The 59380-nt window shown below is 35.6% G+C and overlaps 9 protein-coding genes across 14 annotated transcripts; 3 read left to right on the top strand and 6 right to left on the bottom strand.

Annotated features, from left to right (window-relative positions):
• Window positions 1–2781: 2781 nt before the first annotated feature.
• Jarid2 (Jumonji, AT rich interactive domain 2) lies at window positions 2782–13177 on the bottom strand. Its single transcript, XM_065358059.1, has 28 exons — window positions 12805–13177; window positions 12502–12701; window positions 12331–12425; window positions 12118–12244; window positions 11899–12043; window positions 11686–11825; window positions 11371–11605; window positions 10290–10447; window positions 9501–10217; window positions 9364–9426; window positions 9130–9288; window positions 7955–9055; window positions 7745–7879; window positions 7454–7669; window positions 6598–7370; window positions 6267–6511; window positions 5915–6187; window positions 5651–5840; window positions 5427–5579; window positions 5154–5352; window positions 4968–5077; window positions 4600–4897; window positions 4412–4526; window positions 4045–4336; window positions 3867–3965; window positions 3607–3789; window positions 3404–3514; window positions 2782–3319 (listed from the first exon to the last, which is right to left on the bottom strand). The coding sequence occupies exons 1-28, from the start codon at window positions 12858–12860 to the stop codon at window positions 3230–3232; spliced, it is 6678 nt and encodes a 2225-aa protein (XP_065214131.1). The 5' UTR covers window positions 12861–13177; the 3' UTR covers window positions 2782–3229.
• A 3059-nt stretch (window positions 13178–16236) lies between these two features.
• TBC1D23 (TBC1 domain family member 23) lies at window positions 16237–23083 on the bottom strand. The gene is made up of 11 exons (XM_065358049.1): window positions 22883–23083; window positions 22466–22683; window positions 22053–22375; window positions 21697–21972; window positions 21387–21626; window positions 21104–21317; window positions 20841–21021; window positions 17539–17714; window positions 17322–17457; window positions 17033–17212; window positions 16237–16961 (listed from the first exon to the last, which is right to left on the bottom strand). The coding sequence occupies exons 1-11, from the start codon at window positions 22900–22902 to the stop codon at window positions 16853–16855; spliced, it is 2073 nt and encodes a 690-aa protein (XP_065214121.1). The 5' UTR covers window positions 22903–23083; the 3' UTR covers window positions 16237–16852.
• A 399-nt stretch (window positions 23084–23482) lies between these two features.
• On the bottom strand, window positions 23483–25452 carry LOC135841207 (metaxin-2). 2 transcript variants are annotated; one of them, XM_065358053.1, is made up of 7 exons: window positions 25235–25452; window positions 24808–24975; window positions 24645–24721; window positions 24474–24566; window positions 24242–24403; window positions 24086–24162; window positions 23483–23812 (listed from the first exon to the last, which is right to left on the bottom strand). In XM_065358053.1, exons 1-7 carry the CDS (start codon window positions 25266–25268, stop codon window positions 23584–23586), a joined length of 840 nt encoding a protein of 279 aa, XP_065214125.1. In that variant the 5' UTR covers window positions 25269–25452; the 3' UTR covers window positions 23483–23583. The 2 variants fall into 2 exon arrangements, with proteins under 2 accessions (XP_065214125.1, XP_065214122.1); XM_065358050.1 differs by lacking the exon at window positions 25235–25452 and adding an exon at window positions 25043–25228.
• A 238-nt stretch (window positions 25453–25690) lies between these two features.
• On the top strand, window positions 25691–26779 carry LOC135841208 (trafficking protein particle complex subunit 4-like). Its single transcript, XM_065358054.1, has 4 exons — window positions 25691–25849; window positions 25919–26096; window positions 26164–26442; window positions 26518–26779. Exons 2-4 carry the CDS (start codon window positions 25922–25924, stop codon window positions 26715–26717), a joined length of 654 nt encoding a protein of 217 aa, XP_065214126.1. The 5' UTR covers window positions 25691–25849; window positions 25919–25921; the 3' UTR covers window positions 26718–26779.
• Window positions 26780–27142: 363 nt separating this feature from the next.
• Window positions 27143–29366, bottom strand: LOC135841204 (trans-1,2-dihydrobenzene-1,2-diol dehydrogenase-like). Of its 2 annotated transcripts, none has more exons than XM_065358048.1 (7): window positions 29132–29366; window positions 28816–29040; window positions 28603–28733; window positions 28384–28541; window positions 28040–28289; window positions 27793–27943; window positions 27143–27722 (listed from the first exon to the last, which is right to left on the bottom strand). In XM_065358048.1, exons 2-7 carry the CDS (start codon window positions 29015–29017, stop codon window positions 27616–27618), a joined length of 999 nt encoding a protein of 332 aa, XP_065214120.1. In that variant the 5' UTR covers window positions 29018–29040; window positions 29132–29366; the 3' UTR covers window positions 27143–27615. The 2 variants fall into 2 exon arrangements, with proteins under 2 accessions (XP_065214120.1, XP_065214119.1); XM_065358047.1 differs by having other exon boundaries at window positions 28816–29017; window positions 29132–29362.
• Window positions 29367–33156: 3790 nt separating this feature from the next.
• Window positions 33157–35157, bottom strand: LOC135841202 (gastrula zinc finger protein XlCGF9.1-like). 2 transcript variants are annotated; one of them, XM_065358044.1, is made up of 3 exons: window positions 34969–35156; window positions 34025–34667; window positions 33157–33943 (listed from the first exon to the last, which is right to left on the bottom strand). In XM_065358044.1, exons 2-3 carry the CDS (start codon window positions 34523–34525, stop codon window positions 33875–33877), a joined length of 570 nt encoding a protein of 189 aa, XP_065214116.1. In that variant the 5' UTR covers window positions 34526–34667; window positions 34969–35156; the 3' UTR covers window positions 33157–33874. The 2 variants fall into 2 exon arrangements, with proteins under 2 accessions (XP_065214116.1, XP_065214115.1); XM_065358043.1 differs by having other exon boundaries at window positions 34025–35157.
• A 204-nt stretch (window positions 35158–35361) lies between these two features.
• On the top strand, window positions 35362–37907 carry RhoGDI (rho GDP-dissociation inhibitor). 2 transcript variants are annotated; one of them, XM_065358045.1, is made up of 5 exons: window positions 35362–35650; window positions 36164–36384; window positions 36531–36640; window positions 36745–36859; window positions 36956–37907. In XM_065358045.1, exons 2-5 carry the CDS (start codon window positions 36201–36203, stop codon window positions 37153–37155), a joined length of 609 nt encoding a protein of 202 aa, XP_065214117.1. In that variant the 5' UTR covers window positions 35362–35650; window positions 36164–36200; the 3' UTR covers window positions 37156–37907. The 2 variants fall into 2 exon arrangements, with proteins under 2 accessions (XP_065214117.1, XP_065214118.1); XM_065358046.1 differs by lacking the exon at window positions 35362–35650 and adding an exon at window positions 35848–35990.
• Window positions 37908–41048: 3141 nt separating this feature from the next.
• Window positions 41049–47817, bottom strand: LOC135841200 (protein Hook homolog 3-like). Its single transcript, XM_065358040.1, has 4 exons — window positions 47632–47817; window positions 47467–47549; window positions 46974–47098; window positions 41049–44016 (listed from the first exon to the last, which is right to left on the bottom strand). Exon 4 carries the CDS (start codon window positions 43857–43859, stop codon window positions 41538–41540), a length of 2322 nt encoding a protein of 773 aa, XP_065214112.1. The 5' UTR covers window positions 43860–44016; window positions 46974–47098; window positions 47467–47549; window positions 47632–47817; the 3' UTR covers window positions 41049–41537.
• Window positions 47818–47963: 146 nt separating this feature from the next.
• Window positions 47964–55117, top strand: LOC135841201 (tyrosine-protein phosphatase non-receptor type 61F-like). 2 transcript variants are annotated; one of them, XM_065358042.1, is made up of 10 exons: window positions 47964–48331; window positions 49046–49481; window positions 49674–49835; window positions 49939–50073; window positions 50211–50392; window positions 52647–52872; window positions 52993–53148; window positions 53275–53624; window positions 53749–53913; window positions 54833–55117. In XM_065358042.1, the coding sequence occupies exons 2-10, from the start codon at window positions 49377–49379 to the stop codon at window positions 54849–54851; spliced, it is 1500 nt and encodes a 499-aa protein (XP_065214114.1). In that variant the 5' UTR covers window positions 47964–48331; window positions 49046–49376; the 3' UTR covers window positions 54852–55117. The 2 variants fall into 2 exon arrangements, with proteins under 2 accessions (XP_065214114.1, XP_065214113.1); XM_065358041.1 differs by having other exon boundaries at window positions 53749–55117.
• The last annotated feature ends 4263 nt before the right edge of the window (window positions 55118–59380 follow it).

Raw genomic sequence — 59380 nt, 5'->3', positions numbered from 1 at the left:
GGATATATCCTATGAAACTCGGGTTCCATTCCTACCCCAGGCAGAAAATTTTTTTCCTGGAAAAATTTTTTTGGCAGGATTTTGTACTATATAATGCTTTATTATGTGTAATAAATGTATTCAAACAGTGATTCACACATTTTACATTATTGTTTGAGGGAAAAAAGGATTTTCCTGTGCAGCTGCAGGTACTATAGGAAGGATACTATAGGAACCTATAGTGCAACACTATAAAAATATGTCCGAAATTATTATAGTGCTGCACTATACATTTTTTTACGAATTCTTATAGGATTTTTCTACCAGGGCGTGCTTCGCAAAAATCGAAATTTACTACATAATTTCGAAAAAATCATCAAAAATAAGGAAACGTTTGAATCATTCAAATGATGTCCATTACCCATAGTACTAGAGTAGACGAACAAAAAATATTATTATTATGACAGATTGCCCATCTTCAAAATTGAAGGAGCAACCTTGATTAATATTTTCTAAATTTGAGATGCTTCAAATTCAAATTTTCAAATTGTGTTGGCGCCTTCAATTTTGAAGATAGGCAATTTGTTATAATAATATTTTTTGTTCGTCCATTTGAGCACTTGAAGCAGACATTTTCTTACCATCTGTAAATTGAAGAAGTTGCACAATTTTTATCGGCCAAAAATGTGCCAATTTTGAAAAATTCCCCAAAAATGAGAAAATGTTTGGATCATTTCAGTGACTCCACTGAGGCACTAACTCATAGTATTTGATGATTTGAGTGGACAAACAAAAAAAAGTTATTATGAGAAATTGCCTATCTTCAAAATTGAAGGGGCCAACACAATCAAGTTTGTCCCTTCAATTTTGAAGATAGGCAATCAGTCATAATAATATTTTTTGTTCGTCTACTCGAGTACTATGGGTTATGGACATCATTTGAATGATTCAAACATTTCCTTTATTTTTGATAGTTTTTTCAAAAATGAGTAAATTTCAATTTTTGCGAAGCACGTAGCTCCTTCAATTCACAAGATAGTCAACCAGTCATGATATGGTTTTTGGTTCGTCTCCTCGAGGACAATCTACAGTTGAATATTGGGAGACGATTCTCGGAACACCCTGTGTAAATAAGATACACAACGTACGTTTTTTTTTTTAGAATATTTAGTGTGAGTTAAAGACCTTCAAAAATGCTAAAAAGTTGATTTTCCAGACGATTTGTTCCTTTCGATGGGTCGATTTTGGTCGATAATTTTTTTCCTCCCATTGTCAAGTCAAATTTGAATCAAGTCAGTCAATTTTTTTATGATTTGTAATTTCCATTAAAAAAATAATTATGTATAAATTGTATAATTCATCATTCGGCTATTTTTGGAATCACTTTTTCTCATTCGTTTTCATGTGATTTTGAACCAATCCATGATCTAGAACGAATTTTAGATGACTTTTAAATATAATTTTGGGATTTTTTTCAGTCTTTAAATTTTGGTAAGATTTGTTGAACACGGGTGTGTATGGTCTTTTTTGGATTTGAAAAAGATTTTTCATTATACATGCTACGAAAGTATAAGTTTTCCGCCCTCCGTGCATGCTACGAAAATGCTCCATGTTTACCCGGGTCGAAAATGAACATCTTTTAACTTTTAAAGCGCTCTGGAGGCGGAAAAAAGCATTCTACGGAAAAATGAAGTCGAGGAAAATTGTAGAGAATTAAATTTCCAATCGACATAATGTCTTCAGTTTTTTTCTAGGAGGCTTAGTATTCGATATATTTACCATGCAAAAAAGGAGTCATACTCATCACTTTAACCAAAAACGGGCGTAAAACTTATTTTCGTAGCATGAATAATGAAAAATATCTTACAATGCAAGAAGCGACGTGAAGAATGTTTGATCTCGTGCTTTAACTCACCTCGCCTTCGGCTCGGCGAGTAAAATTGCACTCGACCAAACATACTTCACTTTCGCTCCTTGTATTGTAATATACTATTGTTAAAATTTTTGAAAATTTAAATTTAAGTCGAAATTTGTATTTTCTCTTTCTGAAATTACTTACTGATTTTGAGTTGCACTTCTGAACAATTTTTGGGTAGATAATTTGCCCATTCTTGGTAACTTTTTGTAAGTTTGACTTGCTACATTTTCATTCTGAAAGATTATTTTTTCGCCAAGCATTTGATTGTGGAAACGTGTTCAAGTTGAAAAGAATGTGAGAATTGTAACTGAAATTCTCTAACCGCAATTTGAATTTTTTTGGCATTTTTTTATTCACAGAGCTCAAGATTACCATTCTTGCTAACTTCAGTAAGTAGATGAGTATTTTGACAACCTTTTGAATTCGTTTTCTAGGGTGAAATTTGACACTCAACAGTTTTTGTTCTGTACCTTTTTTGCAGATTTCGCATAATTTTGCAAAAAAAAAAAAAAGCGAAAACCGAGTATTTCTCAGGTTTTTTTTTGCGAAAATGAGCCATTTGCAGACAAAATTCTAATTTTATGAATTGATAGGAAGAAAGTAGGTACTTGTGAAAAGACACATTTTGGCGAAAGCAGTTTTGTGCCCAACCCTTCAATCGGAGCTGTACCTGTTCAAAGTTTTCTTTTGTCAATTTTACAATTTACCTCCACCACTACGATGAGAAATTTTGAAAAAAATCGTGTAGAAAGGCAAACTGGTTCCTCGTCCATCTTCTTGAAAGCCAATCGCACAACCGAATATCTCACCATGAACCGCCCTATCCTCGCGAACATCCAAGTAGGTAATCGATATTCTCGCACACGAATAAATGAACACAAAACCGTACACAAATTATCATCTGTATTCATTACCTAAAAAACACGAGTAGAAAAAATTGAAAATCTCTATAAATAAAAATACATCATCATGAACACATTAAATAAGAAAACGTACAAAAAAAAGACTAGTTCAGCCTTTCGCGGAAAATAAAAATACTACGCTGAATGATAAAATGCAAACTGAAAGTTCTTTCATCCTTTCTCTATGTACAACATGATGGTCCCAAAACATTAAGCTATACAATAAAATTACAAATTATATACTTCTTCGTCTATCACATTGGCGTAAAATATTTTAATTTTGGAACCATTTTATAGTTATCTACGTAATATTATAATATAAAACAAAAGGAAAAAATGGCAGTTTGTACATTTATCCGTACAATATCTAAGAGTATGTTTGAACACAAACGTTTTTAATATCGTGGCACAACTTTAAATCTTAGAATAATCAGTTCGAATTCGATTTAACGTTCGGTTTACGATTACGTTTAGCTTCCATTTTTTCTTGAACTTTCTTGATAATTTCGTCTAATTCATCCTGCAAAAACAATCGATTGAAATTAATAATTTGTACAAATTCACCGAAAATATAACGAACTTCTTGCAGAAAAATAAAACTCACTTCCGAATAGGCGCACATTAATTTACAATATTTTAATTGCGCTGGCTTCTTTTGCAAAAGATTCACAGCGTGTTTTAAACAATAATTGGTTTCCTTGTGAGAATTTATCACCTATTGAGAAGAAAAAAAAATAGGAATTAGGGGAAATGTTCGATTGCGATTTTTTTTTTTTTGTATAAATAAGTGAATAATAAAATGCTTACCAATGATACGAAAAGATTGGCTCGACAAACTTCGCATTCGTAATTATCTTCGTCATTAAACGATGATTTAGGTTTACGTTTTTTGTTAATTGTCATTTTCTCCGAAGTATTTAATCCTAATTTTACGAGCTGTTTTCTCGAAGCTACTTCGGTATCGCGAAGTTCAATCAATAAAGGCAATATCTAAAAAAAAAAAAACACGATAAAAATGTAAATTTGAAAGTAAAATTGCGTTAAAAAATTCATCGTAGGTGAAGTACCTGGTCAAGGATCGAAAGATTAACTCGAACATCTGTAGATACACTGATGAGTAATTGTTCTAAGGAGAATACTGATGGCTCGCAGCTTTCTTGCATATCCTACATAAACATTTGACCGAATTATTCGCTGCTCTCGTGAATATATTTCAATGAAAGTTAGAAATAGGATATATTATACCGAGAAAATCTGTTTAGCAGAATTTAACCACGAAGCGTGAGCAAAATATACGCTTTCCGAGACCATATAACCGGTTGAAATGCAAGAAGTGAACGCTTTAGGAAACACAACGATAAATTGACCAGGCTGTTGGACAACTCTAGACAATGGAACATGTTCAGCTGCCAATAATGGTGGTGGTACCATGACCGTGTCCGATGGAAGCCATAGTCCTTTATCTCGACAATACCTCGGAACCAAATTACGCATCGCTTTACTAAACTGCTCACTAAACTCGTCAGGTATTCCGTACCTTTGAAGAAGAAACAATAAGGTAAATTTTTTCAAATAAACATAGGTAATTTTCCGACGATTAATTTCCACTTACCAAATTTTATTTGCACCTGTGTGCAAGTATTCTACCCAAGGTAATCCGTGAGGATCGCGATACCAGCAACAAGCAGAATACAGCATACCGACATGTAACGTAGGAACAGTAACGCCTGCGAAAATTGTTTTTAAAATAATTATTCGAGGCCAATTTATATTTTCTAGTCGAGTTAGGCGATTGCTTACCCATAATTGGACCTAGAGATCTTAGAATCGAAGCCGAATTATTGGTTAATACTTTCAAATTCCACGGATGTTTTCGAAACGTGCTGTTTTTCGCGACCGAAAATCCGTAACCGTGTACGCCGGTATCAATGGAGCCGGAATGCACACAGATGTGAGATTTACGTTGAGATACGTGATTCCAAAATTCGGTTTCGATAGTTTCGGTCGAAGGTCCTCCTTGGCCTTCGGTGCTGCCGAAACACATCATCATCGTGTTACGAGCGATACGATAGAAACAGCTTAATGGCATCGTACGACCCTATAAATGCAATCATGTTAGAATATACATAAACCAAGTATAAAAAATGTAAAATGAAACTCATTATTACCTTAACTATGCATTCGTCGACGTCGTCGAACACTTCATCATCGTCGTTGGGATTTTTCAAATGATCATTCCAGTCTTTTTCTACATCATCGAATAATTTTTCTCTTTCGTCTAAACGCGATTAAATCAGATTAGTTTTCAACTAGAAATTTTCGAAACTCCATATTATTGAAAACCAAGTTCTCACCATGAGATAAAATATCGTAAGGTAATAAATATTTGCAATAGATATCATCCAATTTTGTTATTCGATCTTGAGCCAGTTTCGGTATTTTCATCACATCCGCCACTTGGTGCCATCTTTCTTTTTGGATGACTGCACTTAGGCCACCGCATTGCTGGACTATTTGGTATAAACGAGGTAAATCTACTTCCATGCCACCGATCTGTCAACGTACATTATTTGATTAAAACATGGAAGAGCATATTTCACGAAGATAATGCTGACGTTAATATTTACCAAAGGAGCCTGAGTCAATTGGATGTTCTGAGTTGCGAGGAATTTTTTAATGGCTATCATTTCTTTGACATTTGGACCCCAACGATGTAGCATTTTATGCACGTATTGATTATACGCAGTAAATCTCATCTCATCGGCAACTTTACATTCGGGCTATATAAAATAAATAACGTCGTTAGTCTCCAAAATGTAAAATTCAAGCACTACTTTGACGATCCACTTACTCTGAAAGTAGAAGGAGGAACGATTCTACAAAGACCGAACTTTTCAGCAGCAGGTCGTATGGAATCGATGTACTTCAAAGGATCGTTGAATTCTGCTTCAGTCGGATAGAATGTCGGAGCTTCTAAAATTTCATTCTTCGACGAAGTACTTTGTACCGGTTTAGTAACTTCGGCTGGTTTAGTTTTAACGCTACAAAAAAAAACACGATTATAACAATCGTCGTAGTAACGAATAAATTGATCGGATGCAATTTAAAACCGTACTTTTTGGTTTTAACCGGCTTCGGTTTAGGTTTAGGAGGTGGTGGTTTCTTGACTTTGTTGATTTTCACGATCTTCACCGATTGATTAGGTTTAGTAGTAGAGCTAACTTTTTTATTACATTTAGGAGATACTACAGTCGAAGAAGGAGAATCGGTAGGAGTTTGAGCGGAGGACTGCGAATCAGCTGTGGCAACTATTTTATCACTCGTGTCTTTTTTGGACGTTTCTCTCGGTTCGATTATCTCGGCAACATTTGATTCAACGTTGACAGATCTGAAACGTAATTTACTAATTAATTCTCGTCGTATTTTAAATTAAAGATCGAGTGGTTGAATCGCGAAGGATTAATTACTTAGATGCGACAGTCGTAGCCGTAGTAGTAGTAAACGATGGTGATTTGGTAACCAGCGTAGCGCTCATTATGATCTTTTGATTAGCTCCGTCTGTATCTAATTTGACAGCTACGCCTAAAGTACTACTCGTATCTGACGTTTGTATTGGTATATAGAATACTCGATCATCGCAATCGGTAGTAGAGGATACTTGCGTTTCCGAAGAACTCGAACATTCTATTTTAGCGTTGCTTTCGAAATTCACCTAAAACGCAGAATAAAATCACGAATTGAGATTCTAGTCGTAAGTACAAATGCTAACTCAAATTAGAAAATATTCCAATATCGAACCTGTACAGCTATCGAATTCCCACTAATGAGAGATTTCGTTGGCGTAACTGGTTTCAGTCGTCTGAACGGCGGACTAGTGGTAGGTAAATCGGGTTCAAAAGCGTAAACGCTGTTTTCATTATCTGCTGAGAAAGCTTCGGTTTTACGAGGACTATTTTCTTCTTTATCATCGGGCACCGTAGATGATTTATTTTTCTTGAATATGATCTTTTTACTCTCCAAACAGAACATCTTGCTGCTAGACGTTGCAATCGTTTGAATAATCGGTTTTTGCGAACATTCCTCCATCGATGTCGATTTACCATTCGCGAATACTAATTTAGGCATCGTTTTTGTCGTAACATCGTCTTCAATTTTTTCATTAACGAGATCTTCAGTTCGTTTACTTTCGGTTACTGATTCTTCGATGTTGGTTGTTGTTTGCGATACGCTGACTCGTTTAGCAGTTTTTTGATCGCCATCGAGTTTACTAGGTTTAGCTTTGATTATTTTTATCGACGCTTTCTTACGGTTGAGAGTCTTTTTGGTAATCGTTGATTTACAAACCGGTTCTACGACTGGAATTGGTTGACTAATTTCACCTTCTTCGAGCGCGAAGTTACTATCGGGTTCGGATCTTTCGATATTTTTTGCTTTATTAGGCGTCTTGTGAAGTAGATTTTCTTCCATTTTTTGCGATTCTTTCTCGACTTCTTTCTCGCTACTCGTACGAATGGTTTCTTCGGGAACTGGTATCGGCTTTTCTATTTTTTCTATCGGTTTTTTCGAACAATCTGAAATAGTTGTATAAATTAGTACTTAGTTGGCGGTGATAAAATACGTAGTTCGAACAAAAATAAATATGGAATATTATTACCTTCGGAATTCGAAGCTTTCCGATTTTCTATCCTTGCAACCGGTTTTTTCGATGGAACTTCTAGTTTTTCTATTTTATCTGTAGAGGTTTTCGAAGGAAGTTGAGGTGTTTCTATTTTATCTGTTGGTTTTTTGTGAGATTTGTCTACTTTTTCCGTTGGCTTTTTCGAACAAATTTCTGGTTTCTCTGTTCTCTCAGATGGGATTTTTACAGAATCTAAAAAATTCAAATAGATTAGTATTTGCAATGAAACTTAAAGCGCCAATATAGGCCCAGGTATTTGTATATTACTTTTCGTAGATTGAGGCTTCTCAATTCTTTCTGCAGATTTTTTCAACAAAAACTCTGATTTTTCTATCCTTTCAGCAGGTTTTTTCGGCGGAATTTCTGGTATTTCTATCTTTTCGGCTGGTTTTTTCAAACAATCTGAAAACAAATTTAACGAATTAATATTTATGAGGAAAATAAGAGTGAAAGTAGAAACAAGGTACGAGATATTACTTTTCGTAAAGGTATTCGAAGCGTGCGACTTTTCAGTTTTTTCGATATGTTTTTTCAGTGTCGCTTCTTTTTCTACTTTTTCTGGCAATTTTTTCACCGGAGCTTCCAACCTATTTATTTTTTCAACAGATTTCTTCGATATAATTTCTGATTTATCTACTTTTTCAGTTGATTTTTTCGCCGAAATTTCCAGTCTATCTATTTTTAGGACAGGTTTCTTCAATTTAACCCCCGTTTTTTCTATTGATTTTTTAATCAAAACTTCCGATTTTTCTGCAGATTTTTTCGATAAATCTTCTGATTTTTCCATCTTTTCTGCGGATTTTTTCACTGGAGTTTCCAGTTTTTCCATTTTGTCGACAGATTTCTTCAATAAAACTTCCGACTTTTCTACTTTTTCTGATGGTTTTTTCATTGATTTTTCTGTCGATTTTTTCACCGGAGCTTCAGATTTATCTATTTTGTCAACAGATTTCTTCAACGAAACTTCTGAGTTTTCTACTTTTTCTGATAATTTTTTCACGAAGCTTTCCGATTTTTCTAATTTTTCTATTGGTTTTTTCACTGGAACTTCCAATTTATCTGTTTTATCAACAGATTTCTTTATTGGAATTTCTGATTTTTCTAATTTTTCTACAGATTTTTTCACCGGAACTTCCAATTTATCTGTTTTATCAACAGATTTCTTTACTGGAATTTCTGATTTTTCTGTAAATTTTTTCACCGAGCCTTCTGATTTTTCTACTTTTTCTGTCGATTTTTTCACTAGGCCTTCGGACTTGACAATTTTTTCGGTTGGTTTTTTCACCACAGCTTCTGGTTTTTCAACAGGTTTTTTCGCCGGAATTTCTGTTTTCTCTAATTTTTCGACAGGTTTTATCGCTGGAATCTCTGGTTTCTCTAATTTTTCAACAGGTTTTTTCGATGGAATCTCTGGTTTCTCCGATTTTTCCACAGGTTTTCTCGCTGGAGTTTCTGGTTTCTCTGATTTTTCGACGGGTTTTTTCACCGGGACTTCTGGATTTTCTATTCTATCGGATGGTTTTCGTTTCGAAACTTCCGGTCTCTTATTTGGTTTTTCGGTTAATTTTTTCGACGAATCTAGAAAAAATGTCGTGTTAGTTTTCGTATTGAAATAATTAATAGACGATGAACTCGTTAAATTATTCAATTACTTTTCGCAGTGTGATTGGAAATTTTGGCTTTTTCTATTCCTTCGTCGGATTTCTTTTTAGCAGCAGGGCTGGAAATGTCTAATTTCTCGACAGATTTCTTGGTAGGCAATTTAAGATCATCAGTCTTATCAACTTTTTTCGGAGGTTTCTTCGAACAATCTGAAAACGAACAAGAATTAAAATTTTTGCTCAAAATAAGTGTAAATTACATTTATAGTCATCGAAAATAATTACTTTTCTTGATTGTGCTTGAAATTTCAGGCTTCGTCAACTTTTCAGTTGATTGTTTCAAGCAATCTGAAAATCAAAATTGCGAATTAATTCAACTGGAGAGAAAAAAGGATATTAGGCTTAATAAAAACAAGTATTACTTTTCGTGTTGGAGCTAGAAGAGATTTTATCTTTCTGAGGAACGAGATCATCTATTTTTTCCTTTTGGGAAACTTCAGTTTTAGTTTTATCTTCTCCCAAGATGATATTTTCGATTTTTTCTACAATAATGGCATCTTCTTGTAAAACACGTTTTTTAATTTCATGTTCGGCAGTCTTTTCTTTTGGTAGGATTTTATTTTTTGTACTTTTAGTATCGATGGCTAATTCAGGAATGTCTATATTTTCAATATCATCGTATTCCATTGGAATCCCCATCTCAATTTCCTCGTTTTCTTCATCGAGTTGCATTTCAACTAAATTATTATCTAGCAATTTATCTACAACCGGTTCTTCTTTATCATCGATAAATTCATCGGTTAATCCTGTGAGATCATTTATCACTTCACCTTTAGAGATACCTAAAGTATGTTGTATAGCTTCCAATTCCTTATCTATATCGATCGATTTCGTAATATGCTCTAATTTTTCTTTCAATGGCTTATCTTCGACGATTTTTTTGAGCTCGTCGTTCAATTTTTCAATTTGAGCTTCATCTTTTTTGATAACTTTTTTGACTGGTTTACGAATCTTATCGGGTGCTTTCACCGGAGCCTTTTTATCGTTGAATTTTTTAATCAACTTTTGAGGCTTTCTTTTCACCGAAATGACCGGTTTGGGTTTCTTCGATGGTTCTTTTATTTCTTTTTTCGGTTTTGCTGAAAACAGAAATAGTCGCTATAATAATTACTTCCCTTTCTTTAATAAACCTTTTTTAAATATAAACTTACCAGCAGGTTCAACGATAGGTAACTCGAAGTAATTTTCAATCGACAAATCATCTTCATCGAAGCTTTCATCTCCACGTAGTAGATCTTTACCCAGAGTTTCCATGTACAGCGTTGCAGCTTCTTTTGTTTTTCTCGTTGGTCGAGAACTCGTGCTTGGGCTATAGAAAAAATTTAATTATCATTGGTCTGAAGTTATACTTGTTTTCGAGAAAAAAATTTACAACATCGAAATATCATTTTTATTTTTTTCATTCGCCAATTAGAAATTATTTTTTGAAGCAATTTCGGCGTGTTTGAATTTTTACAAAATTAGGCTGCCAAATATTCGCTAAAAATAAGCTGAAGCGTTGCGAAGAATATTTCGATTTATTTCCACTATAAAATGAGGAGTAATCACGATGACTACACCTAGAATAGTATTTTTTTTTTCAATTTTCTGTCTCGCCTAGGAAAAGTTATAATATAAAAAAGAACACGAGGAAAAAGGATAGATCATAAAACTACAATATTATTTATTTAAAAAACAAACTCAATAAAATGATAAAATGCAAGTGAATAAAACTACTTGTTTGTACTACTGCTAAATCACCCACATTGTACCAAATCGTAAATATCTACAGAGCTTTTAATGGAAAAAATTACTGCAGCATTACTTTAACGCATGCATGTCAGTAATCAGTCGTAGAGTTAAAAATGAAAAAAATAATCATGCAATATTATCCATTAAAAAGCTCTATATAGGTATATAGTTTTTAAAAATATTCAACAACAAAAAAGACTACGGTTGTTGTACAATTTCTCCAAAAACCCCACACCTTAACCTACAGCGAAAGTAAATAAAAAAATACAAATAATCGAGATAACACATTATCAACATGCACACTAAAAAGGACTGACAAAAAAGAAGAAAAAAAACACAAGGAAAAAAGCACCACATCCGAATGTAATGAAAAAGTAAACTAACAATGACCGTTATGATATAACAGGAAGTAAACTAGAAAAAGTATACAGCTCTAGGCTATAAAGACTACAAATGCCAGAGAAGCGCATTTTGTTTTCTATTATCAATAATCATACATACGTTTTTATATTCGATTCAAGACGCGCTGTAGCCGAACGTGTGCTTCTTTTTATCGGCGAGATGTTGGAAATTGTAGGCGAAGGTAATTTAGTTACGGAAACACGAAGTGTCTTCGGTGGCAGTTTTCTAGCTTGAACGTGCGTATTGTTTACGGTTACTGGAAGCTCTTTAACTGGTAAACTTGGCTTCGCCGGTGATTTCCTCGCAACTGTTCGAACTATCTCAGGCTTTTCAGCTGAAAAAAAATCAAGAAGATGGGGAAATATGAGAAAAATTGCGGTTAAATTGACGACAGATTATTCCAGTACATCATACCTAAATCATTAAGGTTAGAATTTCTTCTGGTAACACGTTTCACTTCCTGTCCGGTAATCTTGGACGTTTCTTTCTCAGAACTATTAGCTGTAGTGATGGTATGATTCTTAACATTATTAACTTTAACGTTGACATTATTCCTGGAATTAGAAATATCGATTAATAAACACATTCGTACAGGAGATTTAATTTTTAATCGAGGATTAATCGTACTTCGAAGCTGGAAATTTATTCGAAGTATTCTTAGCCTTGAAATTCGGTAATTTATTTTCGGTAAACTTGGTTTGCACGATTTTACGTAATCGTTGATTATGTTTTAACGCTAAAGAACGCGAAGCTTTGCTAATGATTGGTTTACCTAAGGAAACAAATCATGGTATTATTAATACGAAGTAAAATTCAATCAAATTCTCAAGGCGAAAATAAACTTACATTTGATTTCCTTAGAACGTAATGGATACTCAGGAACTTTCTTTTTATTCTTGAAATTCGAATTAACTTTATCACTAGCCTTACTATGGTCAATACTAGATCTACTCGAAGGTAACGACGATAACGACTGGAACAATAAATCAGATATTAATTACATTCCAACTTTATTAGCTCGATGTAATATGTTAAAAACTAAAAACGAAGAAAACATACCGTAGAGCTCGATTTCGAAGGTTTCTTTTTCGCAGGAATGCTTTCGAATTGCGGGGTATTCAGGTAGTTTAATCTCTGCGGGAGAACATCGGTTTCTGAAAATAAAAGGTGTGTGAGACCTCCACTTTCGACTGTAACCAATACCTACGCTAGTGTTTGAAAATAAATTACCTCGATAACACAGGAATGTGAGAAAATCATCGATTGTCGGTAGATTTGAGAAATTATTCAATTCACGATCGTCATTATCAACGCTACTAGTTTCCGGTGAAAATGGCTGCACAGCATCGTTGGGTTTTGGTAATTTAGTCGGCGTCGTGATGTAATTACTTGCACCTTGAGCGAATTTTCTTTGAGCGTGTACTTTCGTCCTGTAAAATATGAAAAAATCGTAACATGGTAAGACTACAGTATAGCGAGGAACATAGACAGGATCGATGTGAGAAATTTTTTAAACGATGTATGCGAGTTTACCTTTTTATCACTGGCGAAGTACAACGCTCATTTACAGCGACGGCTCTTCTTTTCATGATGGAATAATGAATAATTTTATATTAGAAATAATACAACCATGCTGATGAGATCTTGTACGAACGGCACGAACAATGCGAATATCACGTATGGATGAACACCGATATTTAACACTCATATGGTTGGACCTATCTTACCGTTCAAACCACACTCGAACTTCATTTTAAATCTTTGAGATCACATTTCACGAACACAAATTACACGCAGAATGATCGAAATTATGGATACTAAAAAACAAAGAACATTCACATCCTCACACACAGCGTTAATCTTCTCAATTCAATATCAACATAAACAATAAATCTTGTTTTCATATTCATATGGAAGCGAAGTTCAATCACATTGTCCTAACCGGTTTTTTATTGTAATGAAAGCGTGCCTTAACAAATTCCAATCATTTTCAAATCATTCGTTCGTTTCACAAAATGAATCTTTTCTGACATTGCGCAAATCACCTGCATTGTGAAAACGAAACGAAAAGAATCGAAAATGTTCGAATCGAAACGAAACGGAACAATAACGGAAACGACGATTTTTTTTCCTCTGGAAACGAAACGAGACACGAAACAAAAACATAACGAAATGAATAAAGAAAATCGAACGAAACGAAACGCAACGCAACGAAATGAAACGATTAACGAATGATTTTTGAAAATGTAATGTTTCCATACGGTTTTTTCAATTTTCATCATCATGACGTTTTTTTTTTGTTGCAAATTTTGGATATAATTTTGGCTAAATTTCATTTATTGAATCGATCAAATTTCTCATCCATGATCCATGTAGGGCTGTATTCATACGTTCATAGATCGACGTTACAGCCACAGGGTTAGCCTTAGGGATCGGATCACTTAGCTAAAAATCATGAATTTTAGAATTAAAATTTTGAAACAATTTTTCTAGGCGTGATTGATTTTTTGAAAATTTTTTTTATTAATAAATTGAAAGATTGAACTCCAGCACTTCCAGCAGAGTAGGTTCAAGGTACATGGGGCGCAAGAGCCCAAGAGCATAGCTTTTTTTCGAAAACCAAACACTTTTGTTGTCCTTATTGGAACCTTGGTTGAGAATTGAGATTGCAAAGCTCTGTTCATATCATTAGTCGATTATACTTTCCAAAACATGTCCTATCCTGACATCTTACAAGGGAACCTCTTGAGGTGTTTTGGAAAGAGCATAGTCTAAAACCCCCAAAACCAAATTTGGCAAATTTTCAGCTAACCCAAGTTCATTTTTCGATTTTTGCCGAATTTTTGAAAATTCAAAATTGACTGTTTTTGGCGATTTATGCTTTTTTTTAAAAAAAAGGTACGTACTTGATCAATAAAAATGGTCAAAATAAGTCCCCAAACTAATATTAATTACCCAAATGCAAATTTCACCATTTCCAGCCATTCTGGAGCCTCCAGTCCGATTTTTCGATTTCTCCAGAATTTTGAATTTGCTCCAGATGGCGTGAATATGCAGTTGGGCAGCTAGAAATCGAGTTGTGTATTATACTCGACCTGTTTAACAAGTTTATCTACATTTGAGCCGATTTTGAGAGCGACACCTCAAAAGTGGCTTTTTGACCAGCTTTTATTAAAATTAAAAAATCAAAAAAATCAAAAGTTTCCCGTTTTTGTGGAAATTTTTGAATTCACGCGAATCGCTGTATTCTGTCCAAAACTAACTCCGAAATCCAAATTTCACAATTTCCAGCCATTCTGAAGCCTCCAGCGCGATTTTTCAATTTCTCCAGAATTTTGAATTTGCTCCAGAAGGCGTTAATATGAAGTTGGGCAGCTAAAAATCGAGTTGTACATTACACTCGACCTGATTAACGAGTTTATTCACATTTGAGCCAATTTTGAGAATGACACCTCAAGAGTGGTTTTTTGAGGTGTCACTCTCGCTCCAAAACGGCTGGAAATAGTAGAATTTGCGCTCCGGGTGTAAGTTCTTGAAAACATACAGCGATTCGTGCAAATTTCAAAAATTTCCTCACAAACGGTTATCTTTTGATTTTTTGGATTTTTTAATTTTGAAAAAAGCTGGTCAAAAAACCACTCTTGAGGTGTCACTCCCAAAATCGGCTGAAATGTAGGTATAAACTCGTTACACAGGTAGCGTATAATGCACAACACGATTTTTAGCTGCTCAACTGCATATTCACGCCTTCTGGAGCAAATTCAAAATTCTGGAGAAATTGAAAAATCGCGCTGGAGGCTCCAGAATGGCTGGAAATGGTAAAATTTGCATTTGGGTAATTAATATTAGTTTTGGGACTTATTTTGACCATTTCTATTGATCAAGTACGTACTTTTTAAAAAAAAGCATAAATCGCCAAAAACAGCTCAATTTTGAATTTTCAAAAATTCGCCAAAAATCGAAAAATGAACTCGGGCAGCTGAAAATTTGGTTTTGGGGGTTTTAGACTATGCTCTTTCCAAAAATCGCGGTCCCGTTCAAATCGGAGTGTGACACCTTAAGAGGATAGATGGCGAAATCCTCGCTATCTTCAAAATTCAAATTGGATAAAAGTGAAACTCGCTCAAAAGGCCACTTTTGGTATAAAACCACCTCAAACTAATTTTCGAGGTGACTCCCTCCTATCCCTACACAAGTGCTCAAAATTCTGTCAATAAAGTCTGAAGGCAATTCGTTCCAAAATTGTTGAAACTTTCACAAAAAATTCTATTATTCAATTTTTTGGGGGGAGGGGGTGGTGACATTTTAAAAATTCATTAAAAAATGTGAAGGGTACCCATTGCAGAATTTTAAAAAAAATTGTTTGCGGAGCTTAAAACTCGGTGCAAAGCATGCTTTAAAAAATTTTTAACGTCGCATAAAAAACGCGCTTTTTCGTGTATGTTATACAATGATTTTTTCGCTTCCACCTCTCAAATTATTCATTTTTATTTTTTAAAAATTTCCTTAAAACTTCACTTTGAAATTAAAGCTTTGTTCCAGAAAACCGTTCATCGTGAAAAAAAAAATAAAAAAATTGAAGTTCAATTTTAGTCAACATTTTTCTAAATTAATTTAGGGCACTCTGAGTGTTGAATTTCACATTCGGTTCATCCATTACATGGATTCAACCTATTTTCTATAATTTTTCAATATCATTGATCAACATATTGATATTGATAATCGATATGTATTTTTGTATATAAAAGTTGAATATTTGTTCAAAAAACACCTGTCTAGTTGACAATATGCATCGATGATTTAAAAAAAAGATCCATTGACGACTCGATTATGCAGCAGGTTATAAGATTAGAGATTACGTACTTTAATTTTATCTAGCTTCATTGCACTTTGAATTCTTACAATTCGGCATCGTTAATTGAATTTATTAAATTTGATGACAGCTGAGAAGAAAACGAAATAAGATTTTCGCAATGATAAAAATAATATATTCAACAATCTCGCAGCGGTGTTTACAAAACATTCTATCAACAAAAGAAGCATTTCCACGAGTAAATATTTCATTCATGATGAGAACAATAATAACAAAGTCATTAAAATCATTTCGTTTTCTCGAAGTATAGAATATCGATACACAAGTACCTGGTATACGTATAATAAGGCACTTAGGTCACCTTTTTAGCCATAAAATTAGACACAGCTCCATTATTTGACCATTTCAAGCTGTAATTTTCGAATTTAAAAAAAAAATAAATAAATAAAACCGAAGAAACCGACGACGACGACGCCCTGTAAAAAATATAGAAAAGTGCGAAAAACGTAAACGGCGAAGGATATAAAAATTGTTGCGATTCGATATACTCGTAAAGTACAGGCAGAAATAACTAGAAAAACAGGAAATACGAGTACGCCCGCAATATTGTAGGTTGATTTTTCGAATTGATTTTGTCAAAGTTTTTTAATGACTCTGTTGTAGCACCGTTGCGTATATACTATCACAGGTAATCAAACAAATAATATAATATGCTTCAGCACTAACGCTAAAAAGAAAAAAAAAGAAAGAGAACATGTAAATTTACAACTATTTCGGTGAGTTTTTGGCGCTTTTTGAATCTTCGTCTTCTTTAACACGTTTCATGATTTGTCTCGAAATGGTTGAGGTGACTTCGCTCGAGTTAGGTATCAGGAACCTGGAAACAATACCGATTAGAACATTCTCTCGTTGGATTTTTCAGCTGAATTTTGGGAATATTCGATTTACCTATCCATATCAGTTATATCATTGGGTGATCCGTACTGAAACGTCACGAATTCTGGATGTTTTTTGCGACAAGTGATTTTAGCAATCGAAGCCAAAGGTCGATTCACCGTCACGTGTCCATAATCCTTTTTATCCGATCGTCTGATAGCTATCAGATGAGTATCTGTGGCAACCAAATGACTAAACAGCCAATTATGCGCAAGATGTTTTAATAAAGAGTCCGACTAGGATTGGAAATGTGAAAAAAAAACAATTACGATTTATATAAATTAGGAGTAGGTATACCAACCAATCGAACAAATGCCCAGACACCATGACTTCTTGACATTTAACCGAGGTAACAATGCGAGGATTTTCAAGAAAAGCCGACACTTTAATTAACTCGTGTGAACTGGTAATTGACACGTTGTCTTCGTTACTTGTTTCTGAAACAAGAAGCCGAATTAGAAACTGAATGAAAAGTATATTATGTACATAATATAATACGTCGAGTAGGTAATATTTACCACCGGGATCTGGTTCGTCGGTAATGGCGAATACAGGAGCTAGATTACGATATGGTTTGCCTACTTTATCAGAACTACTGATGTGACGATCTGTTTCGTTATTCAGATTGTTTGGATTGGTGATATATTCGACGAATTTTTCCTTTATATCGGCTGATTTCATTTTGACTACAGCACTGTAACATGGGAAGAAAAATGCAAAATTAATACGTATTTTTCGAAAACTCGACGCAGAAATAATGGAAAATGATTGGATTGCGCCTGATGTGGGCAATGGGCATTCTCGAAGTGAAGCTTTATTGAGCAGATCGAATCAGATAACGTTAGATCAAGATCCAAGTTTTGATCGGATAAGATCTGATCAGAGCAAATGAGGAAAACTTGATTTAAATCAGATCAGAGTTTCGATCGGATTAGATCTGTTCAGATCTGATCAAAGTGAATAAGGGAACCCTGATTGAATGTAATCTAATCTGAACTTATCTGATCAGATCAGCTTAATCAGATCAATGCTTAAATTAGATCCGTAGATTCTTTGGATCAAATTTGATCTGTCCATATCCACTCAGATCAGAATTTTGATCAGATCTGATCTTTGATCACAAAATAGAGAAAATATATGATTGGATCACATCAGATTTGATCAGATCAGATCACATAAGATTTGATCAGATCAGATCGGATGCATCAGATTTGATCCGATCATACCACATCTGATCAGATACGCACCATCTCTGCATTCAATTTGATCTGATCAGAATTTTCAACAGATTGGATCCAGATTTGATCAAATTAGATTCGCACATTCTCTGGTTCTAACAAAATGCATCAGATCTAATCAGATCAGAATTTAGATCGGATCAGACCCCTGATCGCCAAACAGGGAAAATTTAATCACATCGGATCAGACCAGTTTGATCAGATCAGCCTTAGATTCAATTTGATATGATCAGAATTTTGATCTGATCAAATCCCTGTTCATTGAATGGGAGAAATCTCATTGTTTATTTGTTTCTAATTTTGACTAGATCTGATCAGAGAAGATCAGATTAGATCCACACATTCTCTAGTTCTGATTGATCTGACCAGATCCAATCAGATCAGGATTATGGTCCGATTTCCGATTAGACCATCACAAAATACGAAAGATCAGCTCAAATCAGATCCATCCCAGGAAAAAAAGTTTTATAAACTTGTATAGAATTCTATAAAAATTGCATTAACTTGTATAGAGTTCTATAAAAATTGCATTCAATTTTATAGAATTTCATCAAAATTGAAATAGCTTTTTATAAAGGTGTATCAAATATGATACAATTGTATGCAGTTTTATACATTCCTATACATTTTCATAAAAAGAAAAATAATTGCTTTGATAAAATTGCATAAAATTTTATAGAATTTCATCAAAATTGAATTAGCTTTTTATAAAGGTGTATCAAATGCATATAATTGTATACAGTTTTATACATTCACATAGATTTTGATAAAAAGAAGAGTAATTGCTTTGATAAAATTGTATAAAATTTTTTTCAGTAGAATGGATATTTTGCATTAATTGTATAAACGTTTATAAAATTGTTTAAAACTGTGTACATTTGTATAGAATTTGATTCAGCTGTATAAAATTTGATAAAATTGTTCAAATATGGTGTTGGTTTTTAATTTTTTTTTTTATCAAAATTTATGCAATTTTATCAAATAGATAATATTTTATACATTTTTATACAAGTTTATCAAAAATGATACAATTGTATCATATGAAATGGTATAGTTAGTACTCTTAGATAAAGTACTGCATCATTCTCTATAATTGATTTTATTGATCTCTTCTAATTATTCCACTCAAAGTGTCATATTGTGTAGTGAAGTGACGAGCGTGGGACTTAATTTTTGATAAAAAGTGGATGCTTTGGAAGCCCACAATCCACAAAATGTTTGAATCAATGTTAAAATTTGTCTTCATAACAACCACACATAAAATTTTATAAAAAATACCCAATTATTTTGTATAGAAAATAAGTGGGTATTTTTTATAAAATTCTATAAAACTTTTTTTCCCGGGCCCAGAGAATGCGTGATCTGATCAAATCGGATCAAGTGTGGTCAGATTTCAATCAGGGATCTAATCCAATCAGAATTTTGATCTGAATTAACTGGTCTGATCAAAGCTGATCAAACTTGTCTGATAAAATCTGATCAGATTTTATTAGATTTCTCCCATTTGATGATCAGGGGTCTGATTCTATCAGAATTCTGATCTGATTGAATTTGGTTAGATGAAATTGTATCCAAAGAAGCGGATCTGATCTGATCTGACTGACCTAATAAGATCTCATCAAATTTTCATGTCTGAGAATCAGGAATCTAATGTCAAAAATTCAAAATGCTGATCTGAGCGCATCGAATTGGCCTACCTCGAAAGATTAAGGAGGAAAAATGAAAGAGGTGAAATGGATGGCTTGATAACCGCACTCTTGTAATTTAAATACCTAAAAAAAATTAATTTTTTTATAATTCACTGTGAGGGAGAGTGGAAGAGGAGAGAAATCTTGAATTCACACTTTCTATCGTGATCGTGCATAAATAAAGAAACAACCAATAAAAATATTGCTCATGTTTTCAGCATATCAAAACTTGCGGCCAAAGAGGAGGAGGAGAGGGTTTGGGGATTGGGAGGACAATATCGATTAATGTTTGATCTTAGCACAGCCGTGGCATTAAAAAGAAAAAAATTATCAAAACGGGTATCAATTCTTTTCATTTTGTATTTAGAAATTCGCGTATTATCTTAAGAAGAAGGGTCATAATCTCGTAATCTTAAAATTTCAGAAACCAGCTCAATGAAAAAATCATGTTTGGTATATTCATTTAACAAAAATATCAACAAACTTAAATTATAGGCACAAGGGACAGGTGCATACAAGATCAACTTCATTTTTTCATCATGGTACATTTTATAACAATAAATCTGACGTCTCATGAAGAAATTAAAAATTTTTGTCCCCCCTACGTGCCGCCGAAGGTCAGTGTGATATTGGGAATGGATACAACTCCATCAGAAAGAAAAATTCGTGGTCAGCAAAAACTAGCACGCAAATTCCTCTACGCTAAAATAGAAAATTGAAAGTCCCTCCCCCTCCCCTCCCCCTAAATCACTTCAAAAGGGTCGTTCAGAATGAGTGAATACTACTTGAAAAATCAAGAGCGGAACTGAAAGACTTAAAATCAACATTTAGATGAACTGAGATGGAATGTTTTCGAAAGAATTATCAAAAAGATCGCTAGAAAACAAAACTGACCCTATTTTTCCAAAAATATCCGATTTCTCGCTGGTATCGACGTTTCCATTCATCTGAGGTGATTTTTTCGACTTCTGTTTACCGTTTCCGGAGGCCTTCTCTTTGACACAAACAGGACACAGTTTCTCATTATGATCTCTTAAATAACTTTCAGCTCCATCACCCAGATACTTGTGGAAAGCTGTGGGATGAAATAAAAATTATTATTTTCGAAGAGAACACACAGCAGTGCTGAGTGCAGAATACCGAATCGTTTCACATACCTTCATAGCCACCAGTTAACATACTAACAAACTGAGTATGCTTTTGAAGGAACGAGGCGACCACCATATGGGTATACTGATCCGCCAGCAGTTCACCGCATCCCAAAAAGCATAAATGTTCTCCGCCTGCTTTACTATTAGCGGCTAGAGCTTGACGTTGGCACGATAACAGACCCTGTACAGCGGTCGCGAAAGAATTCGGTTCTTGTAACATCTGTAACGAATGATTACGTAAAGTGAATGTAGTTAGAAGGCGGCTCGAAGTCGAACTGATTAAACTGACCAAGTTACAATCCAAGTGAAAGGCAGTAGGTGGATGACCGGCGTTATACTGCTCGGCTGGACGGCAATCTATTAAAAAGAATCTGACGTTTTCTTCGCCTGAATCGGAAATTACATTGGTTTCTTCGGAATTGGAAATCAATTCCATTACACTGACTGGTAAACATAATGCTTGCGATAATAAACTATTCGATTTACTTTCTACTTCTTCCAAATTTTCGAATAATATATGTTCTAGATCCTGCAACGAGTTTAAAAATAATTACACTGAAGTCAGAGCATTTAGTTCAAAACAAGGTCTAAAAAATTACTTGTTTAAACGAAGATGGCGTTTTCGAGTCGTAATATTGTGCCAAAGCGCAAAAATCAGTGACATCTTCGGCGGTCAAATTGCACGGAAGTAAAGAAATGACTTCCACGATTTTCGTCTTGTCTTCTTTATTTAAATTCAATATTAATTCTCTGGCGTTCACGATGATAACCAAAGCTAAAAAAAATATAAAAAACTGATCTCCTTTTTGAAAATACAAATCCCACATCGACAGAATAACACCTAAATCACAACTGGACGCAAATAATGACTGAAACTGTAATCAAAAATAAAACCAGAATTAATATTTCGTTTCTTTGCGACGCAAATCGTGAAGAAATTATTCCGAATAAATACCCAAGATTTAGCGAATAAATCTGGCGTAACTTTCTTCGTATCTAAGAAATTACATAGCTGAGGATCGTGATACAGCAGCAGTAATCTTAATAAATGAAAACTATCGGCGTTTCGTGGTATATACTTCTCGTAAATAGCTTCGAATAAATTATAAACGCACGAACGAGGTAACTTCAACGTTATCAATGGTAATAGAACATCGATCCATCCGTTTTTACTTTCGTATCTTTTCTTATTACTGGTACTTTTGCAATGAAATGTTAAAATTGATTCTAAATCCGATAAAACTGATATTTTGTCCTCTTCATTGTTCCCTAGTTTAGCTAAACAATCGAAATAAAAAAAAATCATCGTTACACTGACACAATTAATGATACGACTTTGATTTCGCAACATAGGAAGAGAATACGTACACACGAAATGCAAACAATCTTCTCGTAGAACCTTTTGTTCTGGTAGATCGAATATGTCATCGAACAGGTCAATTTTACTATCTGTATTTTGAACCCCTAGGCATGATTGCCAAATATTGGGACGAGCGATTTCTGTAATATTGTCAACTTCATCGTCACTACGTCGTAATTCATCGCTATTGTATTCTTCTTTTAGAGCAGTTTCTAGCTCTTGAATCCTACAATACAACAATCAAAATGTAAAAATTGATCGAAATCGAAACGATGAGTTGGAATTTCGGTGACACATCATCAACTCGTAAAGAAAAATTTGGCAATATTCCTACACTTAATGAATTTTTAAGTACGCGTAGTAACAGATAAGCAATACGCAAACACGAACACGCAGATAATTACAAGCTTAAAACCCATATTTACCAGTCTTTTTCCAAAGCCATGATTTGTCCATTGTTTTAGAACATCGGAACGATCAACTTATTTTGGCGTCGTTCGATTGCTCGAGTTCGAGTTCAAACGACAATTCATTAATTTAGTTGAACGTAATTAATCAATTTCCAATAAACAACCGAACGTGAAAATTTCCTCGACGAAAATGCTTATCTCTCAAAATAACTATCATCAATAAACACAATTTTGAATATGGATTGATACGCGATACTGGATAATACAAAGAATCGTATTTTCCGTTCTCGAATGCTCGATTGAACGATTCAATTGGCGAATAATTATCCAGTATCTTCAAATAAATATAAAATCATTACAGATCATTACCTATAAATTTCGCAAGTTCGCATTTTGAATTTTGATTTCGATTTCGCAAAAAATTAAGCGGAATTTGCAGAATAATTAAAAATTAACTCAACTTATTCTATAATTATTGATCTTACAGAATTAATCAAGCTTTTTTGGCAATGAGATAGAGAGATAAGAGACAAAAAACGTCTGCAATTATTTCGTCGACTCATTTGATCATTTCATTCACTTTCCCTTCATACAGTTTTCTTATAATAAATGACATTTTGATTGATTGAACATTAAAAATGTAATATCAAATTTTATACAACTAAACAAAAGAGAACTGCTACATACAAAGACTAATCAAAATCTAAATATAAAATCTACAAAGCAGGGACAGCGGTGGGTGAACGCTTTTCCTGTTGTTCATTCATTTCATAATGTCTCCATTCTAACTCTCTATGAAAGGAAAAATGCAATTTTTCTATATTAGTACAAAGTTTAATTAAATTGGAATATCCTCGGACAGTAGCCGCCAATCTATTCGTAGGTAGAGCGGTGGTAAGTATTGTGAATACATGGCCAAATACTAAAGCATCCAGTTCCGTTGGTCTGAAATGAAAAAAAAAAGAAAAACAATCAGAACCATCTGAAGTGAATAGTCCAGCTTATGACAATAGGACTACTTGCACTTGCACACCCCCTCCCCTTCGAAGATTCTCTGGAACACATTTTTTTTTTTCTAAAGTGGACATCCTAAGCAACCTTTATTTAAAGGAAACTTTCCAAAAAAGTTGACTTAGAGGATCGCCGGGAAGAGAGAAGCAGACAGATACCCGTATTGTCATAATTATTATTACATTATCTACTTTCAAAAATCCTTACTGGTTATCGAAGAAATACTCCTTATCTCCCAATCGATCTGAAAGTGCTTTACAACAAGTGTCAACCTCTTTGTACACCTGAAAATGAATACAGCAAAATTTGGTTATTCTGATCTTACAATATTAATCTGAGAGAGAAAAATAATCCTGATTTTACCTCGTCAATGCTTTTTTTAAGCCAACCAACAGCGTCAAGACGAGACAATGTCGATCTTTTTTTGAGAAAAGTTACCCAATGATTCAATGGGAATGGATAGACGGATCCGTAGCGTTGGACTGTAATAGGTAATGTTGCCGGATCACACCAAACCAGATAGGTCTATAAAATATGTACAAATACACGTAAGAAATGTTGAGAGAAAACTCATAATTATTTGTTATAAAAATACCTCCGCATTGCCCAGCACTGTGTTCACTAATGACATATAAGCTCGCATATCATCTCGTTGAGATTTTTCTAGATTTTCAGACAACGAATGTCCCTACAACAGAGTTCCCACAAGTTAAGAAATGAAAGGCAGATTATACGAATAATGTAAAGAGTTGAAACGACGAATTACTTTACTAGCAGCAAAATCAATAATGAAATCCAATTCCGCGATTACATATTGACCTGATTTTACAAAGGGGACTTTACCTGAAAAGAAGACAAAAAAGTGAAACATGAAAATCAATCAGCTGATAGAAAATTAATCGTTTTGAGCATTGAATCGACGTGTTTACCGGTAGGAGACATGAATTCTGCATTTGGTCGACAGCATAGAGCGAAATTCACACCCAGCATTTTCAGATAACTTCTCACAGCTAAGCAATTAGAGCAATCCGGCATCAGCAACTGTTCAACTTCGTACGGCATGTACAGACATGTATCATCATCCCATTCTACTTGAGCTGAAATAAGATGGAATAGATTAACTAACGTAGTTAAAAATCTTAGCAATGATTTAATATATCTCACATTTAAAGTAATCGTTGATGTTCACAGGAATGTGAATACTTCTACTCATTTTTGCAACGTTTTTATAAGAAACGAAGGCAGTTTAACGAAATATCACACACAGAAAGTACTTCAACAGCGAATTTTTCAACACATGCACTTCAAATCATATTTACGTTTTTTATCGACAATTATAATAAAGTTATCAAATACCTCCACTTATGGATGCATCTGGCACAGTAGGCATGATGAATGTGTCGGTGGATATTGCACGATGTAATTTTCAACTAACTAGTTTTATAATTAATTCATTTAACGTTTTAATTAGCTTATTATAATTTAAAATTGTCACAACGAACAAAATACATCGCAATTAGCAATACAAAAGTAAATATAATAATAAAAATTTCAGAAAAAATTCAACTCATTCTCTGCGCTATCAGTAGTAAATATTAGGGGTTCCCAACGAAGAAATTCTGCGATTGGAAAAAAATGATTTCGTTTTATTCATTAATTAACCCACAGAAATGTAACTAGGAAAATTAAAAAGATAATTAAAATACTTTAAGATGATTACTTCAATTGTTTTCGGATTTAATTGAGTATATATTTTTAAAAAGTTAAAAACTCCAAATGTCCAAAAATGCCGAAGTGCCACATTTGAGCACCACTCAACGCCGAAAACACCCACAAACACAACAATCTTATCAATTGGAAATCGTCCAAAAATAAATTTTGCAAAAATTTTAGTGTAATTTCGACTCAAAATGCTCTAATATTGAATTATTTGTCCATTTTAAATGCAAGAATCATCGACCAACTGTGATAGTAAGTATTCAACATATCAAACCCGTCTTTACCTCTGAAACATCAACCTAATTTATTGATTTCTTACAGAAGATGATAATCTATAGCGTTTATATAGTTTCAAAATCCGGAGGTTTAATCTTCAATTACGATCATGTAACTCCGAAAGTAGAAATAGAACAAACGTTCAGCTATCCTTTAGATTTCAAACTAGCCAATGAGAATAAAAGAGTCGTTGTATCCTACGGACAACGAGATGGAATCATGGGTCAGTATCTTTTCCGTTCAATTTTCCAATTTAATGTGTACATAAATCTAATCGTCTATTTTTACAGTTGGCCACGTCTTAATGTCAGTAAATGGAATTACAGTCAGTGGACAACTACTCGAAGATGGTAGAGATGTATTCGAGTTGTTGGAAAATCCCGAAAATTATCCCTTAAGTTTGAAATTTGGCAGGCCCAAAATGACCACAAACGAGAAAATATTTTTAGCCAGTATGTTCTATCCGTTATTCGCTATCGCTAGTCAATTAAGTCCTGAACCGAAAAGCTCTGGGATTGAAATGCTCGAAGCTGACACGTTCAAATTGCATTGTTTCCAGACTCTAACAGGTGAAGTGTTCGAGGAATATTTTCAACGAAACGAGTGTTTTATTTTTCGTAATTTTTTAATGTGTTTGTTTTCAGGTGTCAAGTTTATGATCGTAGCAGAACCTACGGAATTTCGACTGGATGCTTTACTAAAAAAGATTTACGAATTATACGCCGATTATGTATTGAAGAATCCATTTTATTCTTTAGAAATGCCAATACGATGCGAATTGTTTGATCAGAATTTGCACGCTTTATTGGAACAAGTTGAGAAATCAGGGTTAACTAATCTATAAGTTTTGTTAGGTACCTACTTTTATATGTATTTAAATGTTAATAAATCGTTTCATTTTTATAATCTGTGTTTCTGTTTCTCTTCAGTTTTATTCTAATGCATTTTTTTTTTTTTTTTTTAATGACACACAAGTCAAGAGGATGGTGTTCAATAAGTAACGTCTATAGCCATACATATGTGCTAATTGCTAAAGTTCATTTTAAAAAATTTTGGAGAAATTTGAAAATCCTCTGGAGGCTTCAAAAAGGTCAAATTGAGACATTGAGACTGTTTTCGAGTCCACTGATCAAGTAGACACATCAGACAATATCTTGTCGAAAAATTTTTCAGAAACTATTGTCGGTATAAAAAGAGAGAAAAGATGAAATTTTAATGAGAAATTGGATACGTGTGAGTGCATCTGAAATGAAAAAAATATTTAAACTATTTCAAATAAAATATTTATTTGAATTCTCATAACAAATCGTAAAAAAATTTTATTCGCACGAATATATTACAATAAAAATCTCACCCAAAATATTTACGGTCTAGCGAAAGATTTTAGCGATAAAAAATTCAAAAACAATATAAATAGGTATCACCAGTAATAAAACATAAATAGTATTCAAGGATAAAAATAATACTGAAATATAAGACCCTTTTTAAAACAACTGCCAACATTTTAACGAATGAAAATGGCACGGTATCAGAGTACAGGTACTTATAGAATAAAATTACGAATATATAAAATAGGAAATTCTGTTAAATTATAGGAATAATTTGAAAGTTTGGACGCTCGTGTGAATCGTTTCCAATGGTAAAATACATACGAATAAATAATAATAAAAAAAAAAAAAATGAAAGAATTGCACGAAGTTTTACCTATAATAATAATTGCAGACATTTTCTAGACACCTGATTCAACCATCTTGGTCGTACTTGACGCCAATTTCTCTGCGGATTTTATCTTGCAGACGTGCCAAAAGTAATGACTCCGCGTGTGATATCAAAGGACATTCTAATAAACCTGCATCGAACATAACAAATTATGATCATATAAAATTGAATAATGAGGATCGTGGGGGATTAATGATTACCATTTTCTAAGCAATGTTTTACATAATCTGCTTCGAATTTCAATGCACCGCTATTTACGAAATTACACGGATACTCGGGCTCTTGCAGTTTTATTTCGAATTTTTCGTCATTAATGTACATCTTAGTTGGTGCCCAAAATGGATTGCAGATCTGTAATATTACAAAAGGTACGATCAAGTGAATTGATATTCTTTTGTTATTTGAAAATAACGAAATGTTGAAATAAAGAAATCTACGATGCCATACCGTAATTTGCCCTTTGGTTCCGATAATTATGGCGTTATTGTCTAAAGGATGTACCACAGAAAAATTCAACGTAGCTACTCCTTTATCGCCGAATTTCAAAATAACGCTGGCATATTCGTCAACGCCGTCTTCATTTAACGCACCAATGGCTTGAATATCTATCGGTTCCGCGTGACCAAAGGCTAATAAGGCGAATTGCAGATTATAAATTCCAATATCTAGAAGAGCACCGCCGCAAGATATTCTTCTCCTAGAAATATAAGCATAATACGAGAATGAAGCATTAAGAAAAAGATGTGAAATTACGACAAATCGATGAATCGAGTCAAGAGAATATCAATTACCGGACACGTTCGGCGTTGACAACGGCACCAAAATTGACAATCACTTGACGTACTCTACCAATTGTACCGCTGCTCAACTCTTGTCTGAGTTTTTCGTAAATTGGCGTACAACGGCTCCAGATGCCTTCCATCAGAAACACATGGTGCTGATGAGCAGTCTATCGAATAAGCACAGTTGAGATTTTCGTAAACATTTTTCGAAATTACGTATCCCCTTACCTTTATCATTTTGTAAGCTTGGGAATAATTGACGCACAGGGGTTTTTCACACAATACGTGTTTCTTGTGCTCCATCATCAGTTCTGAGATACGTAAATGTTCCGGGTGAAAAACACCAACGTATGCGACGTCTAAAAATTACAGAAGTGGCATTACGAATTACGATTGAAAATATAATAGTAACACTGTTCCAGATTGAGAGGTTTTACTAACCAACATCTGGATCTTCCGCCAGTTCCTTGTATGATCCATAAGCTCGCGGTATGTTGAACTTTTTAGCGAATTCTTCGGCTCGCTGTTTACTTCGGGCAGCTACAGCGACGATTTGGTGCTCATTTTCGGAGGCGAGTGTCAAAGCGGCTGCGAAATCGTTCGAAATTTGACCTGCTGATACGATTCCCCATTTTAAAGCCATCTGCGTGAAAATTACAATTTCAACTTTCAAAGATCAATAAAAAGGTGTCAAAATATGTGAATGTGCAGAGCTAATCGAGATACAGAGGTAGAAAATTTTATAGATTTATATCACCTTTCAAAGTATCATATGATCACCATGCGTCTGTCACAAGCCCGAATGAAGGTGATTCGAAATTTTAAATGAAAATTCAAGCAAATGATGTCGTGGAAAGTAACAAATTATTCATTTTGCAGCCGAAATTGACGAAATTATACGTAAGCTGCGAGTTTATAGGTTGCGTTCGGCGTTATCATTCATCGAACGTTGATAAAAATAACACGACGTCAGCGTCTATTGGGTCCCAAAAGAGTAACTTCAACTTGACCGTAACTTGACTAAACTTGACCAAACTTGACTGCAATCAAAGTCACTTTGATTTTCAGTTGCTCAAATCAATTTCTATACGTTTTGGAAAGCTAAGAATCACGCTGGAAGCCCCAGATTGACCGAAAGGGTGAAAAATACACTTTTCAGTTTTCACCAAGTTTTCACCTTGAATTTACTTGTGCCAGGATTAAATTTTCAGCTTGGTAACCTCAGTTTTTGAAACGATTTATACTTTCTGGAGAAGAATCAACGTTTTCCGGAGGCTCCAAATCGGCTCAAAAATGGTGTTAAATAATAAATGCAGACTAGATTTCAGTCCATAAACTGCAGGCTTCCAGGTCTTCATCTCTATATTTATTCCTTTTTTAGGGTTCATAAAAAATTCATAAGTTACCATACCTATTCATATAGGTATAGTCAATGAACTATTTCTACCATTTTCAAAAAATTCGACAAAAATCGAAAAATCAACGCCGGTAGCTTAAAATTTAGTTCTTACTTATTAGTTCTGCATGAAATCCCTGTTCATTGGACCATTTTTCAGCTTCACCGGAATTTACATACACGCTATTTCAGTTTTCAAAAATTCCCCAAAAATCGAATGATTAATTTGAGCGTCTGAAATTTTGGCTATGAGGGTTTCAGGCCATGCTGTTTCCAAAAATCACAGTTCCATTTAAATTTGATTGAGAAATGAAAACATATTCAACGGTTTCCTTATAGTCGGGGAGCCCCCATAAGGATCTATTGCACCCCCCTGTCGATCCTCCAAGACAACTTTTTTCTTAAAGGGGTAGTCCTAAGGAACATTTCTAGCCCTTGTACTCAAAAAAAAATGGCCCTACTTACAAAATGGCGGCCATTTTGATTGTCAAGTCAGCTGAAATCGCAGATTTTGCGTTCTAACATGAGACTTGCACGAAATTTTTTAAACCGTTTACCTAGAGGTAGGTAGATCGAAAGATCAGGCAAAAATTCGTCACCTGTCAAAATTTCAAGTGCTAAAGTGATTTTTTCGGTTTTTGGTGAATTTTCAAAAATCAAATTTTCGCCAAAATGTGGAAAAAAATAAAAATTTTACCAACTTGACCTACAAAGCTGAAATTTGGGGTGTACCCTATTTTCGACATGCAAAATCGATAGAAAACTGTTTCAAACCGTTTTGAACAGTTCTGGAGCCTCCAGCAAAATTTTCAAACTCGAAATTCCCACAAAATTTCATCAAATTGAGTTGGAAAGCCGAAATTTACTCTACAACTAATGTCTTATGGAGCCTCCAGCAATTTTTTGAAAATTATTGGAGTCTCCACCAGATTTTTAAACTTGAAATTCCCGCAACATGATTTCAATGGTTTTGAAGCTTCCAGCTACTTGTCGGAAATTTCAATTTTCCAAAAAAAGGCATAGGCTACAACCTTTTAAATACTCTGTGAAGGCTCCAAAACGACTTGAAATCCACCAGCAGTGGACTTCTTAGCGTATTGAAATCAGTTTGCAGAATAATTTCGGCTTTCCATCTCCATTTGACGAAATTTTGGGAAATTTCAAGTTTCAAAAATCTACTGGAGGCTCCAGTAATTTTCAAAAGTTCGCTGGAGGCTCCAAACTCACTTGAAATCCACCTGCAGTCGACTTCGTAGCGTATTGAAATTAGTTTGCATAATGAATTTCGGCTTTCCAACTCCATTTGATGAAATTTTGTAGGAATTTCGAGTTTCAAAAATCTGCTGGAGGCTCCAGAACTGCTCAAAATGGGTTGAAACAGTTTTCAATCGATTTGGCATGTCGAAAATAGGGTATATCCCAAATTTCAGCTTTATTGGTCAATTTGGTAAAATTTTGATTTTTTTTCTCACATTTTGGCCAAAATTTGATTTTTTAAAATTCACCAAAAACCGAAAAAATCACTTTAGCACTTGAAATTTTGACAGGTGATGAATTTTTGCCTGATCTTTCGATCTACCTCTAAGCGGTTTAAAAAATTTCGTGCATGTCTTATGTTGGAACGCAAAATCTGCAATTTCGGCTGACCTGTCAATCAAAATGGCCGCCATTTTGTAAGTAGGGCCACTTTTTTTTTAGTACAAGGGCTAGAAAATGTTCCTTAGGACTACCCCTTTAAGAAAAAAGTTGTCCCAGAGGATCGACAGGGGGGTGCAATAGATCCTTATGCGGGCTTTCCGACTATAAGGAAAGCGTTGAATATGTACATTTACATAGGTATTAACTGAACAGAAGTCTTGAATATCCACATTCCAAAATAAAATTAGAAAAGGAGTTACAATCACCGTGAACATTTATTAAAAGTACCTATTAAAAATTTTAAAAAAAGGGTTAACTTCTTATAAAAGTACTACGCATGAGTCATTACTCATGATTGAAGATGTCCACCTCAAATATTTGAACGGACCTCAATCTGTTGAGCATAGTTTGAAACTCTTTCACTGAAATTTGAGCTGCCCAAATTGATTTTTAACGAATTTTCAAAAACTAAAATAACAATTTGCGGCGACGTACTCTTTTAAAAAATGTAAGTTAGGATGGGATGGTATCTAATTTATTCATCCAGTACGGTATAAATTATGAAAATCAGCCCTAAAAGTTATCCTCCTCCCCCCCCCAACTTAATCTCATCATTTTCAAACATTCAAAAATTTTCTAAACTCTGAATTTTTATAATTATTTTTGTTCAACAGTGATCTTTTTTGTAGAAATATTATTTATCTGATATAAAATACGCCTCATCATGAGTAACATTAACGTACAGTACTGTACATATAATTAAATTTAGAAGTCCTTATAGTACGTACGTCAGTCAGTATACGTGCTCTCATGGCAATCATCGATTAGGTACCTAGTTAATGAAGTATGTAGCCTGTGCCTGTACGTATATATTCTGATACCTATTCAAGTCTTTATCTAACGATTTTATTTTCATTTTATGGAAAATTGCTTCGTACTTCCCATAACTATTTCACCGATAAAATATTCGTGAGAAAATTTGTAATAAATTTATGCGCAGTAACTATGTTCGTATTGTTCGTATACGCTTTCGAAGAATAATGAATCAACTTCAGTTGACCGTCATACTTGATAAAATTAAAAATAGTACTTCATCGATTCCAAAATACTCGATGTGAAAAAATACACAAATATTTAACCAGACGTCGAATGGTCCCATTTTATCGTTTCACGATATCATTGTTCCTCTGAAACCGAACATCGCTGTTTAATTGCTTATCAATAATGAATATATGAATGTAATATCTACGTTTGTATCCTGTCACAAATTCAACACTTTCGATGATGCGTATTTTCTGAAACGTTACCTGTACCTACCTAACTAAACCTAGGTACCGATCAAATCGTATGTAATCGTAGTTATTTGTTATTTCATATATAAAATACATAAAGTTAACTACGCGTTTACTTCTATTTGAACATCTAATTTTACCTAGAGTTCAGACACCATCAATGAACACAGCCAACACATATACCTGTTGCTCGTTCTTTATCTACAATTCTTCGTAAGGTCAGCAACTACTATCAATTTACAAGTTGTATTTTTCTTTAAACCTAGTGAATCGTGAAAGATTGTAAAAGGCACAAACGTTTTAGTTTTTCATGGTTTACTTTAGATTCGTGCGAAGGTAACAACTAACAAAATTGAACGACGAGTTCGATAACAAACGAGCTGACCCAAAGCTGTGATTACCTAGTTACACCAAATCAACGTTATTTTTTTCAAATACTAATACTACGAAAACATCTTCGATGAGAACACACATTTATTACAATTAATAATACAGTAGACATAACAAATAACCGTATGGGTAACAATTATTGAAAAATCACAAATACATAAACCAAAAAAACATCAATCACATATATACGAGCGTATCGGCATTTATAAATAAATTCGCATGCAATAACATCAATTATTCAAATATAAGCACTAAGGCTTTTAAATAAATACGAATAAATATCAACTTTATTCGATCAAGTGATGATTAGAGGACAATCACCATACCATAGAAAAAAATGGTATTTTGTAAAAATAAAAAAAAAAATTGATTATAAATCCAAATCGTTTTCAAAAACACCAGTGTTGAAAGTAAAATTCTATGATTTAAATATAAAACAAAAAACGTATACAAGAAAGCGAAAATTCGCCTGCGAATTTTCGATAAGTAAAATAATAAATATAAAATAAAAGCAGGGAGAAAGAAGAGAAAAACATCGACGTATAAAATAGCTTCAAGTAGACCGAAGGTCGTATAGCCTACTTCGGGAAACAGAGAGGTATAAAATTATAACAAAAATGCACATCAAAAACACACATTGATAAGTAAAATAAATATTTTAAAATATGTATAACCACGTGAAAAGGGGGAAAAAACGTAAAAATTAACAATAGCAAAAATACACGTAAAAATATCGGCAGGTAAAATACGAACCGTACAATGACCCATGATACGCGTTGATGAATTATACACGATCGCAGACAACAACGAGCTCTTTCGTAGTAAGAATTTCGAATTCTTCCGGAGTCATCAGCTGCGAATAAAATGATAACGATTAGTACGCTATAAAATGTCGTTACAATACGTATCATTACAAAAAGAACATAATTATTACCTCTTGTAATGCGTTTTGAACGAATATGTTGACAACTTTTGGTTCAGCTGCTGTTCTACGTCTGCGCCTACCAGTCAAGTGAATTGGCATATGCCGCTGGAGATAATACTTCCAGGCGAACGTTTTGTTACAGATGTGGCAAACGTATTTCTTCTCTCCGGTATGGGTGCGGATATGTCTGACTAGACTACTTCGTCGGCCAAACGGTCTGTCGCAGGTTTTACACTTGAACGGTTTCTCACCGGTGTGCGTTCTACGATGCTCGATAAGATTCTTCTTCAAGATGAACTTCTTATCGCATTGGTCGCAAGGGAAACGTTTCTCGCCGGTGTGAATCCTGGTATGTCGAACTAAGTTACATCGTAAAGAAAACGACTTACCGCAGTAGTAGCACGAGAATGGTTTCTGTCCATTGTGGATGTTGACGTGTTCCGCCAGATAACTTCTGCGGGAGAATCCGATATTGCAAACGTGGCACTTGAGTTTATTGTCATTTCTCATATGACGTTCGATGTGACTGCGAAGCTCCTTCTTCTCGAAGTATAGTTTATCACAATAGTGGCATGTGAAGGACACCTCTTCACATTTGATACGGTTAGGACATTTTTTGGAATTTTCGCCAGCTTCCGGAGCGTCCTCAACTCTTGTTAGTTCAACAATAACATCAAGATTGGTGCAATTATTCATTTTGTAAAATTATAATACTACGTTACGTTACTTCGAGTTAGCTATAATGTAAATTCAGCGTAGAACAATATTTTAACAAGTGATGATTACGAAATTGTACGTTAAGTGCTTCAAGAGAAAAGTTACGTTACGTTGAAAAACAAATTGAAAAGTGATGTGATAAAAAAATTGACTCATAGATAACTACTCGTATTTTTTCCAAAAACTACGATAAAATTAAGCGTTATGTCGATAACAAACTACTTATCATGGTTTACCTTTATATTAGTTTTGGTTATTCGATTCGTATTCAGCAATCCTTCGCCATGTACATTAAAGTAGAAGAAATTAGAACTCGAGAGAGGAACCATCAGCAAATATCAAAATTATTTATTAATAATCAAATCAGCTGACGCGAAATGATCGATCATGGATGCGGCCATGTGTTGAAAAAACACCAATGCCCTAAGAAGTGGAAGTGGAAGTGGGGAGTGGATTATCGCCAAGCAATGTTGCCAACTTGCCAAGCGGTGGAAAACGCGCGAGAAACGGAAACGGAAACGTTGTGGATACGGATACGGTCGCATGAGACTGTGACATGACAGGAGGTGAGGGTGAGGAGGATACAAGAAAATCACGTAAAATGATAAGGTGATAACGGTGAACCCAAACGACCCCACCGAAGCAAATTGAAGACGAGTTTGTTGCATTGTATCAGATGACGGAGAGGAATGTGACTTGAATTATTAACAGAAAAAATAACATTTGATGAGCCTTTGGTGTTCTACAGTGATTGTGATCACGAAGCCGCGATTTTTCATGTTATTCTAGTGCAAATTAGCGTAGTATCTCAGCCACACTCGATAAAGAATTCGTTCCATCTACGTTAGGTATCTATTTGTACACGCTACGCAAAACCGAACCGAACCGACTCGGCAACTCGTAACTCGTTCTAAAAGGGTATGTATTTATGTTATTATACGATTGTAAACCGTAGCAAAGTCGAACAATTTGATTCGAAATTCTCGCTAGGTTTATAACAACGCCGACTGATCCTGTGTTTCATCGTCTTTACACATCACACAGTGATCAACGGTGACGGTGAGTAATATTGATAATCTCATCGAGCTGACTCATGCCGTGCGGCTTGGTATTTTCTTCGAAAGTATTTAATTCCGTTATGGTTTATGGTAGAATTCAACTTTGTTAGATACTAACTAATCGATTGCAATTCTCAACGTGATACTTGATCGCCTTTTTGACTTGTTGAACTCGCATTCAGTAGCTACTAGCTAGTGAGGTAAATTTTATCGACTATCGTCGACGCCGAAGTAGTTGGCGTATTTGGAGCAGACGTCGCGTCGTCGTTGTTCTCACGCCAAACCTCGCATTACGATGCTATTCTGGTTGAAATCTCGAAACAGAGACCAATCGAACCATTACTAATTGATTTACGTTTTGTTTGTTTTTTAGATTCACTCTCAAAGCTGCGTAAACGTAACGACGAATCATGAGTGCCGGCGACTCACCTACGCACGACGTGAAAGATGAAAAAGACGATATCGATTCGTCGTACAAACCGCCTCCAGAGAAATCTTTGGATGAATTGTTGAACGCGGATAAACAAGACGAAAGCTTGCAAAAGTACAAGGAAAAGTTACTAGGAGAGGCTACTTCCGGCAAAATTATATTCGGTACGTTGTCGTACAATTTCAAGTTCGTATTTACTAGCTAGCTCTTGTAATCGAGTTCGATTTACGTACTCGATATTCGTAGTGATTGTGGCTCGATCAGTTTGTGTTATTTGAGTACGTTTAATGTTTCTATTTTTTCCGAGCAGATGAAGCAGATCCTCGTACCGTGGTTGTAAAACAATTAGCGTTGGTTGTTGCCGATCGTCCGGACGTAACCCTCGATTTATCTGGTGACCTGACCCAATTGAAAAAACAAGTACGCCATGTTCTTACTCGTATTCTACGTATTATTCTCACAATCGTCGACTATTCTGCGCTCTTACTTGATGCATTTTCTTTGTTGTATTTTCTAATCGACAGGTATTCAGCATTAAAGAAGGCGTTTCGTACAAAATTCGTATCGATTTCATGGTACAACGTGAAATTGTGCACGGTTTGAAATACGTGCAGAAAACTTTCAGATTGGGAATCCCAGGTACGCATTTTTGCCCCGCAATGTCATTTTCTTTTCTTTCTCTCGCTCGATAATAACGATTATAAGATAATCCTTTTTTCTCGTTTTCATGTTCAGTCGATAAAATGACTCATATGGTCGGTTCGTATCCTCCAAAATTGGAAATGCAGAGTTACACCACACCGGCCGAAGAAGCTCCCTCGGGAATGTTGGCTCGTGGTACCTACTCCGTGTCGTCATTATTCACCGACGACGACAAGCACGAACACCTCAAGTGGGAATGGACGTTTGAAATCGGCAAAGATTGGAAGGAATAACCATCAACTATACCTACTCGTATTTTTTCAGATACCTATTACCTATTATTTATACGTTAAGCGTCAAAGCGATATGTTCATTATTATTAACTTGAAATACCCATGTAGTATAATATGCGGACAACATACTCGTATACAGCTACAGCGAATCGTCAAATCCAAACTACTAAAAACTAAATTTTCAATACGTACTATCATCGCTGGAAAACAGTTCGTTTCGTACCCAACTTTAGTATCATATACGCGCGCTTCTTTATCGCTCAATCCGATTAAAATGAAAATCAAAATAGTAGGCTAATCGTCTACGTTTGGGGTATGAAATTAATTAACCGAATAAGTGAGAAAATCCCCGCAACTCTTTCTTTCTTTTTTTTTACAAGGTAACCGTTGTGATATTTATTCCCATGATCCGCAGATCGTATACGCCAAATATGTAAGTCATTGAATCAGATCGCGTACGCTTGCTTCGCTCGCGGAAAAAATTGTCGTATACGGGTATGCATTATTTTGTTGCTCCATAGTTTATTCATGTAAACTTACTACCGTGTATCTGTTTTATTATGTATCGCTATTAATATTTATTTTATTTTTAACTGGTTCATTTTACTGTGTGTGAAAGCTGTGTTTTTTTTGCCCTTTTTACAATACCTATAATCTATTTATTCTGATTTTTCTGAAACGAATGCCATTGTGTTACAAAATTTTTGGAATTTTTTAACATTTTATAATAAATGCATATTTTTTTTCGTGTATCTACGGTTTTTTTGTCGCGCTGCATGTACCTTGCTGTCTCGAACATTACTTACTTCAGAACCACCATCGTACAGCAGACCGCAGCAACAGGTGAAATCAATGCTCGTAATCGAAAGCAAGCCTATCGAAATGAAGAAGTAGCGGCGTGAAATCAAATTTTCAGCGCAGATTCGTAAAATTTCGGATATTTGTTTTTTTGCCCACTGAATTCGATTTTAGCATTAATTTTTTTTCCCTGAGCCTGGGGGGAAGGGGTGTGCAAAACATGAAATTTTGAAAAATTCGACATGGGTATCAAAGTAGGTTTTTTTTAGGTCGCTGAAGTCGATTTCAGCATTCATTTCCCCCTAACTTTGAAACGAACCCTCAAAGGGAGGGGATGCGAAATATGAAATTCTGAAAATTCGACATACCTCAATTCGTGATGCTACTTTGTTGGGAGCTACTTTTAAGATTATAAGTATGAATGAACGACTTCTTCGTAATGTGCTCTCTAATCCTGAAACAGTCAAATTTCACTGTTTAGAAAGCAAAATGTCGTCACTGGGACAAATAGTGAAAAAACTACTGCTTCAAATCATTTATTTAAAATTTTGTACCGCTGACCACCGATATAGTAAATAGGTACTTCATTTTTGACTTACTTATTAATCCAGTAAATAATTCACATTTGACCGAGGCAGTAAATTATTTACTGAATATCCAGTCAAAAACTACCTACTGCTTTTCGGAAGGCAAAATGTCGTCAGATACTACTGTTAAGCAGCGAAATTTGATTGTTTCAAATTTAGAGAGTAAGGGGAATATATTGGCACAACAGAAAAAGTGTTTCGAACGACAAAATAGGGACATTCGAACGACAATTATTAACGAAGGTTCAGCACGACAATTTGGGTAATACGAAGGAAAATTCGATTTCATATAACGACGAAAGAAATGTAATCCACGTCCAAATAAAATGTTGACCCCCTCCCCTTCACCAAAAAATTATTGCCCGGAAAACTAAAGGATCCCCCCCCCCCCCCCAAAAAAAAAAAATCCAGAAAAATGACTTAGGCAGATATCCTAAAACAGAAACGCTCTTCAAGCAATAGCTTTTAGTACCTACCTACTTTTTTATATCCTAAAACGAGTTGATATTTTTTAAGCAACCGATGATTGGGTGCTTAGGCATGACTTAGCTTATTCCACCAATGTTATTGCTTTCAAACTCTCATTCTAAAAAAAAATTTTTCATGTTTTGGGTAATTTTTACATTTTTTTTTCTTATTTTTCAAAATGACAATTTTTTTTGTTTCTAACTCGAGTACACCCTAAAAAAAATGGTATAGAGCAAGCCTATAGAAAATTCAGCACAAAAATGTTGACCCCTATTAGTCTTCTTAAAACACTGCTTTGTCGAACTTTTCGATTTATTTTTTGAACAATTTTCTTGATGAAAAATGAAACATTCAAGTTCGCGAAATAAGTACAAAATTTTGATCCTATCCTTAGAAATCAAATCGTTCCTAATAATCAAACATATTGCAACGTTGAACAAAAAAATTGCATGTCACGAAAAACTACTCAAAAAAATATTTTTAATGATGACCCAACCCAAAAACAATGCATCAATCGAGGGGCTGGTTTAGAAAATTTCAATTTCAAATGTTAAAATTTACAAAAAGAAAAGTTTATGTACTTCTGTTTTTGAAAGAAAATGGGAGAAAAATATTGGTGAAACCACTTTTTCAAAAAAATCACATTTTCTTCAATTTTTTTTTAATTTCAAAAAACACATTTTAGCTGCAAAAAAACACTAAAAACAGTCACAAACAACGTTTTGTTCTTTTTTATAGTAAAAAATTTCTACTAAACTGTTTATTTTCAAGCAACAAATTTTATTTCAATTTCCTAAATTCTTGGATTCATTTTCAGTTGTCGATCCCAATTTCAATCATTTCATTTTCAAATTTTGATTTTATGTTCAAAATTTTCAGTTTGTGATTTCATTTCGGAGTTTTTCGTTTCTTTTCATTTTCATTTCATAACATTTTCAGAATTTTCAATTTTTGATAGGTACCTAATATTACATATTACGATTTGGTTTCTGATTTTATTTTAGTTAATTTTCAGTTTTCCATTTGTATTTTTAACTCAATTATTTCATTTCAAGTTCTATTTTCAAAATTTTCAATTTCATTCAGATAGTTTCAAGTTTTTATTTTCAGTTTTTAATTCTATATTATTTTTCATTTTTTAAATTTTATGTAAAGTTTTTTTTCGGATTTTTCAGTTTCACTTTCAGTTTCTGGTCTCATTAGAATCCTATTTAATTTCAAGGTTTTCATTTTTTTCAGAATTTTTAGTTTAGTTTCAGTTTTTGATCTAACTATCCGAATTTTCTATTTCATTTTTGATATTTTTCAATTTTATTTTCAGCTTACGATCTAATTTCAGAATTTTATTTCATTTTCAGTTTCTGTAGTCTTAGAATTTTCAATTTCTCTATTAATTTCGTTTTCAAAGTTTTAGGTTTAATGTAAGTGCCTACACTTTTTTAATTGTATTTTTTTTTTTTTGTAAAAATAAACACTTATAAATTTTACTAGTGGGGAGTCGATGGGAGTCTTTCATTTTTTGAAGTTGAATTCAAAAAAGTTTTGCTTTCCAAAAAAATTATATTTCTTGCAGAAATTGCTAAAAATTGTGAAAAAGTTGTAATTTTTTTTAATTGCCAAAATTGTGGATAATTTTTGTTTTTGTGGTCAAAATTTTCAAAAATTGTCAAAATTTTTTTCTTTTTTTCAAAATTACCAAAAATGTTGTTTTTTTTACAAAACTGCCAAAAATCTTGTTTTTTTCCCAAAAATTGTCATAAGTTTTCTAATTTTTGAAAAAATTTCCTTTTCATGTTTTTTTTTTGTAAAATTCCAAACTAGCCAAAGGTTTTGCTGTTTTTTTATTTTTTTTTGCTAAATTGTGAACAAGTTTTGCTTTTTTGGTCAAAACTACCAAAAAGATCTCAAGTGCTATTGAATGCGTTTTTTGTTCTTTTTTTCAAATAAGAACTGTCTTTTACCTCGAAAATACCAAAAAATTGATGAATTTTTTTGTGATGAGCAGAGTAGAAAACGAAATATTGTTGAAAAAAATAAAAATTTGCCATCGCGAGAATATTTATTTTGAAAACTTAACGAACATAGAGAAACAATATTTATGTATAATTTACACGTGCGCATCGAATCGCATCACATCATATACGAGTAAAAACATAGATCGATCGTCGATTCTCGTCCATATGCATTCATTACACGATGAGGTAACATATCACATCAAACACTTGAAGAACCGTTAGTGCGGTGATGTCAGGAGAGCCTTTCGTACATATTCATAATCGCACCATCCAGTACAGTCCATTGCCTATACTGCGAGTAGTTTTTTGATGATACGAGTACAATAGGTGGTGCGGCATTTCATCGCTACATTAGCATTTGAAAATTTACCGTGTTTGGTGTTTACTTTACGTAAGGCGGTACTCCTAAGGAAAAAAAAGGTGCGGGGAACTCGTAACTTTTAGTATAAGTAGGTAGCAAATGAGCCACTGAGCATTACGTGTCATCGAATCAGATGCGTTCTACTCGTCGTCGTTATTTCGGATTAAATGTCAAAGGTCCTCTGCGAATGGCTGACTGCCTTTGCTTGAGAATATTGGATGAATTAGCACCCATCGTCGTCGTTGCCGCTGCCGCCGCCGCCGCGTTACTACTCATCAGTCTATAGTCGACACATTCTTGATGCTTCTTTTGGGCTAAATTGTAAAACGCGCTGATGACGAGTTTTTCTTCGGTTTCTTTGACGAGTTTGGCTCGTTTCAAGTGTTTTTCGAGTTCGTCGATGGTTTCCGAATTACAAGCGGCGGCGGAGGCTGCGGCGGATTTGTGCGTTATTTTACGTCGCACCGAGTCATTGTCGTCGGCGACTGGCGGCAGTGGCGACATAAGCTCCACGCAGTCCAACGATTTCGCCAAACATCTGGCTTTTTCCAAACATTTCCGATACTTGTCTTCCAGCTCTTCGTATTCATGGTCTTTGTGCGCGAGAGCGTCCAATAGTATAGATTTCAGATGCTTTAATTCCAACGCTAGACGATCTTTTTCGGTGCTTTCCGACACTCGCAAACCCTTTTCTAATTGCAGCTGTTCGTTGAGTTCTTTGATGCTGCTCTGGGAGACGTTCGTTTCAAGACCGACCACGTTAGCACCGTTGCTGCTAGTTTTCACCGCCGCATCCTGCTGCAGCTCTTTCAGTTCAGCTTCCAATTGCAAAATACGCTGATTGGCTAGACGGCATTCGTTTCGAAGCTGCTTGTTTTGCTGACTCGTGTCGTCGTACATGGCCTGCAATAACGGTAACTTCTCGTCCTCCGACTGCTGGCGATTGACTTTCAAAAGCGTGTTCTCGTGCTGTAGTCTTACCAGCGTTCGTTTTAAATCGATCATAGACGAAGAAGACGCGGCCGACTCGCCTCCGTCAACGCCACCGATACCGCCGGGCGTCCCTTTGGATATTTCTTCTTCCTTTAGTCGCAGTTTACTGCACAGCAATTCTTCGTTCGTCTCCTTCAACGAATCTCGCTCGACGAGCAGTCTTTCTTTTTCACGTTGAACGGCGTTCAATTTCTCGCGCAACTGAATGTTTTCGAATTCCGTTTTATCCGATTTTTTGGTTTCCTCGTTAAGGCTGTCGCGCGCTTCCAAATACTGTTTTTTGTACATTTCGGCTTGCGTTCGCCAAACGTTCGCTTTCTTTAATTCTTCTTCCAATTCGAGCGTTTGTTGAACGTAAGCCAGGTTTTTCTCTTCCAGCAGCTTCATTTCGCGTTTCAATTCGCTCAATTCTTCCAATTTCTTCTTGTACGACTTAACGGTCGATTCTAGCTTTTCGGCTTTATCCGCGTCTTCGCGTAATATGTCCACCTCGTCTTTGAGATGACGCGCTTCGGCGGCAGCTCGCTGTAACGAGTCGAATTTCACTTGCAACTCGTCCATCTCCTTTTCGCGCATCGCCAACTTGACGCGGTAATCGTCGCGAGCCGTTTCCAATTTGAAAATTTCTTCTTTCAAACAATCCATCTGCTTGCGCAGGCCGCTGTCCTTGGATAGCGTGTTCATCGTCTTCTCCAAACGTTCTTCCAGCGATTTCTTCTCTTCGCATATGTTTTGCCTTTCTTCTTGAAGCGCGTTCAATTGACTCTCCAATTCGGCGCATTTCAACGCCAGCCTCTGTTTTGCCTCGTTGGTCGACTGCAGTTCGTGCAGCAAACGATTCGCAGGCGATTCGACGGCAGCTACGCCATCGCCGATGCCGTCTCGAGCGCCTAGACCCAGACCTAGACCTAGACCTTGGCCAGCAACGCCTATCACGTCGCCTCCGTCGCCACCGCCGCTGCCTTCGCTGCCAATATTCAATTGCGAACTGAGACTCATCGGTGACGATCCCATTATCGTTTCTAATTCCTGGATAGATTGCATAATCACATTTTGAACGCTTTCTTCCATCAGCATGATTTCTTTAATATACTCTTGTTTTTTTTCGCAATTCACCGCGCATCCCAAAATCAACTGCAACAGTTTGACCATTTCGACGACGTCTTTGCGTTCTCCAATAGCAACAGCGTCCGGCTTCACGAAGCTGATGTTCTGATTAACGAACTCCTGATAGTAATCGGATACGGCTTCGATTATTTTCTTCAAATTGCTCACTTTTAATCGCCAGTTATCACCCACGTCGAGCTTGATTTTCGATATCCACATTTTACTAAACCATTCGGGAGCGATCTCGTGCAGCACTTGAGCCATGACTACGCCGTCTGTCAGATCGTCGATTGTGGCAAGTCGGCGCAATTGACTAGCCTGAAACGTTTGCAACCACTTCAACAGAACGTTACACAGTTCTTCGTTCGACGACATCGTTTGTTCGGTTGGCTATATCTGCGCTATAATACGTTTTCACAACAAGTGGAGTAGATGCTTATGCCACGTCGACGCTGACACGAGAGAGTCGTTCTCGCCACCGTTATTTTTTCGTTTCGATTTTTTTTATACGACCGCCAATACCGCTTCCGTTCTGAAAACACGCAAATAAAACGAAAATGTACATTCCTATGCGATGACTAATTGCCGTAGGGCTGAGAAAAATATTTTATAACGTGCTTTTTTTGTAATAATATATGTACTAGATGTGGAATATCCAACATAGTTTTACTTTTCATCAAATTTCGAGTCGATTGAGCCCTATATATTGGCAAATATTTTGGCATATTTTGGGTATAAATGCATATTTTAGCATAGTTTAGCATATTTTGGCAAAATTCGTCAATTTTTGCTGTTTTTAGAATTTTTTTTTTTTTTAACTCACAAAACAAGTAAAATTTCAGAATTGAATTTTTTTTTTTGATAAAAAATACTTATTGGGAAAAATTTTTATGGAAAGAATAGAAAATTAGGACTCATACGTCATCCAGTTCAATTTCAGTGATTAAAATTTTCAACAAAAAAAATGGTTATTTATTGTGTAATTTTTTCATTTCATGTACTCATTTTGTCATTTATTTATCTCCCTTTTTGAAGAAAACATTGTCCCTGGCCCTAACAACTATAATTGGTCTTGTAGGAAAGAGCCCCCCAAGTTGAAAAAATCAAAATCATGGGGAAAATTTTTGAAAACATCTCATGTTAACATTAGAATTGTTTTACTTTAGCCCCCTTTCAAGAAAACACCTTCGTTGGACCTCCAAATGAGCCCCCTCCATATTTGGGAAATATTAGAAAAGATGAAAACTGAAAAGTGATGTCTGAGGAAAGGAGGAGTTGCGATAAGACCATTTTTTGTCCCCACCTAGTTTTCGACTCAATCACTCTAAAAATGTTGCAATAAATGTCCGAAATACGAATCCGTGGTTAGTTCACCCAAAATCACAATTTTTTGGGCTCCAGGGTTCCCAAAGTTGTGAATAAAAAAATGATTTTAGGAACCACTGAGCATAAATTTCAAAAACTTTTTTCGCGTAAAATATCTGTTTGAAGCCGATAAACGTTGTACGAGGAGATTTTTTTATTTTCGACCCTCGGGGGCAGGAATTGAGGGGGTTTTGATTTTTGGAAAATTTTGGAACCACCATTTTGAACCCAACCCTTTGAGCCCCGCTAAAAAGCTTTTCACAGTTTATTAGTATCTGAAAGACCTCCATCCTACCAAATTTTGAGCTCAATAAAATTTTGCGCTGTTACTCAAAAATCCAATTCTCCCATTTTTCGTAATTTCGATATTTTGGGAACCTCTGGAAAACTAGAAACCAGTGATTTGCGCCAAACGTAACGTTTTGAGGTATATATTCAATAATCTAGATGAAAAAGTTAAATTAAACTCCCGGTATATTCGTAATTTAGAACCCTTTTTTTTAGAGCCCCCCATTTTGGACACCCCTAAAAAGCCGTTTATGCATATTCTTTCAAATAAATTGAAGAATTTACATTTGAAACACACTAGCAAGTGCTCGATAATTTTTCATATGATTTTTCCTGTAACATTCAAAATTGAGCTATTTTGGGTCAAATTCTAAAATTTAAATCGTGAGAACGTGATTTTAACGTCTTTTCAAAGAGTTAAATCTCAGAGTGTATTTCAAAATGTGAATTCTTCAGTTTATTTGAAAAAATACGCATAAACGTCTTTTTCAGGGGTGTGCAAAATGGGAGGCTCTTTAAAAAAGGTTTGAAATTACGAATATACAGGGAGTTTAATTCAACTTTTTCATCTAGATTATTGAATATAATACCTTAGAACGTTGCGCAAATCGCAGGTCTCTAGTTTTCCAGGGGTTCCCAAAATATCGAAATTACGAAAAATAGGAGAATTGGATTTTTGAGTACCAGCGCAAAATTTTATAGAGCTCAAAATTTGGTAGGATGGAGGTCTTTCAGATAATAATAAACTGTGAAAAGCATTTTAGCGGTGCTCAAAGGGGTAGGTTCAAAATGGTGGTTCCAAAATTTTCCAAAAATCAACCCCCCCCCCCAATTCCTGCCCCCGAGGGTCGAAAATAAAAAAATCTCCTCGTATAACGTTTATCGGCTTCAAACAGATATTTTACGCGAAAAAAGTTTTTGAAATTTATGCTCAGTGGTTCCTAAAATCATTTTTTTATTCGCAACTTTGGGAACCACTGGAGCCCAAAAAATTGTGATTTTGGGTGAATTAACCACGGATTCGTATTTCGGACATTTATTGCAACATTTTTAGAGTGATTGAGTCGAAAACTAGGTGGGGCCAAAAAATTGCCTTATCGCAACTCCTCCTTTATTTAAAATGTTTTATTTATGGACAGAAGATAGAATATTTCTAATAAAGCACAGTTTCAATTTCAATTTTTCGGTTTTCTAATACATTTTGAGAACGATGGAGGGGGAGACGGGCTTCCTGACACGACTTCAGGGATGAGGCCCGGCCCAGGACCAGGACCCGAAACCCGAAAAAGCCCTGATTATTTCCTTGAAGCCAGAATGTCCAAGCCCCAAAACCTTAAAAACTGTAACCTACAGGCTACAAAGCCCTGACCCAAAGCTCGAAACCTTTTCTTCTGAAAACCAAGCAATCCCGAACCCAAAGTTTCCTGTGGCCCCAATCTAAGCCCAAGAGCCCAAGACCTAATAAATTTTTGATTGAAAGCTTAAGCCCTGAAACCCGGAACCCGAAAAAAAATCGTTCGGGGCCTCATCTCATGCCTGCACGACTTATTTTTACTAACGTGGTTGGAGAAATTTTCCTCATGAAACTCAACAACTTTAGTGCGTTGACAAATATTTTTTTTCCACCAGTATAAATACGAGTACAAGAGGTCTTTTCTCTAATGCACAGACTAGCCATGGATGGAAAGATAAGGAGCTAAAATTAGTATACAAGTTGATTTCACCAAAATAGGGGCTTAACGGAAGCGTTGGAACTAGAAAGGTACACCTTAGCGACGGCGTAGTAGTTAGTACTAAACAGAAACAAACTAACAAAACGCGAATACTCTTACGTACATTTTCATTCGAGCTAGATGGAATTTCCGGAATACATTCGCAGCATCTGCTCTGATGGATTCTTGTAGGTACTGCTTCTGGCGTTCATCCGTACCGATTTTTTTAACATCAAAACATAACGATACCTGAAGAAAAAACAAAAATACGGTTCAGTAGGTACTGGTAATTTTGTACACTGGGCACAAATTGAACATTAATCGACTCAAACGCCTACTAAAATGTACTTTGTACAGGTACAACGAATTGAGGAACACTATCGATACATATTAAAATTCACTTATCGAAAACAAAAAGAAACGCAAGTTGAGTAGCCGAAGTAAGAGAAGGTCTCGTTACAGTGATTAGTGATGACAGATGATCAACTTTTATACAGCCATTATTTGATGAGCACGAATTTTACGGTAGCAAGCTAATCAACTAGCGTTTTCAATAATACGAATAGCAGTAGGTTAAGGTTAGGTACAGTACATTACGTGTTTCCTCATTCGCTTACTTTTCTAGAAATCGATCAATGATTTACTAGTCGCTGCCGCAGCCTGAAAGATGAAAGTGAAGATCTTAATCGAGTAATCAGCTCTGAAAAATATCAACATTTTTAAAATCGTTAGTATGTTAGTAAACAGAAGTAAAACACATACAGAACAGCACAGCGACTCACCTTTCGCATGAAAATTGATAAATTTCGGTTGAACATTTTTTGAAGCTTGAAGTTTTTAATTTCAAAATATGTCCTGAAAGTAGTAGAAATAAGTCGAATTTCAAAATTATTATTTTTGAAAAAAAAGGGTGATCTCAAATTTCTTATCAATTGGCTCTTCTTCTTCTTCTTCCCTATCACCACGAACTTCTCGTAACGTTCTAGTAACGTTCCTCACACTAACGTCGTTACGTCCTCCGGAAACGGAACGCAACGGTCGCAACCGTTGGATTCTATTCTGGCATTTATTACCTGTGACAGTATGGAGTGTTGAGCGATCTGTGGAAACCAAGAAATGATAATAAATTGTTATTGTTCTTGTTCGCATTCAAAAAAGGCATCGTGCCACCATCAATCATCAATTAAATCAAATAATTATGAAATGATAAACCGATTCAGTGAAAAGACAATCGATTAGTATGTGTTTTAAATGGAATTAACGCGCTATAGATACATAATTGTGTAAAGTGTGAACATCGTCGATAAGGATAATCGGTAATTGATAAGTATATTACTCTCGCTAGCGTTGTTCATTGGTGAGCGTGAACGGCGAACGCGGCCGCGGCGAATGGTATCGCAGTAATCAGTTCTGTCGTTGAGCACTTGTTGGGTACTTTGCTCGAACAAAAAAATTTACGTTGTGAAATTCAACGTCTCATCCGTAAGTATGATGATCGAATTTTACAATTTTCGACTCGATTGTACATATTAAAGAGCGTAATCGTGGTCTTTAGTTGTTGACCGTAGGTACTAGGTACTGTAAAACATGTTTTACAAATGACAGCGTACTGAAATGATAGTCGCATCGCGCAGCATCGTCAACATACCAGCGTCCAAACGTGAACACTTGAGCAGGCATCCGCTAGGTTATCCAATGGCTATGTACCCTACCTTCGGCCATGATGCCCGTTGTAATCTGATGGCAGTTCGCACTTGACGCTTATCTGTTCATTCGTCATTGCAACGGTGAGCGGTGCTATCGCTATCGTAATTATTGTAGGTACTGCGATGATGCTCATGCTTGGCGGTAGTGCGAATTGCTAACCACGAATACGATGTGCCGGATGAATGCGCTCGCAGACGTCAAGATTTTTACCACAGCGTTTATTTTTCATTTACCGAATACTAATCGTAATCGTACGATTAGCTGGTCGTATCGAGTATATTATCTAGATATACCTTACGCGCTTCACCGATACCGGTACTGGTAACGACGAATGACGATGCTGCGTGATGGTGACGGCCAGTTTGACCGATACGAATACCATAATGTGTCGTAATAGTAGCTGTATTTGCGCGTTCTTAGAATTTTTCCATCAGTTTCATTCAGTTCTCTTGACATTGACCATATTTTGTTGCTTGTTGATTGTTACAGCTGTGTCCGAGAGCGTTGCGTCGACTCTTCGAGAACCATAGTAGAAGCCAGTTACGTTGAGAATAGATCCGGAGTATTGGCTGCCGGCTGAAAATCTCGTAGTCATCGCAGACCAGCTTACGTAAGCGACTTTCTCGCAAATCAACAACGATTCACGCCACGTATACGGCGTTTGACGCTCTCTACGAATGATGTTCAGAATGATTGAAAATTGTCGCTAGAAGTCGCTACCTATCTACCTACTCGTCGCTTTATTCGAGATTTTCATCATTACCTAGGTGTATATCGATCGGTTGTATTAGTCGTAATTGTTTGCAATCCGATATCGATCATGACGCTCGAGACGGAAAATTCAAAGTCGCCGCAACTAACTAACAAGCTGGAATTGGAATTTGACGCCATCGAGAAGAAAAATCTATGGCCTTACTTGTTCCACGTAAGATACTTTTTGAAAAATTGGCCTATACGTATCGCATATCGTATAAATATCCTACATACTCTACCTACTATTATAGTTGCGGAAAGCAAGCCGCATATATCTGTTCTGAGAGTGTGTGACTGACGTAACTTGGGTTAGATACTCGTATCTATGGTTTTTTTAAAATTTTGTTTGTTTCCATTCACGTAGCAAATCAAAAGCGAGTCGATGAAAAATGATTTCTCAACAGACGAAGCGAAAAAGTCGACCAATAGATGGTTGAATCGTTACCGAGATGTGAATCCGTACGATCACAGCAGAGTAGTGCTGACCAAAAGCGAATTCAGCTACATAAACGCTAGTTATATCACGGTAAGCGATCGCTCCAACTCTATGTGAGCCTTCGTACGTGGATAGGGGCACTCTTTACTATCGCGTAGGTACCTAATTACTCGAACGAACGTGTATTTTGCAGGTGGAGGAAGCTAAGAGAAATTACATTCTAACGCAAGGTCCTTTGCCCAATACGATAGTTCATTTTTGGTTGATGATTTGGGAACAGAACAGCAAAGCCATCATCATGCTAAACAAACTGATCGAGAAAAACCAGGTAGGTAGTTTGTTCAAGTAGTTGGTATCGTTTGCTGAAAGCTTCACTGCGACCGCAACCGGTGCCACTCGCGTCACGCGTGTCGTGGTTTGTGTCAAAATCAGCACTAACAAACAGTTGTTGTTGTTGTTGTGTAGGTGAAGTGCAATCAGTACTGGCCCAGTTCAACGGCGGATACCGATCAAAGCACGCTGGACAATGGTAACGCAAACGGCAGCGTCAGCGACGGTGGTAGCGCGTTAGAATTACCAGATGTCGCCCTTCGGATAGAATTGATATCGGAAAAGACGTATTCCGATTACGTTGTACGCGAATTAAGGTAATACCGAATATATTATTGTTCACACTTGCATAATATGTTCATATACGGTGCAACGGGGGAAGTCAGGACATCTGATCTGACGCCTACAGGTTTGCTAATTCAAAAGCGCTACCGAGTGGTGACTTGAGGGTACTACCCCTTCTTCATCATTCCATAAAAATTCAAAATTTTGGCGATTTAGTTCTATTTCACATGTTTTTGGTCCAATTTTGTTTTGTTGTTGGTTTCAAATTCAGACATTTTTCTAAACTGTAATTAGTGTCGAAAAAAGTGATAAAGAAAACTGAATCCATGGTTGTAATTGACCAAATTATAGTTACATTAGTTACTGATGTTTTATAGGAGCATCTGAAATACCATGTGGCACTGGCAGTGATGAGTACCATAATTGGGAACCCCCTTAACCCCCCCCCTCCAATCAAAATCTATCCTTCCCAGTCATTCTGGATCTGGAGTCTTCATTCGCCTTTCTAGCCCAGTCAAAATACAATTTGACCCAAACATAATTGTTATCAAAGGTTTTTTTTGTAAATATTGTCTAGGGTGGTGTGCTGAACAACATACTAAAAGTCCCAGCCCCTTCTCCTGAGGTAACCCCCCCCCCATCAATGACCCCCAAAATCAGTTTTTTGCAGGGCTGGTGACCGAAACGATCGTTTTGTTCCGTTCCGTTCATGAACAAATTAATCACTTCGCATTTTTACTGTTTTGTTCCTTTTTGTGTTCCGTTCTGTTTTGTTCTGTTCTGTGCCATTTTGTTCGTTTTCACTCTTGTTTTGTTCTGTTCCGTTCCGTCCCATTCCTTTCTAACAGGGAGGGGGAGGGGGGTATCCCACCGGCAGAAAAATTTTAAACTGGACAAAGCTAGATCAAATCATTGAATCAACATGCAAAATTTGACACCATCCAAAATTTTGAAAATTTCAAGGACTGAAGTGCATTTGGTTTCTCATTTTTTGATGAATTTTTTAAACTCAAATTTGGTCCCAAAATGAGAAAAAAACCCAAATTTTACATAATTCATCTAGAAAGCTAAAATTTGGAATGTGCTATAATCTTGTCCCACTGAATCAATTGAAAATGATTTTCAGCCATTTTTAAATTTTTGAGCAATTCTGCATTTTCTGCAACCTTCCAGCAGATTTTTGACCTTTTGAGAATCGACATTTCTACCAAATTTTACCAAGTGAAGATGCAATTTGGAAAGTTGAAATTCACACTATCCCCCCATTGCAACCTGCTGAGTTGGCTGATAGTGTAGGTAATTTGTTTTGTTCTGTTCTGTTCTGTTCGAGAGCACTTCGTCATCTTATTTGTTCTGTTCTGGTTTTGTTCATTTTGTTCTGTTCCGTTCCGTTCTCAATAAGATTTTTTCCTGATTTGATTATTGTTCCGTTCATTTGTTCCGTTCCACCAGCCCTGGTGCTGTTTTTTGTCAAAAACTTCTGAAATATCAACTTTTAAGCGAAATGGGACTTGGAACCTGTTCTAATTAATTAAATAAAGTCAAAGTTGGAGAATGGGATTCTTTTGGGAGTTCAAGTTGATCTCTGGAGTGGGGAGGGTCCAAGTTGAAAATTACAGAAAGGTGTTTTTTTGGAGGGGCATAATATGGCCTCAAATGAATGAAAAGGGTCCAAAATCATACCATTGGTCAGTATCCCCATTATGATCAACGTTTCCAAATTTTGGCTTTCTAGGTCATCCCCACTACTTTTAAGGTGGAAAAAAACGAAAATAGGGGTTTAAATAAGGGAGTTTCCACCTTAATTCCGCCTTAAATGGGGTGGGGATGACGTAGGAAGCTAAAATTTGGATGTGTTGATCACAATGGGGGTACTGACCAATGGTATGATTTTGGACCATTTTCATCCATTTGGGGCCATATTATGCCCCTTCAAAAAAATCCCACCTTAAATGGGGTAGGGATGACCTAGGAAACTAAAATTTTTATATGTTGATCATAGTGGAGGTACTGACCAATGGTATGATTTTGGGCCCTTTTCATCCATTTGGGGCCATATTTGATATTATGCCCCTTCAAAAAAATTCACCTTTCTGTAATTTCCAACTTTGACCCTCCCCACTCAGAAAGGTCAACTCTAGCTCCCAAAAGAATCCCATTCCTCAAGTTTGACTTTATTCCAATCAATTAGAACACTTAGATATAATGTACAAGTACATACAATGTATCTACTAGCTAAACATGCGCGTGTGTAATGTAATGTATTTTTTTGCTATCGCTTCGCAGACTGACGAATACGGAATTACAACAGAGTCGCGAAATTCTGCAGTATCACTACGTGACTTGGCCCGATTTCGGTGTACCGTCGAGTCCTCTCGCATTTCTAAAATTTTTACGTGATATACGCCAAAGTGGCGCTTTCGATTCCGCCTACGGTCCTCCCATTGTGCATTGTTCAGCTGGTATTGGAAGATCCGGAACGTTTTGTCTCGTCGATTCGTGTCTGATTCTGGTAAGTTGAAAAAAAAATACTCGCTCGTAGCTATCAAACGACTGATTTATTTCACATTTTCTCAGTTGATTGCTTATGGTTACATTTACTCATTCCGTCGTTAATTTTTTATGTTCGTAGCTGGCCGAAAAAGGCGTCGAAAACGTCAACATCACCGAAATTCTGTTGAAAATGAGGAATTGTCGTATGGGTCTGATACAAACGCACGATCAACTAAGGTTTTCATACGTCGCCTTATTGCAAGGTCTCAAAGTGGATTGGAACGCTTCTCATCATGTGAGTATGGTTACAACGATGACATCTTTCTACATATCTATTCGGTATTCGCATTCGTGTATCAGTATCTCGATTGTAGGCTACATACTTATTATTTGGATTTTTTTTTGCTTTCGGATATCTCAGGATGGTTTGCCAGAGGAGAACTATTCGACGAACAAAAGCGAAAGAAATAACGGAGGCGACAGCGAAGAAGATACACCGCCACCTCTACCGCCACCCAGAGGCGCTTCTCTAGAAAAACCGCTTCCGGGATCACCAAGCCAGTCTTCATTGTCGTGCGATTCTAGCGCCGCCGAAGACATTTCCGAAGAAATTGTTAGCGAAATTGATAGCGCCAATGACAGCAGCGACGATGACGATGATGATGATGATGACGACGACGATGATTCCGAGGAGAACAACGAAGACGATGACAAAGTGGCAGATGGAGATGCATCGTCGACCGAATTGCTGTCCAAATTACCACACGTTGGGTAAGTGTTTGACTTGAGAGTACACTGTACCTTTATCTGTTACTCGTTAGGGTGCCTCAGCGTCATATTTACATTATTTTATCCTGTAATCGTCGTGTTTTTTCGTTTGTGTGTGTGTCTTTAGAGACGTCAGCGTGCAACCGCAACCACCATCAGCGCCAGCGTCCGCGTCGTCCGAGTCGAGAAAACGAAAACACGTCGAAACGGAAGATAAATCGAGAAAAATATACGAAAAGTTGCGCGAAATGAAGAAAAAACAAGGAGACGCCGAAAAATGGAAAAAGCAAAGGTCTATATTGGTTAATTTAACATTGGGAGCGAGCGTCGTTGCTATATCCGGCGTAATAATCGCCTACTTTTGGTACGGAAAAAACGCGTAACTCAAATCACGATCAGCATAGAGATCGAGCGCGATTTTTTCTACGTACTTACCACTTGTGCCAGCGTCGTTATGACCGATACCCTCAATCGACGTCGGCACCTCTGTGCAGTCATTTGAAATCTCTCTTTGTACCATGTACCTAGACCTATTCGCATAATATCCGCCTACAGCGTGTGTAGAAATATCGACTACCCCGAAAAAAGTTTTGCGTTGAATATTTCGGTTGGTCACAGTGAACAACAATAACGATAACGTGTGATTGGTTCCATTCATATGCGTCCATTTCACGTTTCCAACCGATATTTTTTACGAAAAAACCTTTTTTCGGGGTATTCGGTACTTCTGTGCACCCTGTCTATATTTGGGTATCGATATAGTTACATTATGTATAGAGCGAATGCTCTTTCGTACGCATTTTGAAAAACTCGAGTAGGAAGTAGGTACAAGGTACAGGTATCATGTTGAAATCGAAATAACATATTTTTGTACATAATCGGTTATTTAATGACTGGAACGTTTCAATTTTTTGGATTTATTTTTGTGGCCTTGCCGATTTTCGTGATACGTTAATCGTTCTACAACATTACGTATGTTAAGCAATTATTTTTGTACCCGATATTTTGTAATTTTATATACACATACGTATACATTATACATACCTCTATTTTATGTACAGTTTTTTTTTTTTTTTTTGGTATTCGTTCCCTTTCCTGTTGTTTCTTTCTCCCTGTATGTTTGTGTCGCTCTTCCTGTTCCTCCGAATGCGTTCGTTTGACATTCCAGTAAAGTCTGAAAGAAGTAAAATGAAAAATTGTTCGCGTTTTAGGTTTATGCAAGGAGATTGATAACTGATAAGAAATGAACGGCGGCGAGTGTAATCGGATCGCGCGATATATGGAGCTTTTTTCACATACCTACTATTAATCGAGTTGTCGAGTTGCGATCTGAAGTTTTTTGTGATATATGCAACTACGTACCTCCTATTTACGTTACGTTACGCTACGTTACATTTTACGTTTATTGTGTAATGTGTACCTAGACCTACTCGATGTATATTGCATACAGTGCATACTGACACGACATAATTACAATAATATTATTTTAACCCACATCGTTTGGTCATTTTTCTTTGAGCATACTCTCGTACCAGATCAGTATAAAATTACTGGAATAAGGGGGGGAGAGTTTGATAAAAATCCCAACTCCAGCATGAGGTGGTTCGCATCCACCTGGGATTTCAGAAAAGCCTGGCGTCAATTATTAAGGCCCTAAAATTGTAGCAGCACCATACAGAACCCACATTGTGATATGTGAATAGGTACCTTGAAGTACCTACCCAAGGATTTTTTATTTGACCCCCCCCCCCCCTTAATTAGAGGCTTCGGATTGGTCGAATTTTATTATTTGGGATTTAAAATCAGCACCAGCACCATTGAAAACCTTTCAGCATGCAGATACCTTGTAACATGAGTAACATTTTCGGATTTTAACCCCCTTCCCCGCGCCCCCAGGCTCAAGGAGGGTCGAAACCACTTTGGGATTAAAAATCATTACCTGGGCCATAAAAAAAAACCGTTGTTGTTATCTGCGGATAACCTTTGAGCCATTATATGTATTTTGGATTTGAACCCATCCACCCCCTCACCTGTGGGCCTTGAGAGGGCCCGACATCAATTTGACCTTCAGAATCTTGACCAGCATCGTTGAAAACCTATGCAGTATGACACAGAAGTAGTGCCCGGTGGCTTTTATTTCTAAGTTGAAAGAGCTAGCGACTTGGTGAGATGGATGAAGCGGCGCGGCGTTGAGTAGAGAAAAATAAGGGCTTTCAAAAGCTACCTTCATACCTTGAAAATTTCAGGCCCATGCACAGGGTGTCCACAAATTGAAAAACCAGGTTGGTCAAAAACTGGTTTTTATTGGCGCAATGTACCTATTGTACACACTTGGGCGACAAAAACGTGATGGATTTTTTGAAACCGGTTCATTAATTCGCAGCCAATTATCGAAAATTACCCAAAAATTGTAGGTACAGAAAAAAGCTTAAAACAAACGTTGTAGAAATGTAGAGTGTGAAAATTAACACAATTCTGTCTAATCACATTTTGAAACCGGTTCATAGAGAAAAAAGCTTGGAACAAACGATGTAGAGCGTGAAAAATCGAACTGTTTTCGCTAATCAAATTTTGAAACCGGTTCATTAATTCACAGCAAGCCATTGAAAGTTACCTGGTTGCATTAATTAGTTATTTCCAAAATCCGATCAGCAAAAATGGTTCAATTTGTCACGCTCTACAACTTTTGATTCAAGCTTTTCTCCCTATCTTCAATTTTTAGGTGATTGTCAAAAACTGGTTGCTAAATGCGAACTAAATGAACTGGTTCCAAAATGTGATTGAACCGAATTGTGTAATTTTTCATGCCCTACAACTTTTGTTTCAAGCTTTTTCTTCGATCTCCAATTTTTAAGTAATTTTTGAAAACTGGTTGCAAATTAATGAACCGGTTTCAAAATCCGATCAGCGAAAATGGTTCAATTTTTCATGCTCTACAGCTTTTGTTCCAAAGCTTTTTTCTCTATCTCCAATTTTTAGGCGATTGTCAAACACTGGCTGCTAAATCCGAACCAATGAACCGGTTTCAAAATGTGATTAGACAGAGTTATGTAATTTGTCACGCTCTACAACAAGCTTTTTTCTCTATCCACAATTTTTGAGTATTTTTTCATTTTTGTCTACTGGTTGAAAATTAATGAACCCGTTTCAAAAAATTCATATCTTGTTTTTGGGTCATTCCATGTCAACTCAAACAACATTTTTGAGTCATGTCTTTCGATTTCGCTCAAAAGTAAGAAACCCGCAATCAATTTGGTCCCAGCCCCCTCAGGCGACGGGGGGGGGGCTCCCATTATTTTCACATTGTCTCGAGGTACTCAACTTCAGCAGCCCATTCCTCCAAAACTATGATACTTTGATCAAAACTGATTTCACAGTTTGAAAGGGGAATTGCATGTAGAACTTTTTAAGCATTTTGAAATTTTCAAAAGTTGAAAGTTGAACTTTTAAATTGAAAGTTCAAATTTCAAAATGGCGCTGTAAGTGGGAGCTACCTTTTACAATTTTGAAACAATTACCATAGATGTACCTTTTGATTCTTTTTCGAAATATTCAAGTTTCGAGATGGGATATCTTAATGGAGGGGGAGCACCCTCACCCCCAATTTTGGGCGAAACTTTCGAAAAGAAATCTGGGGCATGTGATGTATCGAATTCCATGGTTTTGGTAACGCTGAACACGAATATGACGTCAGATTTTTGATTGGACCCATTCACGGTCCCCAGCACCTCCCCAAAGGGGGTAAAAGTTCAAAAAAGTGTTTAGTTCTTGCGACACATGGAATAGTATGTTTTTGGTGACGTTAAACACGAATATGACGTCAGATTTTTGATTGGACCCATCCACGGCCCCCAGCATCTCCCCAAAGGGGTTAACCCAAAAAACATCTTGCGCAGTTCGCAAGATCAACCGACTTTGCTCTAAATATACCCCAGTAATTTACCAACATTTATATCAGTAATTTACCAGACATTACGTAAAAATTTACCAATTTATCAAAATGCGCGGAAGTACCCAAATTTACCGATTTAATGAATACGAAAAGTCGAAAACATCGACAAAATAAAATAGTCAATCATAAGTAGCCATCATATTACACTTTTATGAAATTGATTTTCAAATAAAAATTAGCGTACTTATGAAGACGTAACCGTCATATTACAAGTGGAATAATATATCAGGAAAATTGTTGACAAAAAACAAAATTATTACCAAAATTTACCAATTTACCGAAATTTAGCTATTTACCAAAATTTACCAATTTACCTATTTACCAAAATTTACCTATTTACTGAAATTTACCTATTTACTGAAATTTACCTATTTACCAAAATTTACCTATTTACCGAAATTTACCAATTTACCAATTTACCGAAATTTACCAATTTACCAAAATTTACCAATTTACCAAAATTTACCAATTTACCAATATTTACCAATTTACCAAAATTTACCGATGTACCAAAATTTACCGATTTACCAAAATTTACCAATTTACTAAAATTTACAAATTTATCAAAATTTATCAATTTACCAAAATTTACCATTTTACCAATATTTACCAATTTACCAAAATTTACCAATTTACTAAAATTTACCAATTTACCAAAATTTACCAATTTACTAAAGTTTACCAATTTACCAAAATTTACCAAAATTTACCGATTTACCAAAATTTACGAATTTACCAAACTTTACGAATTTACCCAATTTTATCAATTTACCAAAATTTACCACTTTACCAAAATTTACCACTTTACCAAAATTTACGAATTTACCAAAAATTAACCCAGCAATTTACTAACATTTACCTCAGTAATTTACCAGACATTACCCATTAATTTACCAATTTTCCATTTTACCAAAAATTACCCCAGCAATTTACCAACATTCACCTCAGTAATTTACGAGACATTTCCTCACTAATTTACCAATTTTTTTACCGAATTTTAATTACCCCAGTAATTTACTGTCAAAGGTTTTTACCAATTTACCAAACTTTACCAATTTACCAAAAATTACCCAAGCAATTTACCAAAATTTTCGACCAACTTTAATTACGAGTAATTCACCAAAAATAACTAATCATTTTATTTACTAAAAATTACTATTAATTAACAAAAAAAAAAAAATTATCAAAATTTACTGGCTATTTACCAAAAACTTAATGTTTTTTGTTAAAACAAAAATTACACTAGAAATTTTTGAAAAATTTTGATTTTTTATGGCAAAAAAATTTTGGACGGATAAAATTAACAAAAAAATTAACAAAAAAATCAACAAAAAATTTTCTCCTCTTGACTCGCGCGGGATTCGAACACCCGACCTTCGGCGTACCAATCTGCAACCTACACACCCTAACCACCCCATCTGTTTGTTGGGGGTGAGCCGTTTGCGAGATATAAGGGTTTACACAAATTTCTGCTTATCCATAACGTTGAAACACACTTAAACGTTCATATCTCGTAAACGGCTGAACCGATTTCGACCAAATTAAAAATTTCTCTAGTTCAGTATCAAAGCAATATTTTGCCATCATCAGGTTCGACTTAAAGTTCGGAGCTTTTGAGTTCAGCGTGACACAAATTTATACATAAATTGATATATAAACTTATATATAAATAGATTTAAACTTAGTCATTGTGGTGCCCGTTTTAAGTATACGTAGTCATTGAGGTGCCCAGTTTTGGGCTTGTGGCGCCCAAATCGGGCACCACAAGGTCTTTTTATATAAAACGATGTAGAATTTGATGAAATGC

Source organism: Planococcus citri, chromosome 3 (genome assembly GCF_950023065.1).
Source record: "Planococcus citri chromosome 3, ihPlaCitr1.1, whole genome shotgun sequence".
In the NCBI taxonomy this organism is placed as follows: domain Eukaryota; kingdom Metazoa; phylum Arthropoda; class Insecta; order Hemiptera; family Pseudococcidae; genus Planococcus; species Planococcus citri.
The sequence above is the reverse complement of the archived record's forward strand: the minus strand, read 5'-3'. Positions and strand labels throughout refer to the sequence as shown.

Excerpts from the sequence above, each read along its gene's own strand:
- RhoGDI (XM_065358045.1), top strand. The coding sequence starts at position 36,201 with ATGAGTGCCGGCGACTCACCTACGCACGACGTGAAAGATGAAAAAGAC. Across the intron at positions 36,641-36,744 it reads TGACCCAATTGAAAAAACAA|GTATTCAGCATTAAAGAAGG; the intron begins GTACGCCATGTT and ends TCTAATCGACAG. Across the intron at positions 36,860-36,955 it reads TTTCAGATTGGGAATCCCAG|TCGATAAAATGACTCATATG; the intron begins GTACGCATTTTT and ends TTTCATGTTCAG.
- LOC135841201 (XM_065358041.1), top strand. The coding sequence starts at position 49,377 with ATGACGCTCGAGACGGAAAATTCAAAGTCGCCGCAACTAACTAACAAG. Across the intron at positions 52,873-52,992 it reads TCGATTCGTGTCTGATTCTG|CTGGCCGAAAAAGGCGTCGA; the intron begins GTAAGTTGAAAA and ends TTATGTTCGTAG. Across the intron at positions 53,149-53,274 it reads ATTGGAACGCTTCTCATCAT|GATGGTTTGCCAGAGGAGAA; the intron begins GTGAGTATGGTT and ends CGGATATCTCAG.
- Jarid2 (XM_065358059.1), bottom strand. The coding sequence starts at position 12,860 with ATGAAAAGAAGAGCCGTCGCTGTAAATGAGCGTTGTACTTCGCCAGTG. Across the intron at positions 12,426-12,501 it reads CACATTCCTGTGTTATCGAG|AAACCGATGTTCTCCCGCAG; the intron begins GTAATTTATTTT and ends TTTTATTTTCAG. Across the intron at positions 9,427-9,500 it reads TTCTAGCTCCAACACGAAAA|ATTGCTTGAAACAATCAACT; the intron begins GTAATACTTGTT and ends TTTGATTTTCAG.
- LOC135841207 (XM_065358050.1), bottom strand. The coding sequence starts at position 25,091 with ATGAGTAGAAGTATTCACATTCCTGTGAACATCAACGATTACTTTAAA. Across the intron at positions 24,722-24,807 it reads AGAATTCATGTCTCCTACCG|GTAAAGTCCCCTTTGTAAAA; the intron begins GTAAACACGTCG and ends TCTTCTTTTCAG. Across the intron at positions 24,163-24,241 it reads TTAAAAAAAGCATTGACGAG|GTGTACAAAGAGGTTGACAC; the intron begins GTAAAATCAGGA and ends ATTCATTTTCAG.
- TBC1D23 (XM_065358049.1), bottom strand. The coding sequence starts at position 22,902 with ATGGCTTTGGAAAAAGACTG. Across the intron at positions 21,973-22,052 it reads ATTTATTCGCTAAATCTTGG|TTTCAGTCATTATTTGCGTC; the intron begins GTATTTATTCGG and ends TTTTGATTACAG. Across the intron at positions 16,962-17,032 it reads GATATAACTGATATGGATAG|GTTCCTGATACCTAACTCGA; the intron begins GTAAATCGAATA and ends TATTGTTTCCAG.
- LOC135841200 (XM_065358040.1), bottom strand. The coding sequence starts at position 43,859 with ATGTCGTCGAACGAAGAACTGTGTAACGTTCTGTTGAAGTGGTTGCAA.
- LOC135841204 (XM_065358048.1), bottom strand. The coding sequence starts at position 29,017 with ATGGCTTTAAAATGGGGAATCGTATCAGCAGGTCAAATTTCGAACGAT. Across the intron at positions 28,290-28,383 it reads GTCAACGCCGAACGTGTCCG|GAGAAGAATATCTTGCGGCG; the intron begins GTAATTGATATT and ends TTATATTTCTAG. Across the intron at positions 27,944-28,039 it reads GAACCAAAGGGCAAATTACG|ATCTGCAATCCATTTTGGGC; the intron begins GTATGGCATCGT and ends GTAATATTACAG.
- LOC135841208 (XM_065358054.1), top strand. The coding sequence starts at position 25,922 with ATGATAATCTATAGCGTTTATATAGTTTCAAAATCCGGAGGTTTAATC. Across the intron at positions 26,097-26,163 it reads ACAACGAGATGGAATCATGG|TTGGCCACGTCTTAATGTCA; the intron begins GTCAGTATCTTT and ends CTATTTTTACAG. Across the intron at positions 26,443-26,517 it reads TTGTTTCCAGACTCTAACAG|GTGTCAAGTTTATGATCGTA; the intron begins GTGAAGTGTTCG and ends GTTTGTTTTCAG.
- LOC135841202 (XM_065358043.1), bottom strand. The coding sequence starts at position 34,711 with ATGAATAATTGCACCAATCTTGATGTTATTGTTGAACTAACAAGAGTT. Across the intron at positions 33,944-34,024 it reads TTCAAAACGCATTACAAGAG|CTGATGACTCCGGAAGAATT; the intron begins GTAATAATTATG and ends TTTTATTCGCAG.